This window comes from Cucumis melo, chromosome 2, assembly GCF_025177605.1.
Source record: "Cucumis melo cultivar AY chromosome 2, USDA_Cmelo_AY_1.0, whole genome shotgun sequence".
Lineage (NCBI taxonomy): Eukaryota > Viridiplantae > Streptophyta > Magnoliopsida > Cucurbitales > Cucurbitaceae > Cucumis > Cucumis melo.
Window position 1 is genome coordinate 2,985,790 of NC_066858.1, and position 50,979 is coordinate 3,036,768.

At 32.5% G+C, this 50,979-nt stretch overlaps 6 protein-coding genes across 11 annotated transcripts; 5 read left to right on the forward strand and 1 right to left on the reverse strand.

Moving 5' to 3' along the window:
• Positions 1-7,142: 7,142 nt before the first annotated feature.
• LOC103492415 (probable serine/threonine-protein kinase PBL16) lies at positions 7,143-10,977 on the forward strand. 3 transcript variants are annotated; one of them, XM_008452784.3, is made up of 6 exons: positions 7,143-8,035; positions 8,676-8,983; positions 9,063-9,210; positions 9,863-9,999; positions 10,112-10,235; positions 10,339-10,977. In XM_008452784.3, the coding sequence occupies exons 1-6, from the start codon at positions 7,972-7,974 to the stop codon at positions 10,740-10,742; spliced, it is 1,185 nt and encodes a 394-aa protein (XP_008451006.1). In that variant the 5' UTR covers positions 7,143-7,971; the 3' UTR covers positions 10,743-10,977. The 3 variants fall into 3 exon arrangements, with proteins under 3 accessions (XP_008451006.1, XP_008451005.1, XP_008451007.1); XM_008452783.3 differs by having other exon boundaries at positions 7,144-8,035; positions 9,063-9,198; positions 9,848-9,999; XM_008452785.3 differs by having other exon boundaries at positions 7,149-8,035; positions 9,063-9,198.
• Positions 10,978-14,504: 3,527 nt separating this feature from the next.
• LOC103492416 (ruBisCO large subunit-binding protein subunit beta, chloroplastic) lies at positions 14,505-19,842 on the forward strand. Its single transcript, XM_008452786.3, has 14 exons — positions 14,505-14,769; positions 15,555-15,809; positions 15,927-16,052; positions 16,165-16,302; positions 16,381-16,476; positions 16,761-17,003; positions 17,091-17,325; positions 17,496-17,665; positions 17,778-17,855; positions 17,934-18,005; positions 18,188-18,292; positions 18,459-18,551; positions 18,651-18,743; positions 19,395-19,842. Exons 2-14 carry the CDS (start codon positions 15,570-15,572, stop codon positions 19,530-19,532), a joined length of 1,827 nt encoding a protein of 608 aa, XP_008451008.1. The 5' UTR covers positions 14,505-14,769; positions 15,555-15,569; the 3' UTR covers positions 19,533-19,842.
• A 1,888-nt stretch (positions 19,843-21,730) lies between these two features.
• Positions 21,731-27,293, forward strand: LOC103492417 (uncharacterized). Of its 3 annotated transcripts, none has more exons than XM_051081404.1 (6): positions 21,731-21,955; positions 22,688-24,244; positions 24,380-24,542; positions 25,737-25,900; positions 26,294-26,573; positions 26,771-27,293. In XM_051081404.1, the coding sequence occupies exons 2-6, from the start codon at positions 22,725-22,727 to the stop codon at positions 26,876-26,878; spliced, it is 2,235 nt and encodes a 744-aa protein (XP_050937361.1). In that variant the 5' UTR covers positions 21,731-21,955; positions 22,688-22,724; the 3' UTR covers positions 26,879-27,293. The 3 variants fall into 3 exon arrangements, with proteins under 3 accessions (XP_050937361.1, XP_008451009.1, XP_016900927.1); XM_008452787.3 differs by having other exon boundaries at positions 21,732-21,990; XM_017045438.2 differs by lacking the exon at positions 21,731-21,955 and having other exon boundaries at positions 22,007-24,244.
• Positions 27,294-30,847: 3,554 nt separating this feature from the next.
• LOC103492418 (pumilio homolog 12-like) lies at positions 30,848-36,569 on the forward strand. Of its 2 annotated transcripts, none has more exons than XM_017045441.2 (6): positions 30,848-31,157; positions 31,905-33,321; positions 33,445-33,607; positions 35,074-35,237; positions 35,488-35,746; positions 35,885-36,569. In XM_017045441.2, exons 2-6 carry the CDS (start codon positions 31,958-31,960, stop codon positions 35,990-35,992), a joined length of 2,058 nt encoding a protein of 685 aa, XP_016900930.1. In that variant the 5' UTR covers positions 30,848-31,157; positions 31,905-31,957; the 3' UTR covers positions 35,993-36,569. The 2 variants fall into 2 exon arrangements, with proteins under 2 accessions (XP_016900930.1, XP_016900928.1); XM_017045439.2 differs by having other exon boundaries at positions 30,875-31,157; positions 31,710-33,321.
• Positions 36,570-40,953: 4,384 nt separating this feature from the next.
• Positions 40,954-43,623, forward strand: LOC103492419 (receptor-like protein 46). The gene has a single exon (XM_008452789.3). It carries the CDS (start codon positions 41,104-41,106, stop codon positions 43,573-43,575), a length of 2,472 nt encoding a protein of 823 aa, XP_008451011.1. The 5' UTR covers positions 40,954-41,103; the 3' UTR covers positions 43,576-43,623.
• Positions 43,624-47,874: 4,251 nt separating this feature from the next.
• LOC103492420 (uncharacterized) lies at positions 47,875-50,513 on the reverse strand. Its single transcript, XM_051081405.1, has 3 exons — positions 50,241-50,513; positions 49,330-50,155; positions 47,875-48,160 (listed from the first exon to the last, which is right to left on the reverse strand). The coding sequence occupies exons 2-3, from the start codon at positions 49,683-49,685 to the stop codon at positions 48,097-48,099; spliced, it is 420 nt and encodes a 139-aa protein (XP_050937362.1). The 5' UTR covers positions 49,686-50,155; positions 50,241-50,513; the 3' UTR covers positions 47,875-48,096.
• Between the last annotated feature and the right edge of the window lie 466 nt (positions 50,514-50,979).

Genomic DNA, 50,979 nt, shown 5'->3' on the forward strand with positions numbered 1-50,979 from the left:
CTTTTATTTGGTTTTAGCTTTTCAAATATTTTATAAAACTAATCTATCTATATCTAAACTATTTCTCTTAAAATTAAATTTCTAAAAAATAAATTTTATTAAATTTATAAAAAATTAAAACAAAATCAAATCAGATATTTAATATTAAATTAAATAGCTTTTGAATCTTTAAATAACACAACAAATATTTTAAAAAGTATTTAAACTAATAATTTATTGACACATAGTGATTATAAAAAATGTTGAAAATTGATGTTATATTTAAAAAATTTCTGAAAATTGTTTGACGAAAATGGGACAATTTGATAAATTAAATATACGAAACTTGTATGTTGAATTTAGAATACAGATTTTTAAAAAATGTATACAAAAATAAATTTCATTACATAACCCTTCCCCAAATACATATTATCATAATCTTTCTTCCAAACACATATTCACTGGTTTATCATAACCCAACTCTTTTCTCAAACGGCCCTTATTGTTTATCATTATTTCGTCCATTTTCTAGGTTGTTTACTATTTTCCATGTAGACATTTAAACTTTTATTTTAAAATTAATTTTCAAAATAGAATATTCATTATTAATTGGCATGACATATAAATATTATCTAGGGTTATAATAATCATTTTTTGTTACGGTAAATATAATCTAAAAGTCTCTAATTAGCTACGGTAAACATTATTTCAAAATGCTACGATATTTAATATTTGACATTCATCATTTTTTTTATTATTTACTACAGTATTTACTATTATCTTATCAACTTAAAATAGTTAGCACACCAAACACATACTATTATAATTCAAGTTAAATAAATATACATCACAAATCCAATATATTTTAATCAAACTATAATAACCTACCATTATAATAACTCACTATTAGCCTTAAATAACCTATAAATATTTAGTTATATATTTTCTTCGATATATATCTCAGTTTTCTTATTTTGAAATTTAATGTCAAAATATTTACGATTCAAACTTAATGGAATGTATATTCATCGTATATTTGAATACAAAACATTTTCTAACGACATCCATCATATTCCATGTAAATTTTTATTAATTAATGTTTGTTCTTATTTTTCTACAAATTTTGAGGTGGGAAAATTCATCATCTTTATCTCAAGATAGATAGTACAGAATTCATGTGATCTAAGATTTATTTTGTAGTTTTTCACCTACGTTCTAAATTAACATATAACCAATCTTACCTAACATTTTTGTTTCTATGTCATTCTAAATGAAACGTTAAAACTTACTATGCATATAATTCTCTTTACGACTTTAAAACTTACTATATTTACATTCTAAATTATCTCGCTATACATATAATTCCCTTGGAATTATATTAGAGGCCAATCGCCATACTTTTGAAGATTTATTATTGAACTTATTGTTGCTTTGACAAAATTAATTTTAAGAACCATATCTATAACTCAGACTTATCACTTTGCAAAAATAAAAGGAAAAAAAAAAAAAAAAAGAAGAGAAAACTCATAAAATGTCATTACACTTCATACACTAAAAAGTGTCATATATGCAAAACGAAAAACCTGTATGACGTATTTTATCGTATTTTTAATCGGTCATCCACTTTGTTATTGTTAATAAGAAATGTTGCTTTTAATATTGAGGCTTCAAATATTATATTGGCAATCACTACAAGTGTATAAAGGCCTAATTATTTTGAGTAACAAATAGTAATAGAGTGGACACATAAATGACCTACAAAATTGATATGAGATGCTATAGTTATTCTATATTGAATATTGAATTTTATACGTAGATGTGTCGCCACCCCTCTTTGACCTTAATCTCATCGATTGTTCCCTTTTTTTTTCTTGAATTTTTTTCCAATCAAAGTTAACATAAACACGATAATGGTTTCAAAGTACAAAATTGATAAAATTATTTATAAATAAAACAAAATGTTATTGTGTATTAATGATAGAAATTTGTACAGTATAATTGTGGATTATTGGTCTCTATCATTATCCGTCACTTATATAGACAATTTTTCGTTATATTCATAAATATTTTGTTACATTTTTTCTATTTTTGAAAACAACCGCAAATAAATATTATTTATAGTAAAATTTAAAACTAGTTTTCCTTACAAAGAAAGTGAACTGATGAAACGATGTTGATTAATAATTAACTCTAATAATATTTGAATACGTTCCTAAAATTAATATTACACCATAACTTTGGATGCTTTTTTCAAAAAATTAAACTAAGATCTTGGAATAAATTTTAAAAAATTATCGAATATACTTAAAATTACAGTGACATAAATTAAAACGTACACAATATATCTGAAGTAAAATTATATTTTACTTCTCGGTTATTTACACATCCATTTACTTTTGAACCCAAGTCTTAGGTAAATTTTTATGGTATACAAAATGAAAAATTATATCAATTATAACCCTATATCTCTACGAATGAATTTGTTTAAACTATCTTACTATTTTCACTCCATGTAAAAAAAAAAAAAAAACTATTGTTTTTCAAAATTTCCACCAAAGTAGCATAAAAGTTACCATGTAATTCTTTCTAAGTAAGTAAAGAAAACATAAAGGAAGTATGTGATCCAATAAAAAGTCATAAGCACATGTGAACATCGTGCATAATTAATAGTTTTAAAATGAAAATTTAATTGACGATCTCTAACTTGCTTCACTTACAAGACAGTTAACTGAAATAAATCTCGGTTCAATTTTTTTTTAATGATGCAATATAATAGTACAGAAGTTAAATTAACATTTCTTTAAAAAAAAAAAAAAGTCACTGAGCATTTGGAGATGTTTAGGTCAAGAAGCTCTAGAGTAGAGAGTTGAAAAGTGTAGAACTGTGAAATCTACTCGTTGTTTCGCCTAAAAAATTCGTGAGTCCCACGACTAAAAACATAAAAACATATCAGTTTTATGCTTTGTTAACTCTATACTGCGAATTATGAGTTAATGACTCTTTGTACTTCACAACTTGTTGGAGTTTGCAATTCTACTACTTGTTCCGAACACTCTTAAATAATAGTTTTTTTTTTTTTTTTTTTTTTAAGAAAAGGAATTGTGTGGTGGGTGGGAAGATGATGTTTTTAGTGGTATTTTAGGAATATCAAAGTCCAAGCTTGTGGTCATCTCTCCATTCTCACTTTCTATGATTTTCTCAATAAACAAACAAGAGTGCAAAATGAACACAACTACTCATCAACTTGAGACCCCATCTTGTCTTTTTCTTTCAAGTAAAGTAAAGTACACAAAGGCAGCATAATGAATCTCCACAACTATATATAATGGTCTTTATGATTTTAAATAAAACATATTTTGTTATTGTGGATTTCTTTTCATTTCAATCATAATTCTATTTTATTTAATAATTTTGATGTATTATTATTATTATTATTATTATTATTATTATTATTATTATTATATATATACATATATTTAAGTAGGGGTGTCTTTGTTTTGTTATTGTGAACTATGATGTGGCAGTATGATTTTCTTTGAAATGATATTTAGGGGATATTTAGGGCAAGGAATGAGTTATTCTAATTCTAGTTCGATTATAATCGTTTGTGTTCGAGGTGTAGATTATTTTAGTCGAGACTATAATAGTATGTGTTTGGTGTTTAAACTATTTCAATTTGAAAACGAAATCATAAATAGTATATCAAGAAAATAAAAATGATGAATGTAAGATAAAAAAATTGTGGCAAATAGTAAAGACGATAGCAAATTGGAGGTTTTGAAATAGTGTTTACTAATTAATTGAAAACTTGTAAAAAGTATTTTCTGCAACAAAATGTGACTATAATATAGTCTTAGTCATTCCCTCGAACAATCACTTAAACTATTGCAACTAGGTTATTTGAGTCTAATAGCGATGAATTAAGTTTTGGCATTTGTCCTTGTTCTAAGATTAGCCCATACAACCTCTTGAAATTTTGCAATTTATATGTTGAATTATATATCAAGAACGGATTATCCTAATTTGTGGAGTTGCTTGAATCTTAAGACAATGAACTTGTTCATTGTTTCAAAATTTTCGATCATAAGCAACTCAGATCTAACTCAATACTTATGATTGAAACCAAGTTAGTTTGGATATTTTAGTGATCGAGAATTATATTGAAGGTCGTCATCATAAACAAAAAATAAAAAAAAGTTTCTAATTTCAATTCATTGAAAGTTTCATATAAAAAACTATTAAATTTATATTTTGTAGCCAAAATTAAACATAGCTATGTATTAATTGTGACATGTTTAACATCCCTTTGAAATCATAAGTTAGGATCTCCATATTATATTGTGACTTTTTTTAGGAAACAAATTGGTTAAGATTTTTTAACCATATGAAATGAATTAACCCCAATTTTCAAAATTTATTAAAAATATCGAAACTAAATAATATATAAAAAGATTAATAAGAGATTAATAAATAGGTTAGTTTAGTTTACCGTAACAACGAGAATTAATACAAAGTAGATAAAACCACTCTGATCTTTTAATATTAAGATATCAAAAGATTTTCTCAAAAATAGAAAAAGTAGACAAACTATTTACGATAAAACCACTAAACAAATTTGATTACAATTTTTGCATGAAGGGTAAATATTTTTTCAAATGTTTCATTTTCTATAATTTTCCAATATCCATGTATTGAAAAACTTAATTATGTTAAATTAGTTTTATAATTTCAAAAATTTTATTATTATACATATGTAACCTTCATAAATACTCAAAATTACCATCGGATTAATTTTTTTTTCATAATTTTATACAAAGAGTAGAATAATTATTCTAAATATAGCCAAATGTTATCGACCATCACTAATAAACGAAATTTTTTATATTTAATATTTATATCATTTTTACTATACTTGAAAATAACCCTAGAAATTACGACTTCAAACCGGATGACAATGACTGAAACGATGTATTGATTTGCTTATTATTATTTTTGTTAGAAGTCAATGCCATGCTCTTTCATAATCCAATTTCGTTTGCTATTGTAAAGAATTTAAGAGTTTGAGGTTAATATTTGTGGTTTTTAACAAATGACAAATCAAACATTTATTTTTTTTATAATTTAATATCTATTATTAAAACATAAATAAATACTAATTTTAAACATTATAAATCAATTTCTTTTTTGGCTATATTTTAATCAATCAATTAAGAAAACAATTTCCATATTGAGCTTATAGACTATCTCCCCTTTTAGCTTTGCGTTTGTCTAATTTTACTCTCTTTTTACAATCTTGGCCAACAATAAAATCACTATATATAATTATATAATGGGTAAAATTTAAATTTGTCAAAGTACTTTACTATTCTAAGCAAGTTCATTTTATTATTTTTCTATATATTTTGAAATTATCAAATTTACCAATAGAGGCGTTCTATATATATAAGATGTAGATGAAATGACTGGTTCGAATTATAATTTTATCAATCGATATTGATGAGTAGACAAGTTGTCTTCCTGCTTCAACTTTAATCGAATGAATTTTGGAGTTTGGTTGTCCCAACTTGAGATTATTGGACTTTGAAAAATAATATCAGAATGAGAGGGCAATTCACTGTTTAATTTGTATAATTTATATTTGAACTGAATAGGAAAATTTGTGTTTATAAGTTTTGTGATCTAGGTATAGAGTCGTAAGATGGAATTTCTCGATGAATGTAAAACTTAAATTAAGGAAAGAGATCAAGTTACTCGATTAAGGTAAAAAAGCAAAAAGAAAATTGTGAAAAAATAGAAAAAAAGAAAAAGATGAAAATATAAAGTTGCTAACAATGTTCAAGCTCTATTAGCATTTGCTATTAAAATTGGATTGCTTATAGCAACTTGAAGTTAGCTGGTGGACCAAACAACCTCCAAAATTGTTGGTACTTGAAATATCTATTCAATACTTGTTTCAAAGAGATGTGCCTATTAGATATGATATTAAAAGAATAATAAGCAAAGTCATTTATAAAATTGGAAATGTATGTATTTCCCTTTAATTTACTCAATGAAATGTGTGTTACTCGTTCATTTTAGCGAACATACACTCAAACATTCATTAGTTCACTTTAACTTTAAAAATAATATTTGTACCAGAAAGTTTATCAAGAGTTCAAGTAGTTACTATTGAAATATAAAAGTAAGTGGCTCAAATCAATCTGATTAAAGGAAACTATTAATAAAATTGTAAAGTTTTCCAAAAAATTAAGTGTTACTATTATTTATCGCCAAGCATGTTATTATGAAATTAAGTTCAAATTTAAGTAAAGTTGGGCGTTCTGATGCCTCGTCAAAGACATTGGAGCTGCTCAAGTCATGTTCGTGTCCGATAACACAAAGAAGGAATGTATTTCGGGTGGGAGCATGATATGTCTTGCCTCGAAACATCACCTTAGGACCAAAATGAGTTCAAGAGAAGGTAAACTTAGAAAAATGCTCGATTCACACGTTGAACACAACGACCTAAACGATTATTCTAATATAACTTCAAATTTCTGTCCATATAAACAAATCAAACTTCAAGAAAAACGGGTCAACTATTCACTCATGGATTATTAACTTGTTACTCTGATCACTTCTTTATTTTAACACCAATTGATGAACAGATCTTCTTATTTTGCAGAATTGTTATCATGTGAATTTCAATCTCTTTTTACTGTATAGTTTTTGACATTAGCATTCAACAATATTAAATTTAGAAAAATAGATAATAAAACTAAATTTAACTAAAACAAATATCAAACGAGGGGCGAATCGAGACGTATATATACATAGAAATAAAATAACTATATAGATAAACATTGAAATTCCACCGACTTAGGCTCCATGCATTCATGCATAGAAACTTCATAAAAATCGAACAACACGACAACGAAGATCCTGTTCTTTCGCTCTAAGCATATGCACAATTGCACATTCGTCTTCTCTTCATTTATTTCTTCACTATTTTTCTATTCCAACGCGTTATGATTATGTTACGTTATGACTTATTACCACCTCTCTCAAATTACATTTATATTTTCAATAAACTCAGCATTAAGATCATAACACAATTTGAGAAATTTGTTCTTCATTTCTTTCTCCACTGATTTCATTCTCTATGTAGAAAAAAAAAAATCAAACCGCATCTACCCGTTTAACAATAATTTTGTTTTGGTGACTACTTTTTTACAAGATTTAAAAAAACATACACACCCACTTTCTAAATCATTGTTTTTTCCAATTGGGTTGGGAAAATCTTGGTGCTTTTCTCCGTTTCTTTGACTCTTACCGGTAAGAAATTGGGGGGGTTTGGTGATGATTTGGGTTTTGGGTATAAATTGAAAGAGAAAATTTGTTAAAAGAATGAAATTGAAAAGGTATAAGAGAGAGAGAGAATGATGATGGGGAAAGGAAGAAGAATGGTGGGAGCACTATGTTCATGCGCACTAAGAATAAAAACTCCCTTGCCGATAGTGATTATGATGATGAAATTGTGAAATGCAACCTTTTTTGTAACAAATAGTACAAAATCGAAGAACCCTTTTGAAAAATTTTTGTGGGTCCGTTCAATTTTCCGCCATAGCCAAAAACCCAACAACTCCACATCAATCCTTCTCAGCCCCATCATTATTACCCTCAAGAAGTAGAAGAAGAAGTAGGAGTAGAAGTAGAAGAAGAAGAAGTCTCTCTTACTCTTCTTCCATTTCTCTCACCAACAATCTGTCATTTCCCCCATCCTTTCTTTTCTCTTTTCTTCATTTTCAAGGCAATTCTGTCATTTTTCTTCTTTCCCCTTTTTGATTTTTCGTTTTTCTCTCTTTGTTTCTTAGAGGATTTTGTTCGTTCTGGTTTTGGCGATGGTGGGTTACTGAGGAACTGAGGGTTGTTTGTGTGTGTGTGTGTCTCTCTCTCTCTCTCTCTTTTTTTTTTTTTTTTTTTTTTTTTTTTTTTTTGTGGGGGGTTGCTTCAATGGGGAACTGCTGGTATCGATGGGAACCTACGGTTAATAGGGTCTCATCTAATGCAAAATCAGGTAAAACTCTTATACGATCATATGAACTAATGGATTTTGATACTAATTTGGTTATGTTCTTTGCCCTTTCTTTCTATGATGATTATGAAGAAGAATCTCTGTTTTCTTCTTCTGTCTGTCTTTTTGATCATCTATGGTTCTATCTTTGTGTTTTCATGTCTATTTCAGGGCTTCTCTTAGTTATTTTTGGACCTTGTTTGTTTAATCTGTTATTCTTTTAGTATGAAAGGCATCTTTTAGCAAAATATGAAGAGATATGTGAAGAAATCTGGTAGTTGATTTGTTTTGATCTGGAAAAAATATGTAATGAGAGAAAATCTCTGTTTATCCACTTAGAAAGTGGATGTAATGTTTCTTTATCTTCAAATGTGCAACAGTGGGAATGGACGATAGTGGGTTGGCTCTTATCTTTGCTTCTAGACCCTTATTGGCAAATAGTGCATTAGTCAAATTTCACTTTATATATTGGGATTTTTAATCTGTTGTATGAGTATCCCTACACATGTTTCTTAATCATAGCTTTGTTTATTTCCTTTTGCTTTGTACTATCTCCTTCTAGTTATCCAAATTAGCCTTATTGGTGTTAATTTGTGAGAAATTATATAAGTGGAAATGTATTTTCTTCCATGATGTTTCCCAGAATCTCCAAAAGTTGAGAGTACATCGCCTTATACAAGAAACAATGAACACAATTTGCCCTCTAACCCCAAAGAAGTAGAAGACTTGCGTCGTGACTCGGCCACTAATCCCTTGATTGCATTTACGTTCGACGAGCTGAAGTTAATCACTGGAAATTTTAGACAGGACCGTGTGTTGGGTGGAGGAGGGTTCGGAAGTGTTTATAAAGGATTCATTACTGAGGATTTGAGAGAAGGAATCGTTCCTCTTCCAGTAGCTGTTAAGGTTCATGATGGATTTAATAGTTATCAAGGCCACAGGGAATGGCTGGTAGTTTTCTATTTTCCCTTTATGTAGCCCACATTTGATTCCATTTGCTCTCTCTAATAAAGATGTTAATGTTTTTTAGGCAGAAGTCATATTTTTGGGGCAGCTTTCTCATCCAAATTTGGTAAAGTTGATTGGATACTGTTGCGAAGACGAGCATCGTGTTCTCATATATGAGTACATGCCTAGGGGGAGTGTGGAAAACAATTTGTTTTCAAGTAAGCAGCCAAGTAAATCCAAAAATTTTCTTCGTGCAGTCCTTAATTTCTTCATCTGTATTGTGCTTTTTGAGTTTTCAACATTGCAGATAGGGGAAACAGTTTAACCATAACCATTCCATAGTCGGTTTCAGACTCTTTCGACATATCATAAGAATATCGATTTTAGTATTGAAGCATTGCACGTGGCAATCAACATTAATGAAATACAAACAGATAGTAAGACATTAAAGCCTGCATTTTTTAGGTTGGCATGTCGTTATCATGATGAGAAAACAAAGTTTGCGTGTTTGACGGTAACATCATAGAAAGTGAATGTGATGGATTTTTTTATGCCCTTGCTTTATAAAATCTATGGATGGTGACAAAACAAGATGACAAAAGTGGCTCGTCTCTTTTGTTTTAGGAAATAAGTTAGGATTGAAATGAAAATATTAGGAGTCAAGCAAACAGTTATTTGTGTCTTCCAGCTTAAAAGGCTGCCTTTTGAAATTTAAGCTACTTTTAGTTTTAGAGGACTCTTAAAATATATCAAGGAATTTTACCATTGTGTAAATGACATTTACTTGTTGGGATGGTTTAACGATTATAGAATTTTGTACTATCTTGACCTGTCTTTCGGAGAATTATCGGTGGTTTGTTATGTTAGCTTTGCATGCTGCAGGAGTGTTGCTTCCTCTGCCTTGGTCCATTAGAATGAAAATTGCCTTTGGTGCTGCGAAAGGACTAGCATTTCTCCACGAAGCAGAAAAGCCCGTGATCTATCGTGATTTTAAGACATCGAATATTCTGCTCGATTCGGTTGGTTTTGTTATTAGTACTTTTGCCTCTCTGTTTATAAGAGTCTTTGTCCGAAGTCTAAACCTATAGATTTTCTGAGTACTTGACCATTAACAGTTTGGTTCAACAACAGGACTATAATCCAAAACTTTCGGACTTTGGTCTCGCAAAAGATGGACCAGTAGGTGACAAATCTCACGTCTCTACTCGTATAATGGGAACTTACGGATATGCTGCACCAGAATACATATTGACAGGCACAAGTTCTTGTCCTTTTTTTTTTTTCTTCTCAAATGGTTTTCGAATGATTGGACTAGACTTTGGTTGGTTGCTCATTAAGTCTTTATCTATTCTGCCCAGGACATTTGACCCCACGGAGCGACGTGTATAGCTTTGGAGTTGTTCTTCTCGAACTACTAACAGGGAGAAAGTCGCTGGACAAACTTCGACCAGCTCGAGAGCAAAACCTTACCGATTGGGCTCTTCCTCTCCTAAAAGAGAAGAAAAAGCTAATGACCATTGTCGATCCTAGACTAGGAGGAGAATATCCTGTCAAAGGATTTCACAAGGCAGCAATGCTCGCTTATCATTGCTTGAACAAGAACCCAAAAGCGAGGCCGCTGATGAGAGACATCGTCGACTCATTGGAGCCGTTACAAGAAACAATCGATGATGCAGTAGCGGCATCTGAAACAACTTCCTCACCTGTTGTTGCTAATAACGAGAATAGGAGAAAGGAAAATGAAGGCTTGAAATTGAACTAATGGGAGGCCATGGGAGCTTTCACAGCTACCTTTTGTATTGAGTTTTTATTTCATCTTCCTTTTTTAGATGTGGAATTTTTGTTTTATGGTGAACTTATGGTTTACTTTTTTAACCTTTGCTAATACTTTTCTCACTACTTGTAATACCAAAATGATTTGTAAATGTTTTTAAATGTTACAAATTTTATAGCTCAAATGGAAATAGAAATAAGAATGGATCAAAGTGATTTATAGACTTTGAGGGTATTTGTTGCGTTTTAAGTGAGTGGTTTTAAATTATAGAATTAAATAAATGGGTAAGGATAATTGCAACGACCCAATTGCAAGAGAGGAGCTCTACTAATTTAGCTATATCCCCCGAGCTAAGTGGGGCTTGCATGAAGGAGTCAGATGCTTCTTCTATTCTTTTATTCTTTTCCTTGGTATAGCTGAACCATTCTAGACTTGAATTAAAGACCTCGTCCATAAAGTAATCTATAATAGAATTAATTCAAGTTCCAGATATTAATTCAAATAATTGAATTGAGGGACCTTTAAATTTATTTTTCGTTGTACTGCCCTCTCCAAGTGTGCTTGTTCCCCCTTCTTCCTTACCATAGCAAGTCTTTGTGAAATAACTCCGAAGAGAAGAAAAAATAAGGCGTTAAAGAACCCTCATGGCTTGATCCTAGACACTCTAAGATCCTTTTTCAAATCTCCCGGTCCCTGCAGAAGGAAGGAAAAAGAATTTCACGTTCTTCCTTTTGCTTTCGGGAAGGGAGGATAAAAAAATCCTATTTATTGTAGTTTTCTCCAGACCTCCCAAAAACGCATGAAAAGAAAGTTCTAATGGTACGATCCCTCTGTCACTCCACAATGAAATGAGTGATCTTCAAACACAACTAAAAAAATAAAAATAAAAAATCAGTAAGTCTAAGGATGGAAACATGTTTTCAAGTGTTTTATTTATTTAATTTTTTAAAAGAAATAGTACAACAATGATTGTAGAGATGATGATCAAATTTTCCATCTCTACCGTAGAAAATCATGTAAATGATTTTTGAGTTAAACTTGAATGACATTAAGATTTATAAATTTTTAATAAGTGAGTAACCATGTATTTAAATTTATAATAGAAAGAAGATCCATAATTGCTAGGAAAATTTCAATTACACAAAGTACGTGGATATTACTCTCGTGATATTCGGCTACTTAAGTACTCATGTCAGAGTATCTTTGTAATAATATGATATTGTCTACTTTACACGTAAATCTCACAACTTTGGTACTGCTTTCACCTAGTAGACTTCATACCATTGAAGATGGTTAGAGATCTTATTGTAACATAAACAAAATCGACAAGCAAATAAAGCGTGAAAGTGTAAATAGTATATAAATAGTAAAGATCAACTCTGAGATAATTGTTTGTTAGATATGTCCCTTGGTAGATGGGGAGAACAATTCTATCATTAGAAAGAGATATCGAATAATACATATGCAAGGGTGCTGGTAATCTTACATGGTTTACTATATAATACATAACGTGTATACATTTCGAGTTTGGTCATCCCAAGTGTCATCTAACAACTTACTTAACTAACATATACTTATTAGTGACAAAGGTATATGTTGTTAAAATCCTTTACTTTCATCGTATTAAAAGAAACTTATAAAGAAAAACAAATGCAAACGTATTACTCATCAATTCGTTACAGAGAGTTTGAATCCACTTGTAACTAAAATATATTGGAAACTTATTTTAAATAACAAAATTGTTGAACATATTTACAAATATAGCAAAATATTACCGTCTATTAACTATAGACTGTGATAGAATACTATTTATCTCGAGATAGACTTGAATAATATCCTATCTAAAGTCTATCACTAATAGAAAATAAAATCTTGCTACATGTGAAAATATAACCATTAAATATCTATGATATTTATTATTTCAATTTACTATTTGTGAATGTTTTAAAACAAAATTTTAGTCAACAATTACTATACACAAACCAATTGAAGCTACAACCCAAAACCTTAATTGATATATAATTTGTGAGTATCACTAAAAATGTTCCATCTTTATTTTTATTTATTTATTTTATCTTTTTAAATATCTCTATCATTTTTATCTCAACTTTTTAAAATTCCATGTAAAAAATAGTGAAACATGTTTTAATTAAAAGAAAATAAAATCAAGTACATAATTTTTGTTTAAATGAATCAAATTAACAACAGACCGTTGTGTTAACAGTAATTGGCATATATTTGACAAATACAATCAAAAAATCAATAAATTCTTTTAACATTGACAATGATTTAAATATAATTTAACCAAGTCATCCATATTATTCAGTTCACCAAACTCATCCACTTGACCCAACAATATATTTTTCTTTACGATAATTAAGCTCAACTTTACCACCTAATCCAATGTGTATTGTATGTATATTTTTATATGCTTTTTTCTATTTTATAACTTATGATACAAACCATTATGATTTTGAAGGTCGATTGTTCAATCGTATGTCTTCATGATTATTGTGTTAAAAAATATTTCAATTTGTTTCTATTAACACACCTAATTAAAATGGTTATAGAGAATAAAAACGAGTAGATTTCATTGTAGTCAAACATGTAAAATAGTAATTACTATTTTAAAAGTTGAACGTTAGACCACCCTTCATTAGTTATTGAACTAAAAAATTATATAAAAAAAAGTATTGTTTATCTTAAACTAATTCGAAATCAACAATTTAGTTCATCGAGCAACAATAGTCTCCATAATCATCATAGGTTGATCTAGTGATAAAGTCTCGATAAAATGACTAAAAAGTCACAGTTTAATATGTGACGATTAATTACCTAAAAATTAATTATTTACATAGGGTTAGTCAAGTTGTCCCGTGAGACTAGTTGAGGTGAGCATAAGTTGATCCGAAAGCTCACAAAAATATAAAATACGTCAATCTCCATGCTTTCATAAAAATAACAATTTGATTCTCATGACTACTCATTCACTTATCGTAAACTCTTTTAAAGAATATTAAGAGCGTATTAGTGTAGTGGGCTAGTTTGTTACAAAAGTTGGCGACAAATAGATGAAATTAGAGTTATCTCGAGATTCGACGAGGGTTAAAAAGAGCATTTGCTTTACCCTGTATTTTCATCGTAGTTCATATTTATTTATATTCAAATTCTATCAAGTTAAGGCCACGTATATTCCAAGAAAACATAATCCATTAATGGTAATATGAAAAATGAGTTTTAATTTGATCATGTTGTCGGCATTATGTAATCACAAAGATATCTAAAGCTCAATGTTAAATCTAATTAATGGAGGCCGATAATCCAATTATATTTGAAAATTAAGTGGAACCTACGGTGAGATATTTGTACTATCACAATTACAATTACTCTTACTTGTTCGGAAAAGAAATTTTGTAAACATGTCAAAATTATCGTTACTATTCCAAATATTGTCACTGACCTGAACATTGTCAAAAAGAAATAAATAAATAAAATAATATTAGATAATGTAAAATAAACCACCTAAACTTTAATCTATTATGGTCGCAAATGCTTTGATAACACATAAACCGATTGATCCGTCAATGAAATTTTACCATAATCTTTATTATGGATCGATAAATATGACTTAATTTTCTTTTAAAAAAGTGTTTTTTAATTTTAAAAAAAAAAGGAAAGGAAAGGGGGAGGGGCAAAGGTTCTAGAGTGTTCCAAATAGGACAATGGAGGAGGGTCTCCAATGGAGGGAGGAGCCAAATCCAACGGCCAACAATTGCTGGAAGCTTCAGGAGCCTACATGATTCTTGGGTTCGTTTTTCTCTCCTCTTCCTATCCATCCTTTTGAAATTTGCTATAAAGAAACCTACTTCTCTTCTCCTTACAAAAAATCCATTTTACACTCTCTGTAATACCCCCAGTTTTGCCTCACTCGCAGCGCTCATTTCTCACCCTCTTATCCAAATCAATCCTTCTCCCTCTAAACCCTAAAACCCCTTTGCACCTCCGCCGTTTTCTTGTAAGATTCCCCCTCTCTTTTCATTCTGTTGGACTTTCTTATCCTTTTACTTTACTGGGTCATGCTTACATTTCTATTTGGGTTTTGTTTTTGCTTGCCGATTCAGTCTTCTGTATTGTGTTTTGAGCTTTCTGACTGTTTTGGCTTTCTGGGTTTCAATTGTTGGTGTAGACTTATCGATTGATTCGTTTGTTTTGTGTCCTTTCATTTCTGGGTTTTGATTTCTTTAACATTTTCTTCATGGGTTTTGGATTTTGGGTCTTCTTCTTGTGTGCATCTCTGTAGCTTGCTGATTCATTTGTATCTCGTGTTTATCTATTTGTTTGAGTTCCTGACATGTGGGTTTTTGTTGTTGTCTGAGAATTATGTGTCAAATGTCAATTGTCAATTCCTATGTTCTTGAATTTGTTTATGTCATTTCCTTTCTGGGTTTTCTCTGTTCAATCTTGCTACATGGGTTTTGGGTTTTCTTACCCTTGTTGTGTGTAGTTTTAGCTGATTTTTGTTTATGCTTACTGATTCGGTTCTGTATTCTCGATGATTTGCTTACCTGGTTTTTTATGTCGTTTGAGAATTGTGTGTCAATTCCTTTGTTGTTGATTTTGTTTGTCATTTCTGGTTTGACATTCCATCCAATCCTCTCTGCTCTAAGTCTACTTGGTTTTCAATTCATGAATTTCCATCAGACGCATTGTCGGCCCCCTGCTCTATTTGTTTACAATTCTGGTTGTGAAGTTGTTTCAGTTTGAACTAATTGATGGTCTGGTGATTACGTTCTGTATCAGTTTGGAAGAGGGTAAATGGCTTCCACTTTCACAGCCATGTCTTCAATTGGGACCCTTTCTGCTCCTGGAAGCCGTGCAATGGATAAAAAGCTTTTACCGTCTTCTGATAAGTTGACTTCTCGCACATCCATTTCTTCATTTGCACTCCCAAAAAGACAGAGTGTAGTTCTTAGAAGAAACCGTTCTTCCAAGATCTCTGCCATGGCGAAGGAATTGCATTTCAACCAGGATGGCTCAGCTATTAAGAAATTACAGGTGAGTACTAGTTGTTGCTTGTTCATTCAGTGGTTCTCGTTGTCTTGAAACTTTCCTTTTATGAAGCTATTTTAATTCCTATTGTAGTCATTGTAACAAGACGTCTCTTGGTTTCAGAACGGTGTGAACAAACTTGCAGACTTAGTTGGAGTTACTCTTGGTCCCAAAGGAAGAAATGTGGTTCTAGAAAGCAAGTATGGCTCTCCGAAAATTGTTAATGATGGTGTAACAGTTGCAAAAGAGGTATCCCATTCCCACCTCTGTTTTTAACGTTATTTCTTCCATTCTATATCATTATACTGACATACTCTCCAATTTGTATTAGTTTAATCGTGGTTTTACATGTGATGGTTAGGTTGAATTGGAGGATCCAGTTGAGAACATTGGCGCTAAGCTAGTCAGACAAGCTGCTGCAAAGACCAACGACTTAGCTGGTGATGGAACTACAACTTCAGTTGTTCTGGCTCAGGGTCTTATTGCTGAAGGTGTCAAGGTATTCAAACTCAGAGTAATGCTATGTTTAAGCATATCCACATGTGAATTTTTACTAACTGATTTGAACATATTTTAGGTAGTCGCAGCTGGAGCAAATCCTGTTCTTATAACAAGAGGCATTGAAAAAACAGCCAAAGCCTTGGTCTCTGAACTCAAAAAAATGTCAAAAGAGGTAAAATTGCATGGTTTAACGAACTTTTCATTTGGTTCATGTTTGGGACTGATTTTGACATTGTTAAAATCACTCTGAAAATTTTTATTTAATGTTAAATTTTAGACTTTTGAACACAATTTTCATGTTAATTAAATTTGTTTTGAACGATTAAAGCATGTTTTAGAGTAATTTTGAAAATGAAAAAAAAAAGTGATTTTAGCCATTTTAGAATTACTTCCGAGTATGCCTTGATTGTTGGATGCAATTGTGAATAGCTAGATTAAGATGTGATATTGTTGCAGGTTGAAGACAGCGAATTGGCCGATGTGGCTGCAGTTAGTGCTGGAAACAACCATGAAGTGGGTAGTATGATTGCTGAAGCCATGAGCAAGGTAGGAAGGAAGGGTGTGGTGACCCTTGAAGAGGGAAGAAGTGCCGATAACTTTCTCTATGTTGTCGAAGGAATGCAATTTGACAGAGGGTATATCTCTCCATACTTTGTCACTGATAGTGAGAAAATGGCTGTGGAATATGAAAACTGCAAGGTATGTATCCTATATTCCATCCGTCTTAAAATTGCAAGGTATCACTCTTCGTGTCTTCTAATCTTCAGTTCTTTGTGAATCATACAGCTGCTTCTTGTTGACAAAAAGATCACCAATGCAAGGGATCTCATTAACATACTGGAGGATGCTATCAGAGGTGGCTATCCTGTTGTGATAATGGCAGAGGATATTGAGCAGGAAGCTCTGGCAACTCTTGTTGTAAATAAACTGAGAGGATCTTTGAAGATAGCCGCACTTAAAGCTCCTGGGTTTGGAGAGCGCAAGAGCCAGTACCTTGACGACATTGCTATTCTCACTGGAGGTCTTCCCTTTTCTTCATTTTTCTCCTAATGGCCTGTTTCCTGTTTCCCTTAAATGGCCCTTTAACCAACTTATACAGTCATCATTCAAAAATCATAATAAGCAGGAAACATAAGCCATCCTTGTTTTCCTACGGTTGTTATTAAAAGTAGATTCTTTTTTGTGATACAGGCACGGTTATCAGAGAGGAGGTAGGGCTTTCCTTAGACAAAGCTGGAAAGGAGGTACTTGGAAATGCATCCAAGGTAGTGCTTACCAAAGATACCACAACCATCGTTGGTGATGGTAGCACCCAAGAAGCCGTGTCCAAGCGTGTTGCACAGATAAAAAACCTGATCGAGGTAGTGATAGCAATATTTTTATTTCTTTTTATTGCTTTTTCTTGAAATTTTCCATGCCAATGCTTGAGCAGGCAACTGGATAGGGATACTAATTTGGCCATTGATTGTGTAGGCTGCAGATCAAGACTATGAGAAGGAGAAACTTAATGAGAGAATCGCTAAACTTTCTGGTGGTGTAGCTGTTATACAGGTGAATTTATTTAGTTCCTATACAGTATATCAGCTTGTTTTGCTATACATGGTTCTGACATCTTGGCAATTCTTGAAGGTGGGAGCACAAACTGAGACAGAACTCAAGGAAAAGAAACTGAGAGTTGAAGATGCTCTTAATGCTACAAAGGTACTTTTTAATATGCTGTGTCATGTGTGTATAACTCAGATCCCTTGTTACAATTCCAAATCTATATCTAAAATGAGTGTATTATCTAAATATTATTGAGAATCATCTGTAACTGGAACAATCATTACCTTTCCAGCTTGAATAGATTTGGGTTAATTTGGGTACTTTGAAATGATTTGCAGGCAGCCGTTGAGGAAGGTATTGTTGTTGGTGGTGGTTGCACCCTTCTTAGACTTGCTTCAAAGGTGGATGCTATCAAGGAATCCTTTGAAAATGACGAGGAGAAGGTAATCTGTCTAGTAAATTTGTTGTTTGTCAATTGAATAGATGTTAATCTTTAGTTGGGTTGAGTATTTGTTTTGTGGTTTATGCATCTTATCGTTGCTTCCTTTTTATTATTCTTTACCATCTACTGCTAGTTTTTCTCTGAAAGTTCTATTGGTTTGATGACAGGTTGGAGCAGACATTGTTAAGAGAGCATTAAGCTATCCCCTCAAGCTGATTGCAAAGAATGCTGGTGTTAACGGTAGTGTCGTGAGTGAGAAGGTATATATACACAATTACAATATACACCTGTTCATTCAATCTTTTTTTGTTCCTCGTTGTGAATGTGTAGAAGTGTTGAAGATTTTGTTTCTTTATTAGGTGTTATCCAGTGACAACTATCGATATGGATACAATGCTGCAACTGGGAACTATGAAGACTTGATGGCTGCTGGAATCATCGACCCAACCAAGGTGAGGACTCTTTATGATTATGTTATGAATGTTATTTTTCTTGGATAAGAAATTGAGCTTTCATGAGATACTCAGGTTTTACGGAGAGAAATGAAAGGTCCATAAAAAAACAAGTCCAACCTCAGGACTAACTAACTACAAAGAGAACCTCAATCCAACAAAATTTAATCAATATCATAGTTACAATAAACTGAGCTTTTACGTAGAGAAATGAAAGAATGCACAAGTTCATGTGAAAAACAACTCCAGGAGACTCTGGACTAACTAAATAAAAAACCTCAATCCGACAAAATTGAACTAGGATCATAGGTACAAAAGAATGCAAGTCTATAAGAAAAGAAGTCTAACAAAAGGAGAGAGACTTAGGACTAGCTACGAAAAGAAAAAAAAACCTCAATCCAACAGAATTAGAGTAAGATAATACTAGCACAAAAGCCTGCCTTATTTATGTTATTGTATTTTGTGCCTCCCAAACATCATCACGACTGCTCAACCTCGTAAAAAATCAGAATGGAGAATACCAATGTGTTGCCTGCCTTAGTTTCTCTTTGAACTTGGAAAGATAAATACATGACACTAGTTGTTGTTTTACATATTTGTCTATACAAACTACGACTATGCCTAAAATGGCTGTGTTTTATGTGATATCAGGTGGTTAGATGCTGCTTAGAGCATGCAGCTTCAGTGGCAAAGACATTCTTGATGTCAGATTGTGTGGTGGTGGAGATCAAGGAGCCTGAACCAGTTCCTGCTGGTAATCCCATGGACAATTCTGGATATGGGTATTGATAAGAGAGTTAGAAGTTAAGAGGAAGAGAGTAATAAGGAAGAGAGAGCCATTCCATGGTTGAAATCGAGGAGGAAGATGAGAAATAGAAATTCATGGGGTGAAAAAAAAAGCCAATTTTCTTCTTTATTTTTGTAGATTCAGCCACTTCTTTGTACTAGAGAGATAGAGACCTTAGATGAGAAAATGTCAAAAGCATTCAAAGAACATAAGAATGATTGAGAGCATCCATCTTCTTTAGTAGAATTTTAATGATTGAGAGCATCTTCTTCCCCTTTTCCATGTTGAATTGAAAAATATCACTTGCCCTCATTTTGCTTTTGAGATATGTATTTGGGTGCAAAGTACAAAATTCTTGGCAAAGTTAAAATTGTTAATTATTTGAATTATGAACGTTGAGTGATGATTTCAACTTTTTATTGTAATAGCGCTAAAAAAAAAAAGTTTGGCTACCATGTTAGTCATATTATCAAATTCAAAGATCATGGGATGTCAAAAGGTGTTCTTATTCTTTCATAGTTTTTTTTAGTCTAACTACCGTTGCTTTTTAATGTAATTTAAACTAAGTTTAGATTCAATTTTAGTCTCATACGATAACTTTTTATTTTAAAGAACTTTTGTTTTCGGCAGTTGTACTTATTTATTATTATTATTTAATCCTATTTATATGAGTGGTACTTATTTATTATTGTTATTTTATTTTTCATGGACTTTTTTTTTCATTTATGTCTAATTTTATAATAATTTTTTACGTATTTACTCACTTCCAAAATTCGAAAAGAGTATGATAGGATTTTTTAAAAATTTAGAAGATCGTAATATATATTTTTAAAAGTTTAGAGACTAAAATAGAATCATATTTCAGTCTTGAAATTTATTATTACTATTTTATTTGAAAAGCGAAAAGTTGGTGGACCGTGTCTTATTACGAAGGGATAACAAACTTACATATTATAAACTTTGTTGTACGGAGGAATTGTCATTTTCCACATGTTCATTCTAAAAAGAAAAACCATTCATTGATATTAAAAATTATGAAATTGTAGCATATGGATTGTAGAATGTCAATATTTAATATTTATTTTTTTCGCACAAACATATATTCTCTCACCAATCAACCAAATTGTACCTGAATTCTGAATAACAACTTTTTTTTTTTTTTTCTTCTTTCTAGAATACAAAATATCAAACATTAAGGAATCAAAACTTTCATCATCTCAAGTTTCAATCTTCCATTACTGCATTATTGTAAATTGAACTCAAGCTCTATTCACTACATTATAAATGTAATTCATCATCGATAATCTTTCCATGTATGAAAACACAAACTTATTCCATCCCTCAAACTCAAATTTATACCCTCTCTCCTATGGAATGCAAGAACAAAAGCCACATGTGTAATTTGAAACCCAAAATAATAATAATAATGATAATAATAATAATAATAATAATAATAATAATAATAATAATAAAAAAGAGTAGAGAGAAAATAGACAAAACAAAATATCAGTTTCGATAGTTGCGAAAAGCGCGTCCCTTTTTACCATTTCTTTTTCTCTATTTATATATACATATTTGTTTATTTATATAATATTCCCTATTCTTCTTTAACCGTTTCCCATCCTTTTCTCTCTTTCTTTTCTAAACCCCATTTATTTTTTAAATCAAATTTTCCAAATCTCAAAATATTTTCTGCTACTACAACAAACAACCTCACTCCACTTACGTTAGTAATCTTATGAGACAACCAACTTGTTGTATAATCTTTAAGTTGTTTTTAAATTTTAGTTATTAGTTTGTTGAAGATGATGGGATTTTAAGCCAATGATTTGATTATGAAATTTTGTGGATATAATATATGCTTTCAAGAAGAATTTGGAAGTTGGTGATTCCAATGAAAAGGAAAATAAATGAATAAATAGAAAATTGGAAAAAGTAAGCATACATAAAGAGTGGGAAAAAGAAGGAAGAATTGAATGAAAAACGTAACACTCCAAATCCATGCATGTTACTTTAATGTATAATCTTTTTATTGTTTTTCTTTTTTTATTTTATATAAAGAATTCAATTTTGTTTTTTGTAATTTCAAAGAAAAGTTTTTGATTTTGATTTTGATTTTGATTTTGATTTCGATTTCGATTTTTATTCGGTTTTGATATTTTTGCCAATTCTCTCCATTTTTTTTTCCTGTAATCTCTCTCTTTATTTCTATATCTTCTTCTTCTTCTTCTTCTTCTTCTTTAAGCCGCCTCTCTTTTTTCTCACCTTACCTTCAGCGCTTTGCCACTCTTCTTTTGCATTGTTCTTTGTTGTAACATAAACCCAATTTCCCATATTCTCTCATTTTTCCCACTGAAAAACTACCCACACTCTTCATTTGCTTTGTATATTGTCGTTTCTTCTTCTGATTCGTCTTTTTTCTCACGTGGGTCTTGCTTTATTTTTCATTTCCTCAACTGGGTTAGTCTCGATTTTCTTGTATTGATTCGTTTTTTGATCGTCGGATGTTGAAAAATCTCTCTGATTCTTGGATTTTGTATAATGATGTTTGTTGGAGAGAGAAAAAAAAAACTTTATGACCCATGTTTTTGTTTTCCCTTTTCATTGTGAGTTTATGGCTTTTTGCTTTCTATGATATGATGTGGGTTACGGTTTCTTTTGAGGGGTTTTTTGTATTGTGTGTGTAGTTGCGTTTTCTTGGATTTAGTGATCTTTCTTTTGATGGGTTATGTTCTCGAGCTGGAAATCTAATAATGTGGTTGTTATGAGTTCTGATGTTTTCTTTGATATTTTTGGTTTTTTTTTTTTTTTTGAGGTTCTGTAGGAGTCGATCGCTTTTCAGGGTGGAGTTTTTGTTTTTTGAAATCTTTTTCTTGGTTTTGAAGGTTTCGTTTCTTGAATGACTTGCTTATTGGGCAATCGATCGTTTCAGATGATGAGATTGTTCTTGATGGGTTTGTGATTGTTGATTAAAGGATGTTGCTATAGAGTACTTGTTGGTTTATTTTTGTACAACGCGAGGTTGTCATTTCAGTTTAAATTTGATGTGATTGAAGATATACTGATAGTACTTTGTTCTTTTGTGATTGTCCTGTTGGTTTTGACATAGGAAATATACTATTCTTCATCTAAGACTTATTACTATTCTGGTATATAGGTGATTAAGGGGGGTTTCCCGTGTACAAAATAGAAAAATGGGCAGTAAACTGAAGTTTGAACTTGAGAGATTTCTTAGTGAGAATCCAATAGTCGCTTGTGAAAATGTATTTGCTGAAAAATCTGTTCAAAAAGGAGTATCATCAATGACTGCAGATTCTTGTACTGGTTTGTCCTTGGAGAAACTTCACAGTAATGGAAGTTTGGAGAATGGACCGGTCTTGATCAATGAGTTTCAGCAATCAAGTACTGGTCAGTTTCTGACTGGGGAAAGTAACCGGATCGGAGTTCGATCATTGACATCTGCAGTGGAGAAATTAAGTTTGGGTGGGGAGGGGACAGGGCAAACTTGGATGAATCACCCCAATTTAATGAATGACCAATTTGAAAGTTATATGAATAAGCAATCGATCAACTCTGAACCATCAACGGTAGCTAATCCCTCTTTGAGGTCTTCAAATCGTGTGAGCAATGGTTATTATGAAATTTCTGTGCCAGGTCTTTCCCCTCAGCTCTCATTTCCAGCAAGATTCGTATCTGATGTCCAAAAGAAGGGGGAGGCTGGTCACCTTACACCATTTGAGACTCCTAACTCTGCTATGCCGTTCACTAATGAAGTTCCTGCTAGAAATTTGCAGTTTCCTTTATCCTCTCATCGTGATCAGATGTTGCTGAATGGGTTATCCCCAGTTCATTTTATGCACTCACAACAAATGAATCATGGTGAAATAGGTCCAAATTGTGCAAAAGGAGAGCAGCTCCACAGCTGCAGGATGCAATGGCAGCAGCAATACCTGCATGATCTTCATAATCAGCAACTAGAGCGTTCGAATCTATTTGAATCTTGTGGTAATGCTGCATTTGGGTTGCGGTTTCAGAGTCCTAAGCAGCAACGCTTTGTCGAGGTTCCATTTCATCCCTGTCGTGAGCAATCTAAACATGAAGGATTCTGCAATGGGGCTGCACATTGTGCAGCTTCAGGGATACCAAATCATGCATTTGCTTCACCTTATCTAGATACATTAGATGCACAGGAAAAATGTTTCAAGCAAAGTTCTCCTAGAAAGGTCCCCACAAGGGCCCATGGACTGATCGGAGTTGATACTGAGAAACTCAAATATTATTTTAGTCAAAACGGATTTCTTTGTCCAAGTTGTTATGTTAGGCAGTATGGTTTTCCTTCAACAGCCAAAGATTGCATCTGTCACGACAACTTTAGGGTACCTTCTATGTTATCTAGTAATGCAAATCGTAACACAGAGATTCCACCTCTAAAATGTAACTCTCTTGATGAAGCCAGTGGTAAAATATATCTCATGGCTAAAGATCAACATGGTTGTCGCTTCTTACAACGGATGTTCAGTGAGGGTACTAAGGAAGATATTGAGATCATTTTTGGTGAGATCATTCATCATGTTTCTGAGCTCATGGTAGATCCTTTTGGAAACTATTTGATACAGAAGCTCCTTGGAGTTTGTGATGAGGATCAGCGCCTTCAAATTCTTTACAAAATAAATAGACCTGGTGAACTAATTCGAATTTCGTGTAATATGCATGGGTATGCTCTATCTCTATTTGTTTCTTGACCTCGGTTCAGCCATCAATTTTATGTCTTTGCTCCACTTATCTTCTATTACTATTATTTTTTCATGGCTTAATTCTTTAATATAATATTCATGATTTTGAACTACAGGACTCGTGCTGTTCAAAAACTCATTGAGACTCTCAAAACCCCAGAGCAATTTTCCTTGATTGTCTCTTTATTGAAGACTGGTATAGTTATTCTCATGAAAAATGTAAATGGTAACCATGTAGCACAGCATTGCCTGCAGTATTTGATGCCTGATTATATTGGGGTAAGTGGTATATTCCCTTAATTTGTAATTCAAATTATTTGAAGTTTTCCTTTTCTCTCTGCTGTTAAGATAGTATAACACCACCCACCATGATGGAAGAAACATAAGGGATATAAAGTTGAGTGGAAATCTATTTCTTTAAAACAAATTACAAGAAGGAGAAGTTGTTCAGAAGTTCTTGATGTTGTCGTTCCGATGGCTGTACATGAGTACAAGCAACAGATGTAATTGCTGGATTCTGTTTACTTGAAACCTTCCTCTCAATTAATTTAGCCTGTCATCTTGCTTTAGTTTTTCCACTTGTTTATTGTATAACTCTTCTTCTTTTTGATAATTTGGGGACATAAAGTTGAGAGGAAAACTTAGTTGTAACTAACTTGTAAGCATAGAGGATAACCTTCAAGTATCTTCTACATGTCAACAGATTCAATTTATTTGTTTTGCTTTTTTGAAGTGTACGCAGAGAATAGTGTGTTTTCAGTACGAAAATATTGGGAATATTATTACTTTGTTAGGAACTTGGTATAGACATTTGTAGTTAGTTGAGGAGTTAGTTCATGCAACAGTTACGAATGGAGTAAAGAACTTTGGAGATGGGAAGAGTTCTTTTTGGTAGAGATCATCCTTCAAAGACTATAATATTATCTCACATAAGGACATGAGTTCTTTTTGGAAGAGATCATCCTCTCAAAGACTATAATATTATCTCACATAAGAACATTGCCATCCATTATCTTGATGTCTGATGAGTACATTTAGCTTACTTTGACAACTAGATCTAGTTAAATATCAGTAGAGAATAAAAAATTCACATCATTCCCTAATTCCTAGACAGCTAGGAGGTGGCCTTGAAGCTATGTTTTTGCAATGGTGTTTAATTTGTTATGGGAGTTTATGTGGTTTGAAGATTTGGTGAGGACGTGCAAGTCGTAGTGTTGAATTTTAATATCTTTGGTGTTGATTTCATTCTCAATTCTCGTTATGTTTATCCTTGTACCATGCAGTAATGGTGACTGTTTGTTCTTTTCCTCCTCCAAGTATAATGAAAGAGATTTGAAGGATGCACATGGTTACATTGTATTTTATTTTATTCTACTTGCATGTGCTCTTCTTCCTTGGCTGTTTATTTTGGGATTCTTTTTCACAAGCATTTTTGTGATGACATGGAATGCTGATAAATAAATTCTTCTGCAGTTTCTTTTTGAGGCTGCAACAAAATCTTGTGTCGAGGTTGCAACTGATCGTCATGGTTGTTGTGTGCTTCAAAAATGTCTTGCTGTTTCTGATGCTGGACACCGAGACCGTTTGCTAAGTGAGGTTGTACGTAATGCTTTGGTCCTTTCCCAAGATCAGTACGGGTAATTTACTCTTGACCCTTCCATGGACTTCCTTTTTCTGTTATTTTGCAGTGTTGTAGTTTCGTTCTACAACTAACTTTTGTACAGGATTTTAATTCTTTGATTCAATTACTGTTCTAAAATAGTTTTGTAGAAAAGTTGCGAGGCAATATCTACTATGGAAAGGCTTTCTTTCCTCGTGAATGTATAATTTTTGTGAGATAAACTTTACTCAGAAACTACTAATGGTTTAGTGTCTGAACTTATATGCAACAATCTCATCTCAAGTATTGAGCTTTAGAAATTTAGTCCATATTTGTTAGAGTAAATGTTTTAAATCCTTTTGTCTGTGGCTTGTTCATGTGTAGTAATGTTTCAGGACTCAGTGCTCGACTTTAAATTGCAATGATGCAGGAACTATGTTGTGCAATTTGCCCTCGAGCTTGCACGGTGCCCTTCTATGCTTCCTTGGGTGACATCTGGCATCTTCAAACGGCTGGAGGGCCATTTTTCAGACTTGTCCATCCAGAAATATAGCAGTAATGTTGTTGAAAGATGTGTTTACGCCGGAGATGAATATCTTGCTAAAGTCGTCGATGAGTTGATAAATGACGAACGATTCAGCCAAATTATGCTGAACCCATATGGAAACTATGCAGTTCAAGCAGTGCTAGCTCGTTCTGGGATCTGCAAAGTGAGTATCACTTCCCTTTTTCTGAAGAATTAGCTATATACGTTGTGCATTACTTTTTGATAGGCGGTGAAATTACAACTTGAAAATAAACCGAAAAAGAACAATGGTTCTGGTACTGTTTGAATTACTTACAGTGTGTCTCTGCTGTTTCAATCTGATTTCTAACTGAATTACATGAATGCTTTTTGGCCAAACAGAGTTCTGTGCATGCTAAACTTGTGGCTGCGATCAGACCCCACGTCCCTTTGCTTAGGACGAACATGTACGGGAAGAAAGTCCTTGCAGTGCTCGCAAAAACAAACTAATTGGCACAATGGTCAACTAAGATTGTCTGTCTCTAACCTGCATTCTTTTTTTTGTTGTTGTTTGTTAAGGAGGGCATAGCTAGTGTTTTCCTCATGTTGTTTTCTTCTCTTTTTTTCCTTGTGTTTGTAAAGAGAGCTTAGGCAATTGACCATGGATTGCAAAGGCGTGCAACATGGTTCCATCTCCTTATCTCAAAAAAACCGGAGATGAAGTATCCATTTCGTGGATGTTACCGTGATGACAAACGGTTACGCATCTGTATTTTTTCCTTTTGTAGATTCGTTGTTGTACTAGAGACCGAGATGGTAAGCTTAGGCTCTTTTCAGTAATGTATAGACTTGCAAACTTTTGAGTATGGTTCTTTTAATATGATTGAAAATCATGCTCATGTGAGGAGTCATCTGCTTTTCCTCAGCTTGTTCTTTGTTTGGAAAGCCTTTTTCGATTTTTGGTATTCAAATTTGGTTAGCCGATACTTTAGGAAAAACTGAAATTTTAGTTTGATCGGTTTCTTCAATGTTTACCCCTACCAATCAAAATCATTCTTTAAAGATCGGTTTTATCCACTGAGCTTGGAATGTCTGCTTTGAGAATTTGTTTGCTTTAGGAAAACCATGATGAATTTATGTTTCCTGTGAAGGGTAGAGGAAAAAGAGAGATGGAAAGGCAGTAATGATGGTGTTGGGGGTCAAAATGGTAACTTTTAATGGAGTGTGGGTGTAGCCATTAGAAACCAAAACACTCTTTGTCTGAAAAATAAATGGCTGATTTTTTTTTGCTTAAATAGTTTTGGGGGCTAAGCGACGTCGTTTTGTAGACTTTTGTCAGTAGTATAATAGGAATACGACAAGTCGGAAAATGGAATTAAAATAATAATAATAACAATAAATAAATAACTACCAAAGACAGCAACAGAAAATAAATAAATAAAAACAAATATCATTTTCGAAAAATGCGAAAATATATATATAATTTTTTTTTATCAATATATTCTCTCTCTATATTTATTATTCTTTTTCTCTCCCTTGTTGCTTTATTGAAAATTTATCATTCCATAATTGAATTTCCCTTTTCTTCACTTTTTTTCCAAAAATATGATAAATGCTATTATTTCTCTCTCTACCAATTTTTTGTTTTATATATTAATCTATATATACTTTTTTATTATTAAATTGATTCTTCGATTGATTTATTTTTTTCATAAGGATTAAGAAAAATATTTTGGGTGTATCTATGAGGCCTAGTTAAGAGAAAGGGTATCCTATTAAACTTAGAGATGGTTTGATATTATTTATTAAAGTACTAAATTAAATTAGTGTAATTTTTGTTATTATTTTAGAATGTTTTTATTGAATTTTGTGTACATTATTCATTAATTGATATGTCCTTGGAGGACATGGTTGGGGTGCCTTTTTGATATGACCAACTTTTTCATGCCCAAAACTATTTTTTTCAATAGGTTTTTAAACTTTTTAACATTTTCGAATTTTTTTAATTCGGTAACTTTTTGTTTCTTTTTTTTCTTTTAAATTAAGCTTATTTTCTTTTTATAAATTACATCTTTTTTTTTTTTTTTAAGAATTCTTAGTTAAATTTAAAAAAATAAAAATAACTTTTTGAAAACTATATTTTTGTAGTTTTTAAATTTTGATTTGACTTTTTAAACCATCGGTAAAATAAAAAAAAAAAGAATGTTTATAGTCTTAATTTTTAAAAACAAAAGCAAAAGAATAAAATCATTATAAGCAAAACTTAATTTAGATATATATTTGAATTTTATATCTTTTAAATTTTATAGATATGAATTGTATGTATAGTTATAAACTATTAATTTAACTAAATATTCTCTAATTGTTATATTGCAATTTTTTTATATATTTTATTATAAAATAAGTACACATATATTATGGGAAAAAACAAATATATGTTCTTTTAGAAGAAAGAAAAGTTTAAGTTAATTTTGGGCATCATAGATTGGAAAAAAAATTAAAATTTAATTTTCATAAATAGTTCTCTCATGACTTGATATGAGTTTCCATTTGATTAGTAAGTTTTGCAATCTAAATGAACTTGATCGCTTCAATTGCATTTTAAAAATTACAAGAGATTCACTAAGAAATATAGTGAATGATGTCGTGGTTAATGCATTTATGAATACGATCAAACAACAATTGATTTAGAAATAAAATCTCATTATGACTGTGATTTTGTACACGGATTAGCAAACATGAACTAAGTTTAAAATTCAACGATGCTATTTTTGAGAAAATACCAAATGAGAATTATACTTGTCTAATTGCTATAAACCTCGAGATCAAATGTTCAATTCTTCAACTCACGTACCAAAATAATTAAAATATAAAATACCAAATGAGAACTATACTTGTCTAATTGCTATAAACCTTGAGATCAAATGTTCAATTCTTCGACTTATCAAAATAATTAAAAAATAAAAAACCAAAACTCTCAACTAAAATGTAATATTATTTCCTATTTATTTTTACAAAAAATATCTTATATATATATAAATATATAAAAGAAGCATTTTCAAATATAGACAAATATTTTCTAAAAATATAGCACAATATTAAATGTTGTCACTTCTATTAATCTCGTATTTTCGTAAATATTTTCAACTTTATCATTTAAATTAATTTAAGAAAAAACATCATAACTAATTAAAAAGATTGTTAGATGAGAATGTATTTTTTAAATATAAAAATTTATTATTATTATTATTATTGGTTCATAATATTTATTTTGAAAATTTAGCTCTTCTATGCCCAATAATTATTAATGAAGAGGTTGAAGAAGTTAGGTTCCATATTAATTCAAAGGAAATCATTTAAACATGAGAAAAAAAATAATTGAATTAAAAAACAACAATAATAATTACAAGAAAAAAAAAACTATTTAAAAAGATTGATAGTTATTATTTATGGGCAAATAAAATGGAATATATTCTATAAATATGAGGAGTAATCAAAACAATCTTTGCCATAAAATAAAGATATGACTTTTTTAGAAATTTATTTATCATTTAAAGCATGTCACATTTAAATTTATTTTCATAAAAAAAAAAACAAACAAACATATAATATTTTGATTTTTAGTTTATATTTTAATTTCTTATGCATGACTATGATTTTATTTCATGATATGAATCTTCCAAATTAAATTATATTGATAATCAAAAAAGAAAAATCTTAGATATCAAACAAAAACATATTAAAAATATTTATTTTCTTAAAAATATAATAAATCAAATTTAAACCTATTGAATTCATTTATTAGTTTTAAAATTACAATTTTACTGTAAAACTTTTTCTTGGTCCGGATTGGCTTACAAGCATTCTTACTAATTTCATAAAAATAACTATATCAAAATTCATGAATTTTAATTAAAAAATGTTTTAAAATTGAGTGAGGGATTTGGTTAAGATTATATTTAAAATAAACATATTTCAAACAAATTTATTATAAAAAATTATGTTTAAAAGGATTAAATCTTTATTGAATCCTCATTTAGGTCAAAAAAAAAAAAAAAATAAAATCTTCCAAAATACAATAAATTCTTAATGCTCAATAAATCTTCAACCCATCTAAAGTGGTTACTGAAAAAAAGAACAAACTTTTTCAAAATACAATATGGAATACAAATTTTATAATCCTATCACTAAACCAAATGATATTTAATTATTATTTTTCTAAAGTTGGAGTCAAACATTAGAATAATATGAAATCTTTGTTCTTATAAAATAGTGCAAAAAAATAAAATAATTTTTTTTTTTTTGGTGTTTGATTTCGATGACTCCTCAAAAACAAACAAAAACCCAAAAGTGTAGGCTCACACAGGGAGAGTGAAGAGAGAAATAAAAAATCAAAAAAAAAAATATTATTATTATTTTTTTTAATAAAGAGAATTAAAAAGGAAGAAACAATGGAAAACGTAACACTCCAAATCCATGCAGGTTACTTGATTACTCTCTCCCTTTTGATATTTTTTTGCCAATCTCTCTTTATTTTTCCTATAATTTCTCCTTCTTTAATCCCTTCTCCTCTCATTCTCTTCCTCTTCACGCCGCCTCTCTTCTTGTTCTTGTTGTTGTTCTTCTTCTTCACCTACACCCCTTTTTCCTATTCTATTCGATCATTCTTGGAAACCCCACATTTTCTTTGATCAAAAAACTCTTCCTTTTCCTCTACATTTTACCCCCTTTTCCCCTTTTTCCTTCACTGATACGTGGGTCTTCTTTCTTTTCTCTAATCGCCTATTGGGTTAGTTTTGATTCATCCCTTTTCGTTCTTTCTTCCCTTGTATGTGTTTTTGGAGCTTTTGCGATACTGATTTTTTTGATCAAGTTGTGTTAGTTTATGACCGCTTTTTTTGATTTTGATGATCGAAGGTTATTTGGGTGTGTTTTGGGATTTTTCTATGTCTATTTGATTACTGCATTGGTTGTTTTGATTGTTTCGGTATGGTGTTTTTGGTTGATTTTGTTTCTTTTGTTCTTTTTTGCTTCTTGTCATTGTGTAGGAGTTGACTGATATTCAGAAGGATTTTGTTCTTGTTCTTTTTTTTTAAATCTTTATGAATGGTCTATTTTGACTGTGATTGAAGGGCTCTATTAGTGATCGATCGTGACAAATTTGTGGGTTAGGTGATTTGGATTGTGCTTCTTGGGTTTTGTTCAAAATTTTCATTGTTCTTTATCTGGGTTGTGGGATAACAGTGATTGGGTTGCTTTTCTACAATGTAGGTTGGGGATTTGTTCAAATTATGATCTAATCTTTGATGCTAAAAAGTGTGTGTGTTTTGCTGCTTGGCAGGCGAAGATAGAAACGTTTGTGTGTCACTGTATCATTTATTCTTTAAGTGAGGGGTTTGCTTTTGTTGCCTTTTGGTACAGTGAGTTTTTTGTGAGTTACTTACAACAATGGAAGAGATGCCTAATGAAAATGAATTCGAAGACATTGCGAAATATATTGGCAATCAGATTCCTAATGTTGCATCTGGTAATGCAGATCCTGAAGGTTGTTTGTTATCAATATCTGTAAGTTCGTATGAAGGATCTTCCATGAGAGATTTCCATAGCAACGGGCACTTGATGGACGGAAATATCTCTATGAGTACACTCCAGCAATCATCTATGGATCATACTTCGACTAGGCAAAATTCTGTATCGGGTGATCAGTCCTTGACACGTGCATTTGAAAAGTTAAACTTTGGTGATGAGTCGAAGGGGCGTGCTTGGAGGTCTCGTGCCTTTCTGTTTGAAGACCATTACTCAGACAACTTGAGTAAACAGTTACAGAATATCGATCCATCAGTGTTTGCTGCTTGGAGTCCTTCCAGTCACTTGACTAATGGTGTTCATGATCCTCATTCGACAAGACTTGGCCACCAAAACCCTCCTTCCAGATATATACCTGAACAGTACAAGAAGTGGCAACTTGGTCAGCTTCAGCCTTTTGAGTCTTTGTCCCCTAATGCACATTTAACCCAAGAGGTGGTTAATGTGTCTGCTCCGAACTCACAGTTCCCAATTGCATCTCAAAGGCAGCAAGTTCTCCACAATGGGCGACGCATACATCCACAACAGATGAATCATCGTCAAGCTGGTTGGAATTATGCTGAGGAGGACCAGTTGTTCAGGATGCATGAGCAGCATCCATACCTACAGCATCTTCATAATCAGCAATTGGAACGTCTGCTTCCAATTCAACAACATGAAAACATTGCAAATAGGATTTCAAGTCAGAATCGTAAGCCTCAATATTTCGAGGTTCCAATTGCTCACCATCTTGAACAGTCTAATTATGAACCATCATGGAAGGCGAGTGCATTTCGTAGGGGTTCAAACCAGTTAAATTCTGTATTTTCAACACACTATATGGACACAATTCAAGGTATGGAAAAAGTTTCCTTTCCTAGAAAGATCCTTGGTAGAAGTCCTGGACTGAACACTGTTGATGCTATGAGGTTTATGTCTATTGATGGTGATAAATCGTCCAATCATGTCAACCAAAGTAGATTTCTCCGCCCAAATAGCTGTTTTCGGCCCAACCATTTGTCTACAGCTAATGAATGCATGTGTCGTGATCACTCCCCTGCTATGTACTCAGAATCTCCAAGTCTTAAGTTAGTGCCTGAGAGATTTAACTCTGTTGATGAAGTTAGGGGTAGAATATTTCTCATGGCTAAAGACCAACATGGTTGTCGTTTCTTGCAACGGAAATTTATGGAGGGTACTGATGAAGATATTGAGAAGATTTTCAATGAAATCATCGATCATGTTGTCGACCTCATGGTAGATGCTTTTGGAAATTATTTAGTACAGAAGCTGCTTGAAGTTTGCAATGACAATCAACGGATGCAAATCCTATGTAGAATTACACAGAACCATGGTGAACTTGTTATGATTTCATGTGACATGCATGGGTATGCTCTTTTCTTTTCATTTCCGATACCCCTCATGGGTCAAACACGAGCATTTGTCAACGTCATTGTATTTCCTTTTATTGTTTATTAATTCTCTTCCAATATCTTCTATCTTAACCACAGGACTCGTGCTATTCAAAAGGTCATTGAGACCCTTAAAACCCAAGAGCAAGTTCACATGATTGTCTCAGCTTTAAAGTCTGGTATAGTGACGCTGATGAAAAATATAAATGGCAACCATGTGGCACAACACTGCCTTGATTATTTGATGCCTAGTTGCCGTGAGGTGAGGATTCTATTTTCTAGATCTGTTATTTTGACTTTGTCTGTTTCAAGTGAGAAGACACTCACCTAAACCGTTGTTTATAGTTTAGGCAAAGAAGGCCATCAGTATCTGTTTAATCATAGGAAATTGTAAAATAAATTCCTTGTGTGATGCAACAAAGTAATATTTTTTAGTACATCTTTCTGGGGGTCTTTGCTACTCTTTCAAATTGTTCCTTTGGTTATTTTCAATTCAAGAAAAAGCAAAGACTTCAAAAGTCTTTGGTAGACCTTTTACTTAGTTTATCAATGAGTATGAGGGGAGGAAGGAATGACAGCCTAGATAAGTCTACTGCGAGTAGCAGCAAAATTTTAAAGGAAATAGTTTGAAGGGTAGAATGACATGAAGCAAGGAATTTAGAGGAAAATTGGTGTATGAGGAAAGGATTTAATGGAATCTGAGAGCAGAGCCCAACTTGTTGGGAGTATCTGAGTAGGGGAATGACACTCTTAAATATTCTTTCCAGCTTTCTACTTCCTTTCAATCTTTTGATTTCTCCCAAAGCTTTCTCAGTCCTTTCCATAGTAAACACTTATATATCCAAATCATTAAATTGGCAAGATAATAATGATGTGAATATGTTTTAGCTCAGGTGAGCAGAACGTTGTAGCCTGCTTGAGAGTTTATGATAAATTAAACACTTGAATATTCATCGATTGATGCTTGAATGACTTTTGGACTTTAGGTTTTTCTACTTGCAAGATAGAAGATTCATATTAAAAGTTGGGGGTCATTAGAGTGCGTTAGTTCATTCACTGTTCCTCTATCACTCGTACTTGGATCTTTGCTTTATACTTTTTTCCTGAGGTTTGAATATTCGAGGATTCGACCTTCTCTTCATCATCATTTAAAAATATAAGTTTATTGTTTAACAGCTGAATTTCCCTTTTTCTTTTTTTGTTGTTGATTTCATTGTCAATGGTGTTTTTGCTCATCTGTTCTTGCACCTTTTACCAAATTTACTGGAAATTTTCTGCTTTCTCAAATGCTTGTGCTCCCCTTCTCCTTAAAACATTTAAATGAAAATGTGGTATTTCGTTTCTCTCTCTTTAATTTCTTTGTCAATGATTTCATAGATTCTTATATTGTTTTATTGGCAACTATGTGCAGTTGTGTTGGTACAGAATAGAATATCAATTTTAACAACCATACTTGAACAAAATATGTTCTAATAGGTTGTACAACTATGTCCTTGAGTTTTAAGAATACATTTTTAGCCGTATAGATGGTCAAACTATTTTTTGGGTTCAAATTTTCTGAAATTAAAGTAGATATGATTCTTTTGTGTGTAACCCCCTACTTAACCCCTAGCATGTGTAACCCCCTACTGCTCATCATACAGTGGTTATTGATATTAAGAAAGGTTCATTTTGTAAAATCATTTCTGTGTAACGAAAAGTTAATTCTGGTTATGGCTTTCTCTGCAGCTACTTTTTGATGCTGCAAGAAATAGTTGTGTTGATCTTGCCGTTGATCGCCACGGTTGTTGTGTACTTCAAAAATGCCTCAGTTGTTCTGATAGCACAGACCGAGATAATTTAATCAATGAGATCACCCAAAATGCTCTGATTATTTCCCAAGATCAATATGGGTAATTTTATGCTCTCCCTTTCTTTTATTCGTTTTTTCCCCTAAGTTCTAAATCTTCTTTGTTTCTTGTACTTTTGGTTTGAAATTTTAACATGACAGTTCGTTCACTTATTTTTGAAATTGGAGCCATAAATTTATATCAAAGGGTTTTATTGTGTATAAAACCTAAGTTAAATTTTGTGTACATATAGGATCAAGTACGATGAACTAGAATTGACAAAAAGAATTGCTCTAAATTTAATTACTTGCAGGAACTATGTTGTACAGTTCATCCTGAAGCTTAATCTTCGATGGGCTACAGAAGCTATACTCAAACAGCTAGAGGGTAATTATGGGGACTTGTCCATGCAGAAGTATAGTAGTAACGTCGTTGAAAAATGCCTGCAATTTGCGGATGGAGTACAAATTACTAAAATTGTGCTTGAATTGATTAACGATCCACGATTTGATAAAATCATGCAGGACCCATATGGCAATTATGCAATTCAAACTGCTTTGAATAATACTGAGGTTAGCAGGGCCAAGATTACCCTTTTCCTTTTGGTATCTATGTTCATGTATGAGAAATATATTCATTGCCTTCTACAAGTGATTGTCAAACTGATTACTAATGTAGTTATAACAGTGCTTGCCTATTTGCCATGCCAGGGTACTCTTCATACTAAATTGGTGGAAGCAATAAGGCCACACGTTCCGGTACTTAGGATGAGTCCATATGGGAAAAAAGTCCTTGCAATAGTTGGAAAATCTAATTAACCGGTTACGTGAGCGAGCACTTCTAGTCATTATTTCATCTTGGTAAGAAAAACATAACTGATATTTGTTTTCCTTCAGTACTTTTTTTTGGTAAAAAGATTTAGGACCAGGTCTCTACCTGGAAAGAAAACTCATCAAAGGTGAAGGCATATCCACATCTCTTCACTTCTAATTGTTGTTTTGGATAAAAAAGTTTAGGATGCGTAAACATTGGTCGGTCAGTAAGTCGTCTGGCTCGTTGGCCATGTTATTTTTGTTGTTTTTCTTTTTTCTTTTTTTCTTTCATTCGGCAAAGTAAATAAAGGTGAAGGTATAGAGATGGGGATATATGAAGTGTTGTACATTTGTTGGGATTCTGTTTTCTGAAGCTCAATGCATGTAGAAGAAAGAAGGGTAAATGTGTGAGAAATAGGAGAGTTTTTTTTTTTTCTTTTCTTCTTTTTGGTTTGATGAATTGAGGCTAGCTTTGTACTATGGCTTGCTGCTACAGCTGCTATATATCTTTTTTGGTTGGGCTATGATGTAATTATGACTCCTGTCAATTATAGCAATTTGGGCTCTGTTTATTGTTCTGCCTTTTACTTTTTCTTTTCCATTTGCAATCGTTCATCTTCTTTCTTTGAACATCTATATTTCTCTCTCAATCTCTCCTTTTCCTTCTAGTGAATTCCTTGTTCTTTTCTCCTACATGCTATGGTTGTTAGGACTAGTAGAGATAGGAGGAAGCAACTAATTAGCCTGCTTGATAGCGATTTCGATTTATTGATACCAAGGAGTCTCTTTTTCCTGTCATATTTTTGAAAACTACTAATAAAATTTTAGTTCTGTTTTATCATTTCTTTTTCTTGAAAATTCGTTTTACCTTTGTTTCTAAGAACTAAACTGAGTTGTGAAAACTAAATGTTGGAATGTTTCTTTGGTAAAAATGAAAACTGTGGCAAGAAAATTTGAAGATTTGCATAAATTTCAAGAACTAAAAATGATATATGATATGGTCATTAAATTGGTTCCTTATAATTTGATCTTCTTGTGATTTAGTTTTTGTGTTTGTAAAATTCGTGTTTGTTTTCTCACCAAATCCAATAGCAATGCGTAGAGTTTTCAAATAAATCACATAAACAAAACAAACTTTGGATAAAGACTTTGGTTTAGGTGTTTTTTGGTGAATGTTCTGTTCTCTTTTTTGTTTTTGATTTTTGAAAAATGTGCTTGATTTTTTCACAATTATTTTTTTGCTGTTGAAATTTAATGGGGAATTCAATTGTAATTTGAGCTAATACATCTCGAATTGAAAAATGAAAAAGAAAATTATTGTCCAATTCTTTTAGATTCAAACATAATTTGTCCATCCTATATTAGATTAATGAATTAGTCAAAGTGAAAGACAGAAAGACAAAAGGATTAAAATACACTTATATAGCATTGATTTCATGGAAAAGAAAAACGATTTCCACTTAAATTAGTAGGATTTTAGAGACTTTTTTGTAAGTTGAATGTTGGAAGATTTAATTAAAAATGAGTTGGGTTTATTCTATATCATTTCTTTGAAATTGCTTGTTATTGTTATTGTATTGTCTATATTTTTTATAATTAAGATAGGTTTTTTCTTTTTGATTTAAACTATAAACTATATTCTAAATCTTGAGCTATCTGTCCATTTGATAGTTAAATTTTCAAATTTTTAAACTAGCAAAGGTCGAAAACTAAAAAAATTGTAGCTTTTCAAAAGAAAAATTATTGGAGGGGTAAAAGTTTGAAACTATTTACAAAATATATCAAAAAGTTCAAAAGAGCTATAAAGAGATTTTAATTTTGCTATATTGTGCAAATAGTTTCAATATTTTTTTTTTATTATTTTTGACTCAAAACTTGTTCTTGTTTTAAAATTTTGACAAAGAATTCAACCATTGTGTTTAAGAAGATATAAATCATTATATAATCGGGAGAGGAATTTTTTAAAAAAAAAAAACAAAAACAAAAACATAATTATAGTTTCCAAACAAGGCCTAAACTTTTGAATTTATAAATTCACAATTTTTAGTACATAGAATTCAACATTTTTTGTTCTATTTAATTTCTAACGTAAATTTGTTAGTTTAAGAATTAGATGTCAATTTCTATTATTTTATAACGTAGATTGTGTTTAAACCTTGAGTATTTAATTAGTATGTCGATTTATTTATGAAAAAAATTTATTAAATTGTAACATATAATTTTATCATAGGAATTAAATCGTTACAAACTCTAAATAGGGACTAAACTGTTGGAAAATTGATAGTATAAAAACAAAATTGTTACAACTTAAAGTTTGAAGACTAAGTCGTTTTTTTACGAAAGTTTAGGGTAACTGAAATTTAAATTTATAACTAAACAAACCAACGTCTATAATTTGTTGCATTATATTTCTATGATATATTACAAAAATGTAAAACTAAATGATTATCATACCAACTTAAATTATTTTGATTTGGTAAATATATCATAAGATATTGGGAAATTTTGTGGTGCACTAATACCCAATTTTAAGTCAAATGAAAATTGTTATAATCTCTCACCACATTGAATTCATAGGTTAAATCAAATTAGCCAAAATCTAACCAGAGGTGATTTGGCTTTTGTTTCTTCTCCTTTAAACAAAAGATAATTATTTTCAAAATTTTATAAAATAATTTAGAAATTGAGATCGTTTAACCGTATTAACGTTTGAAAAGTAAGTATATTTCATATCAATCTTTTATGATGATATTTTTCTTTCTTAAATAAAAGACTCGAATCTGTAGCTAAATTTTAAAATAAATGAACAAATAAACTCTCTATTTTTTTTAAATTTTCAAAAATTAGCTTGGTTTTTAAAAGTGTTGATTGATAGTAAATAAACAAAAACAATTAATTTAGAAGTAGAAAGAGCTTTTATAAAAACAAAAAAATTATTTGCATTTTTAGACATTTAAAAATTGTAACATAGAAATTTTAGATAATCAAATTTAAAAAGTATTTTTTAGCTGAAAAGACCCATGAATCAAATCTTCTGCCCAATTTGCACTCAGAAAAAGTATTTTTATAAAATAAAATAGGAAAACTTACCTAACAAAACTGTAAACTAAGACGTGTAACAAAGTCCATAAGGTTAGCCATTTTTTAGATAGTTCAAGTTTGCCCTTTCATCTTTCTTTTATTTTCATCTTCCATTTCGTCTTCTCTGTTGCGATTTCGTCTTTCTTCTTTTCTCTTTTTCTTTTTTTCGATTTCTTTCAATCATCTTTCTTATTTTTCAATATTTTATTTATATCGTTTAATCTTTCCATCGTTTTCTTATTTTCCTCCTCGTTTTTTTTTTTCATTTCGATTTCTTTCCATCATCTTTCTACTTTTCCTCTTGCGATTTCTTTCCATCGTCTTTTTTTTATGCGTTTACATTTGGGTAACCAAATCTAAACGATAAAACGATTGTTTAAAAAAGTAAACGATCGTGTACAAAAAATCTTTGAAAAAAATAGTTTGAATTGGAGTAGCCAAATGTAAACCATCGTGTGTAAATAAATCTAAGTAATCGTGTACCAAATTTTTTAAAAAAAATCATTTAGATTTGGGTCCCCAAATCTAATGGATCGTATAACAAAATTAAACGATGGAATTGATAAAATAAATTGTAGTCATATTTAAATATTTTGCCGTTTTTTTTATATTTTTGAAAAGATCCCAATAAAATATTGCAATTTTAATTCCTAAGTTAAAAAGAGAAAAAAAAAAACAAAAACAAAAAAATTAGTATAAAAAATATTTTTAAAAGAAAAGCTAAGAAACTAGTTTGTATTATTTATGCATGGAATTTGATTTTTTTTTCTCTCTTTTGAATAAGAACCTATATAGCAAAATTACTATGAGATGTTTGTGTAACATTGGCCATTTTGTAAAGAAATTTAAATTTTTTAATGTTATGTAAATTACACAAATTGCATTTTTAAAAGATGTAATTTAAAGGGAGGACAAAAAAAGTTTAATTTAAGGAAATTATGTAAAAAAAGGAAAAAAAAAAGGTCAAGGAATAAGAATAGAAAATTACATCATGATTTCTTGTTTGAATACACAAATAATCCAAAACCACAATTTTCCACAAATTATTCTTTCTTTGATATGATTTTCTTCAAATTTTTCCACAAATTATTCTTTCTTTGATTTGATTTGATTTTCTTTTAATGGATCAACATAATTTTATAACATATTATTATTGATATTTTAATAGTAATTATTTTAGATAGTAAAACTAATAAAAATATTTACTAATATAATAAAATATCACATTAGTGACAAACTTTGTTTAGATAGATACTAAGGAATGTTGGAGTTAAAAAGTTAAAAGTACCAAGTTATAAAGTTTAGGAGTTTGTGAACTCTAAAGTCTACTATGTAAATATTTAATAAAGTATAAAATTGATGTTTTTTAGTAGTGGGATCTACAAACGAACCCGTGAATATTTTTATGAGCAAAATTTTCTTGAAAAAAATCATATTTTCGTCAACTTGAAATAGTTATTTCTTTTACCATTTTTTTCTATGGAAATTAAAATAAGGAGGCAAAAACAAAAAATGGATGAAAATTTCTCACTGGCTACCAAAAGTCAAATGAAATGAGATTAGCCACCAAATAAAAAAGTGGTTTTCAAAACAATGGCTTTGAAATAAATGATTTAGTAACATAATGCTTGAATTATGTCCAATATCAGAAGTGTTTTAAAAAAGGCTTGATAAGGACCCATTTTGGTTAATATTGGAATCTTTTGCCTATGCTCTTCCATGTCACTTTCATAGATTGGCTTTCATCCACAAATAATGAGCTCTAAAATCTCTCCATTTTCCATTTACAAAGGTCATAGTCAATTGGTAAACCTCTCTCCCAACATTGTCATTTTCCCCCACTTTCCCCCAAATCAATGGCCATTCACATTGACCATTGACTTTGAAATGTTGGCAGATAAAAATACTTATTAAACCATCACTCATCAACAGTAGTTTCCTTTCTCATATAAAAGTTGTGAATGTAACTGAATTTCAAATGCTCCATAGGAAAAGTATCTTCTCTTCTCACTTGAAGCTTTCTTCTGCTGCATCCAATGGAAGATCTTCATTTCCTTCATATTCTTATCCAATTTGTAGTGTTTTTATTCGTGCTCCCTTGTATTTTCTCATGTCCTGATCAACAAAAGCAAGCCCTCCTCCTCTTTAAAGACTCCCTTCTCTCTACTACAATTTCTCCCAATAGTTCCATCCCTCTCTTCTCCTCTTTGGATTCATGGAATTCGACTACAGATTGCTGCCATTGGGAAAGAGTTGTCTGCTCTTCTCCGGATTCTCGCTCAAGGATGGTTCAGGGTCTTAATCTTTACTCTCTTGCTTGGAGGATTACTGATGATCCATTGCCACTTGATGGTAAGGCATTGATGCCACTTTTCACCATTAGAAGCTTGATGTTACTCGATTTGTCTTCGAACTACTTTGAGGGCCAAATCTCAGGGCCAGGGTTTGGTAATCTAAGTAAGATGGTTAATCTTAACCTAATGTCGAATAAGTTTAGTGGTTCGATTCCTCCACAGATGTATCGTCTGCGATACCTTCAATATCTTGACATGAGCAGCAATTTGCTTGATGGAGCTTTGACTTCAGATGTGAGGTTTCTTAGGAACTTGAGAGTGCTGAAGTTGGATAGCAATTCTCTTACCGGAAAGTTTCCCGAGGAAATTGGCGACCTAAAAATGCTACAGAAACTGTTCATCCGCGACAACAGCTTCGTGGGGGAAATCCCGCTCACCATTGTCAATTTGAAATCTTTAGAGACACTGGACATGAGGGACAACAAGTTTACAATGGGAATTCCTTCAGATATTGGCAGTCTGTACAACTTGACGTATTTGGCCTTGAGCAATAACAAATTGAATGGCACAATTCCAACATCATTACAGCACATGGAAAAGTTGAAACAATTGGAATTGGAAAACAACTTACTTGAAGGGCTTGTTCCGATATGGCTATTCAATATGAAAGGGCTAGTTGATGTGCTAATTGGAGGCAATTTGATGACTTGGAACAACAGCATTAAAAGCGTAAAACCGAAGCAAATGCTTTCTCGACTGTCGTTGAAGTCTTGTGGGCTCATAGGAGAGATCCCAGGATGGATTTCTTCACAAAAGGGTTTGAATTTCCTGGATTTGAGAAAGAACAAACTAGAAGGAACATTTCCTCTATGGCTGGCTGAAATGGCTCTTGGTTCCATCATTCTCTCAGATAATAAGCTTTCGGGTTCTCTTCCTCCTCGTCTCTTTGAGTCGCTAAGTCTATCGGTGCTCGACCTGTCTAGGAACAACTTTTCTGGAGAACTGCCTGAAAATATTGGTAATGCCAATGCTATTATGCTGCTAATGTTGTCTGGAAACAATTTTTCTGGTGAAGTTCCAAAGTCGATCTCAAACATTCATCGCCTACTACTGCTGGACTTATCAAGAAACAGACTATCCGGGGACACATTCCCAGTTTTTGATCCAGATGCATTTCTTGGATACATAGACTTATCTTCAAATGATTTCACTGGTGAGATTCCAACAATCTTCCCTCAAGAAACCAGGCTCCTTTCGTTAAGCAATAACAGATTTTCCGGAAGCTTACCCAAGAACTTAACTAACTGGACCTTGCTCGAACACCTTGATCTTCATAACAACAATATCTCTGGTGAATTGCCTGACTTCCTATCCGAACTCCCTACGCTTCAGATTCTGAGTTTGAGAAACAACTCCCTCAAAGGTCCAATTCCAAAAAGCATCTCCAAGATTAGTAACCTACATATCCTCGATCTCTCTAGTAATGAATTAGTTGGAGAAATACCGACCGAGATAGGCAAGCTAAAGGGAATGATTGATACACCAAGCACATATTCATCTCTATCTGATACTTTCTTCAACATTGATATTGGGTTCAGTGACTTGATAGTAAATTGGAAGAAGACACTTCTAGGACTCCCAACTAGTCCCAGCCTTGACATCTATTCATTGTTGGACTTGTCGGGGAACCATCTTAGCGGAGAAATTCCAAATTCAATTGGTAATTTGAAGGGCCTAAAGCTTCTCAACCTGGCATACAACAACCTCTCTGGCAATATACCATCAAGTTTGGGGAAATTGGAAAAAGTGGAGACCTTGGATTTGTCTCACAATGAACTCTCAGGCTCAATACCAGAATCACTAGTCAATCTACACGAATTGACGGTTCTTGATGTGAGCAACAACAAGCTCACAGGCAGGATTCCAGTTGGGGGTCAGATGACCATCATGAACAATCCAAGCTACTATGCCAACAACAGCGGATTATGTGGAATTCAAATCCGGCAGCCATGTCCAGAAGACCAGCAACCAACAGAGCCGGCAGAGCCGGCAGAGGAAGAAGAAAAACAACAAGTATTTTCCTGGATAGGTGCAGGAATCGGGTTCCCAATTGGCTTTGTGTTTGCAGTGCTTATTATTTACATGTCTGGTTATTTTAGTCCACTAGTACCACATAGATGCATCGTTCTCAAGCCTAGAAGGCGAAGGCCATGACTCACAAGTTTCAACTCCACCATATGTAACAATCTGTTCTAGCTTAAATAGTCTACATTCTAGAAACATTAAAATGCCCCAAAACAAACAAAAGTAAATCAAGCATAATGCATCAACACAAGTTAGAGGATCACGGGACTCGTATATAATTAATTAGTGACAACATGAGTTAACATTCACTGCATAATTTACAAAGCTGTGAATTATTTTGCCAAGACAACGACGAATGCTATTAATTAAAGCATAACTCAGCAGACAAGTCAATAATCACAATCCTAAACCTCGGCTAGTATTTGCATTAATCCTAATCCTCTTTTCCGTTATCTGGATAAAAGCTTTCTGAGAATCCAATGAGAATATTGAGTTCTAGATTCAATAGGACACTGATGAGAGAATCTTTCATAGGATCTGAGACAAACAAAAGAGTAGAGCAATTTAAGGAAAATTCCAAGAGAAAATGATGAGACAAAACCATGTGAAGTATGTTATTCATCAAAATTCTCCTTCAGTTATATTTGAAGTCATCATTACAGTAATCATAAACATAGGATTCATTCTCAAAATCAAGAAGAAATCCAAAGCAGGAAGAAAATTTCGATGTAAGAAGGATTCATTCAGTTTCAAATTAGAAAACGGCGGCGCCCAGGTCGAGTCTTCATATTGACTGAATCTTTGCACCTCTTCACTCCCTCCCCATCTCCATTTTATTCAACATACAAAATGATACTTCAAACAAAATGCAAGAACCAAAACAATTCAATTGAAACAGAAGTTGAAACTGCTCAATCCAACGCCTAATTTCAGAATCACGGATTTGTCTTACTTCCCTATTTCAGTTAGCCAAGGAAATAATCAGTTCTGGCAACGATCAACACTGAAACGAATCCTTGGAAGATGTTGGTAAGGAGGAGTGGCAGAGCGATGTCCTATGGTCTTTTTTTATATTATTATTTTCAAAATGATGGTATTAAATTTTCGTCAATTTTAGGACTAATTTCACATTTTGAATTCTACGTTTAGTAAAAAAGAATGCTCATAAAACACAAAATATAGGAGGAAGCATTGTGGCCAATATATCATATCTATAAATGTATTCATAAATCTAAAGGTTTGGCTTCGATATCAAATATTTATGGATATCTCTAACATTTTTAATAAATGCTCATAGAACACAAAATATATCATATATTTAGTTCGTGTATGAATAGGAATACTAATAACAACATTTATTACTTAGTTCGAGAGAAAACAACTTAATTATTAATCTGAATAAATTTTGCGACTATAGGATTGAAACCTTGATTTCGATATCGACGTCCAACCAAGTCATAAGCATGGAACGGCTCGTCTGTAAACTAGAAGATGAACACCAACACGTCTTGGTGTGATCACTAATTGCTAGTCTCCCTTTAGTTGAGGCAGGCAACTCTCCTCCTTTTCCCTAGGTTGATTCCGACTCACATTAACAGCTAAATATGGAGACTTGAGGAGTGTCTCAATCCACAAATAGTCAGCTCCAAACTCATTTCCTTCCCCCATTTTCCCCAATCACTCTGACTATTACCATTGACCATAGACCATTGACCATTGAGTTTGAACGTTGGTATATAAAATATCTTCTCTTGTCACTTGAACCATTCATCTACTGCATTCATGGCATATCTGCATTTCCTGTATATTCCAATCCAATTCGTAGTGTTCTTTTTCTTCCTCCACCATATTTTGTCGTGTCCGGATCAACAAAAGCAAGGCCTCCTCTTCAAAGCATCTCTTGTCTCCACTACGACGTCTACCACCAGCTCCATCCCTCTCTTCTCCTCCTTGGACTCGAGGAACTCGACTTTGGATTGCTGCCATTGGGAAAGAGTTGTCTGCTCTTCTCCTCATTCTCGCTTAAGGATGGTTCAAGGTTTCAATCTTGACTCTCTTGCTTTGAGGATTCAATAACACTTGATGTTAAGGTATTGACGTTCAGCATTAGAAGCTTGATGTGACTTGACCTGTCTTCGGACTTCTTGGAGGGTGGAATCTCTGGAGCCGGGTTTGGTAATCTAAGTAAGTTGGTTTATCCAAATCTAATGGAGAATAAATTCAGTGGTACAATTCCTCCATAGTTGTATCAACTGCAATACCTTCAATGTCTGGACATGAGCCACAATTTGCTCAGTGGAACACTGACTTCCGAAGAGAGGATTCTTAGGAACTTAAGAGAGCTGCATTTGAATAGCAATTTGTTTACAGGCAAACTTCCTAAGGAAATTGGCAACCTAAAAATGTTGCAGAAACTCATTGTTCCCAACAACATCTGTAAGGGCGAAATCCCACCCTCCATTGTCCATCTCAAATCTTTTGAGACACTGAACATGAGGAACAATACATTTACAATGGGGATTCCGCCCTTGAAGAGTTTGGCCTTCAGCAATAACAAACTGAATGGCACAATTCCAACAGCAATACAACACATGGAAAAGTTGGAAGAACTCGACCTGGAAAGTTACTTGTTGGGGATGTTCCGATATGGTTGTTCAACATAAAAGCACTTCAAATTTGCTGACTGGAGGCAATTTGATGAGTTGGAACAGCAGGGTTAGTGACAACCAGAGCACGTGCTTTCTCAACTGTCGATGAAGTCTTGTGGGCTCATAGGAGAGATCCCAGAATGGATTTATTTGATCAAGGGTCTGCTTTTTCTAGACTTAAGTAAGAACAAACTAGAAGGAAGTTTCCCTCTCTATGTCTGGCTGAAATGAATCTTGGTTGCATTATTCTCTCAGACAACAAGTTTTCAGGTTCTCTTCTTCCTCCTCTCTTTGAGTCGTTGAGTCTATCGGTGCTTGACCAGACTAGGAACAACTTTCCTGGAGAACTGCCTGAAAATATTGGTACTGCCAATGCTATTATGCTGCTAATGTTGTATGGAAACAATTTTTCTGGTGAAGTTCTGAAGTCGGTCTCGAACACTTATCGCCTACTGCTGTTGGACTTATCAAGGAACAAACTATCTGGAAAACATTCCCAGTTTTTGATCCAACTGCAATTCTTCAATACATAGACTACTTCTCGGGAGAGATTCCGACAACCTTCCCTCTACAAACTAGGATTCTTTCATTAAGAAATAACAGATTTTCTGGAGCTTGCCCAAGAACTTAACTAACTGGACCTTGCTCAAGCACCTAGATCTCCATAACAACAATATCTCTGGTGAATTGCCTAAATTTCTTTCTGTAAACTCCATGCTTCGAGTTTTGAGAAACAACTCCATTACAGGTCCAATCCCAAAAGGCATCTCCAAGCTCAGTATCCGACATATCCTTGCTCTCTCTAATAACGATTTGGTTGGAAGAATACCAACTGAGATGGGGCAACTAAAGAGAATGGTCAATAGTCTCGAGACACCAAGTACATCATCATATATCATCCCTGATGGTTTTTTCCCCAGGTTCCTTGGTAATTTGACTCACTTGATAGTAAATTGGAAGAAGTCATTCGTAAGTCTTCCAGCTGGTGCAAACCTTGACATCTATGTACTGTTAGACTTGTCAGGGAACCATCTTAGCGGAAAGATTCCAACATCAATTGGTGATCTGAAGAGCATAAAGCTTTTCAACCTGCCACACAACAACCTCTCTGGCAATATACCATCAAGCTTTGCAAACTTAGAACATGTGGAGACTTTGGACTTGTCTCACAACAAGCTATCGGGTTCAATCCCAGAATCACTAGCCAAGCTGCACCAATTGGCGGTTCTTGACGTGAGCAACAACCAGCTCAAAGGCAGGCTTCCAGTAGGGGGTCAGATGTACACCATGAACATTCTGAGCTACTATGCCAACAACAGTGGGCTGTGTGGAATTCAAATTCAGCAGCCATGTCCAGGAGACCAGCAACCTGGAGAAGCAATAAAAGAGGAAGAGAAGCAACAAGAGTTTTCATGGATAGGACCAGGAATAGGGTTCCCAGTTGGTTTTGTGTTTACAGTGCTAATTGTTTACATGTCTGGATATCTCATTCCACTGACACCACATAGACACATCATTCGCAGGACATGAGTCAATTAACCCTTAAGTAGGAATCTGCCATGCAAACAGTCTGCATTCTAGAGACATTAATAAGCGCAAACATGTAGAAAACAAAAAGGGCATACCTCAGCACAATGCAATAACTGGTAGGATCATGGAACCTTAGTATATAAGTGGTGGCATCATATGATAACAGTCAGTACAAAGTCTATGAAGCAGCGAATTTTTTTGCCAATCTAGTGAAAGAATGGAATTAACTAGAGTTGAAGAAATTGACAACTTTTTTCATAAAAGAAATAAATAGATACTTTATTGGTAAATAAAACTGTACTTTGCATTTCATTCTTACAACATATTCTCATGTGAGAAATGAAAACAATGAAGCACCAAGGAATACTAAATCCCAATTTTTGACCAAAGTACAGATCTTTCAGGATGAATATTAACTCTTCGGCTACTTCCTCTTCCTATTAAATTTGATTGAATAAGCTATTGAGCAATTTCATAAAATAGTACAGATGCAGCTCCTGTTATCCTCACTTTCATAATCAGAATCTTCAGCTTCACTGTTGCATAAGAAAAGCATGTGTGTGCACACGTACGTACCAAATCAGTAATCAGAAAACAGCAAACGTCCTAATTGTCAGTTTGCTAGCATCATTCTCATTCTCAAGCATCTTTAGAGTGGTGATTTACAAATATATATACATGTATATGTATGTGTGATTTCTCCATTTTCTCATACTTTTCAACTAGCATGAACATCTTAAGAATCAAATGCAATTGCAGTTCCACCTCTCGAGTCCATTTAATATCATGACTTCCTTGTTACCACTTACACAAAGCCAAAAAGCCTCCTAATAGTAGATCGAATTTCAATATGTTGTGGGAATATGACCATATTATGTTTTATTGGATAAGAAATGGACATATTCAAGAGAACAAAAGAGAACAGCCTAAGAGCAAGGGACGAGAGGGCCCTCCCAAAAAAAACAAAACTAATAAATAAGGGCCTTCCAATTGTTGAAAATCATAGAAAGACTATAATTACAAAAGTGTTTGGTGTAGTTGATAAATTAAACCATATTATGTTTTATAACTTGATAATTAAGTGACTTAGGCCTCATGTGGTAACCATCTTGTTTTTAATTTCTAGATTTTTAAAATTAAGCCTACAAACACCCTTTCCATCCCTAAATTTCTTGTTTTGTACTATCTACCAATGTTTTAAAACACCAAGCCAATTTTTTAGAACTAAAAAAGTAGCTTTTAAAAATATTTTTTTTAAAACTTAGCAAAAAAAACCAACTATTCTACTTTTGAAAACCATTTTAAGAAATCGAGAGCAAACAGGCTTATTTTCAAAAACCCATTTGGTAAGTTTAACCAAACGGGGTATTGGGAATTCTATACTGTTATATAATCCAACCCAATAAGATCCTCTCTCTTTTTAAAATCAAATAATAAATCAATGGAAGATACTATAATTCAATTATTCAGATTTCATTTGATCTTCTCAATCATGATTCATGAGATGTAAAGATTCTAAAATCAAATAATCAAATTAAACGAAGAAACTGTATTTCAGTTATTTAGATGATATTTGATCTTCTCAATCATGATTCAAGAGATGTAAAAACCTGAGAGCATAGCCTATCAACTCCTTCCAAGCCATAGAATCATAAATGGGATGCAGAAAGAGATGAGAAAAGAAGAAAAGTGCAAGATAAGTTACCTAGCTTCAAATTCCCTGATCTCAACAAGTTCTTTGCCTGAAAAGTCCATCCATTGTACTCTTTTCACATGCTTCTCCTTCGAAACGCCTGATCGCAAACTGGGCTTCCTTAAACTACTCTTGATTCCATATTCATTCTCCTGCACTTTGTCATCTGACTCATCTCTACACTCTTGCTTAGATTCAAGTGTCTCAACAATGGAACCTGAAGTTCCAATGACTGATTCAACTTCTGAAGGCAAATGTGATGAGTTTTCCAAATCCAGTGGAATTGATCCAGTGGAATATATATGAGGGGCAGGTTGGCAAAGGCAAAAGGATGAAGGACAGTGAATCTTACACATCCAAAACCTCATTAAAAATCAAGCAAAAAATATAAAAACTGAATACATAAACTACTTTTGATCACTTCTAAACTTAGCCCATTTCACCAACAACCAACAGAAGCATGAATCTCAATCAAATCATCAGCCAACACTAAACAATGCCGCCAAAACTCAAAACAGAGAAAACCCCCAGATCAAAACATGAACAAATGTTACAGAATCAAACTCCTCGACAACAAGAGAGGAAGCACAGAAGAGAGAAATATGTTGAAAAAAAAATCTTGTGAAACAAGAATCAAGGAAAGATCAATCGGCTAAGGCAAGTAAAACCCAGAAAGCAATCATTAAAATTTGATCCCTTGAGAAAATTCTATTCAACACAAAACAAAAAAGAATTCCTTCGACAAACGAAATGGAAAATGTCCCACGCAACCTTTAAAGTTGGGCAAACGGGTGTTCGTCCATACTCGATCTTGTTTTTATTCTCCCATGAAAGCTACCTTTTCATCATTATGAAAATGCAAATTAATGCAGAGGAAAAGAAAAACGAAAACGTGCGGCATAATCAAATAAATATGGACATACCCTATTCCTCATTTGCTCTGAATTTCATCATCCAATGCTCAAATTGAAGAATGGAAGAGAGTTTGAAGTGTGTACACTTACTGGGGAACTGGGATTTTCAAGTTGCTGAGAAATGGGAAGAGATTTGAAATGGGATTTTGATAAATGAAGATGAACCCATTAGTGGAAATTGAAAGAGTCATTATCAAGAACAGTGTGCAAAATTGTTCTTCCAATTTCCTACTTTTTTTTTTCTTTTTTGTTGATTGCCTATGGATATTATTCTTGTCTTTCAACTTTTCCATGGTATCTATTTTTATTGTTTTACAAGTTTAAATTTTGAGTTGGCGAAGAAAATAATGAACAACAACAAACAAACATAAAACATAAAAATAGCAAAAAATTGTTTGAAATTATACCCTTAAACTTTCTAATTATAAAATTAAACCTTCAAACTTATACCACAATTAAATTTGAATCCTTGAACTTGTTTAACGGTTAAAATTTGTACGATGTGTTTTTTTTTTTTCATATTTCTCACTTTTTCTCTTTTGTAAACATAGAGGTCGTAGTAGAGATTATCATTGTGTTAAGGTTACATTAGTCATCCCTAACGCGATATGTTATATAATGTGTGTTTTCTCTATCTTTTTATTTTATCACAATAGATATGGTCATTGTCATAGGCTCCGAAAGACATGGTTATCTTTAACACGATACGTTGTGAAAATGTAGTAGTGCAATATGACGTAAAGCAAAA

What these genes read in the sequence shown, in the direction of transcription:
- LOC103492420 (XM_051081405.1), bottom strand. Translation starts at nt 49,685, where the DNA reads ATGAGGTTTTGGATGTGTAAGATTCACTGTCCTTCATCCTTTTGCCTT. An exon ending in ATCAGGGAATTTGAAGCTAG is followed by an intron (nt 48,161 to 49,329) that starts GTAACTTATCTT and finishes CTTATGCAACAG; the next exon opens with TGAAGCTGAAGATTCTGATT.
- LOC103492416 (XM_008452786.3), top strand. Translation starts at nt 15,570, where the DNA reads ATGGCTTCCACTTTCACAGCCATGTCTTCAATTGGGACCCTTTCTGCT. An exon ending in CAGCTATTAAGAAATTACAG is followed by an intron (nt 15,810 to 15,926) that starts GTGAGTACTAGT and finishes TCTTGGTTTCAG; the next exon opens with AACGGTGTGAACAAACTTGC. An exon ending in GTAGTGTCGTGAGTGAGAAG is followed by an intron (nt 18,552 to 18,650) that starts GTATATATACAC and finishes TTTCTTTATTAG; the next exon opens with GTGTTATCCAGTGACAACTA.
- LOC103492419 (XM_008452789.3), top strand. Translation starts at nt 41,104, where the DNA reads ATGGAAGATCTTCATTTCCTTCATATTCTTATCCAATTTGTAGTGTTT.
- LOC103492418 (XM_017045439.2), top strand. Translation starts at nt 31,817, where the DNA reads ATGGAAGAGATGCCTAATGAAAATGAATTCGAAGACATTGCGAAATAT. An exon ending in TGATGCCTAGTTGCCGTGAG is followed by an intron (nt 33,608 to 35,073) that starts GTGAGGATTCTA and finishes CTTTCTCTGCAG; the next exon opens with CTACTTTTTGATGCTGCAAG. An exon ending in ATTTCCCAAGATCAATATGG is followed by an intron (nt 35,238 to 35,487) that starts GTAATTTTATGC and finishes AATTACTTGCAG; the next exon opens with GAACTATGTTGTACAGTTCA.
- LOC103492417 (XM_051081404.1), top strand. Translation starts at nt 22,725, where the DNA reads ATGGGCAGTAAACTGAAGTTTGAACTTGAGAGATTTCTTAGTGAGAAT. An exon ending in TGATGCCTGATTATATTGGG is followed by an intron (nt 24,543 to 25,736) that starts GTAAGTGGTATA and finishes ATTCTTCTGCAG; the next exon opens with TTTCTTTTTGAGGCTGCAAC. An exon ending in CTTTCCCAAGATCAGTACGG is followed by an intron (nt 25,901 to 26,293) that starts GTAATTTACTCT and finishes GCAATGATGCAG; the next exon opens with GAACTATGTTGTGCAATTTG.
- LOC103492415 (XM_008452783.3), top strand. Translation starts at nt 7,972, where the DNA reads ATGGGGAACTGCTGGTATCGATGGGAACCTACGGTTAATAGGGTCTCA. An exon ending in CTCATCTAATGCAAAATCAG is followed by an intron (nt 8,036 to 8,675) that starts GTAAAACTCTTA and finishes GATGTTTCCCAG; the next exon opens with AATCTCCAAAAGTTGAGAGT. An exon ending in GGAAAACAATTTGTTTTCAA is followed by an intron (nt 9,199 to 9,847) that starts GTAAGCAGCCAA and finishes TTGTTATGTTAG; the next exon opens with CTTTGCATGCTGCAGGAGTG.